Below are 70,279 nucleotides of genomic sequence, written 5' to 3'. Positions count from 1 at the left end.
CAGGAGGTATGGACAAACAGGATGGCTAGAATTTTAAAACTTTAAATCCTAATTCACCCTGGGTCCCCTTCCTCTAGGCCGTGACATTATTCCCTTTATCCCTGGTGGTTAATTGTGAGATTTAAAGGGCCACAAACTCATACCTGAGAGCCAGGGGCTTCCAGATTCCAGATTACCCCATCCATTCAGATTAGGGGCTCCTTAGTTCACCCACTACCTTTAGCTCTTCCCTGGGATCTGATGGGTTAACTCCTTGGGCCTCAGTGGCCAAAGTCTTCTCAGGTGTGTCCCTCTGAACCTCAGCCCCTCTCTTGCCCCACCCTGCTGGCATGGCACCCAGGATGCATGCCAAGAAACTGACAGGAGGTAGAAGTGGACTGATTCGTCTTCCCCCTTTTATTCTCTAACCCCGACACATCGTGGGCTAGTCTGGGTCCCAACAAGCCACTGGTAGAATAAGCACACAGGCCCAGCAGAAACAAAGAGGATAGGATCCCTAGGTTCAGTTTGCAAACCAATTTTTTAAAAAAAAGAGAAAAGATGATCACACTTGGAAGCCCAAAGCAGCAAAAATCCTGACTGATTTGTGAGCCTAATATATCAGAGAGGTGGGGGTGATTTAGGGTGGGTTTTTGAGATGCTTGATGGCTGACTTTTAGGAGATATGATGGGACTTCCCTGGTGGTCCAGTGATTAAGAGTCTGTACTTTCACTGCAGGGGGCATGGGTTCGATCCCTGGTCGGGGAACTAAGATCCCACATGCTGTGTGGTGTGGCCAGAAAAATAAATAAGTAAAAATTTTAAAAATAAAAATAAGGAGATGTGGTTAGATTTAGGGGACTGAGAATGTCTGGCTCTCTAGCTTTGAACTTCCAGAATTAAGTACTAACAATAAAATCGACAACTCTGCCCTGTGGGCCCTGGAAGCAGCTGGAAGCAGGAGTCAACCCAAAAGCTGATGTGGGCAGATGGCTTTTGCCTGAACTAGCCCCTGTCCCACAGAGGGGTGGTACACTTGCCTCACTACTGTGTTTGTGCATAGACCCTTCTGGGTCCTCGTCTTGGTGCCTGACACCTGGTAGGTGCTAAAGAAATATTTGCTGAATGAAGGAATCCTCTCTATATATCCTTTGACTTTTCTTTGATTTTTGGAATTGTGATACCACTCTCTGGCAGTTGACAGGAAAGCCAGGGAAGGAGGGTGAGTTCCAGGACACAGTGTTGAACGCACAGCAAAATCTCATATGTCTCACACTGAGAAATAGAGCGATGATGTAGCCAGGTCAGGGTGAGGTGAGGAGGAATTAGAAACTTGGGTGCTGTATGACTTGCTGTAGAATGGTGTGTTCGGGAGCAGGGAGGGGTGGGAAGGAACTGTGGTTACCAGGACCTTCTTCATCTGAAGCCCTGCTTTAGTCTTCTTTGCAGGACACTGTTGGATTAATGGTTTACTTTCTATGGGAGAGGAAGCAGGTAGGTTAAATTTTGAACCATCAAAGGGTTTTCTGACCCTGTTCCCCCAGGGCTAGGAGACCTGGAGAGAAGCCAGCAGACCATGGCATCTGGCCTCTCCCTTCCTCCCCATTCTTTATTATCTGGTTCTTTCGGGTCTTCCCCATTATTGCCCCCTTTGGGAAATTTAGGACCCCAGAGCCAGACCCAGGGAGCCCCCCAGGCTGCGAAGGCGCCCACTAGCCTTGCCCACCGTCCCCCGTGCCTAGCAGTGTGGTTGCTATCAGCAGTTCCTACCCCCAGTGTTTGCTGGCAGCGAACAGAAGCAGGGCCCTGCCTGCCCCCCATCACCTCATTCAGATTTCTAAGATGCAGAGGGAGTAGAAAGGACAAATTTAATTTTTTGGAACCCCCATCTAATTTCTTCTGGAAACTGCTTCCTTTCTTTGGCTGAGGTGAAGGGGGCAGGAATGAGGAAGTGAATAATAATATTGCCAGATTTCTTTCAAAGCTAGCCACTTGCTCTCATTGGGAGCTTGCCTTCTGGTTTCAGAGAACTCAGGCTCTACAGTGGGATGCATCTGCTTTGAAAACTCAGCTCCACCTCCTACAGCCCTGTGACCTTGAGCAAGTTACTTTCCCTCTCTGTGCTGCCTGTTTCTTCCTATGTAAAATAGGGATAGTATCTATTTCAAGAAATGGTTGTGAGGATCCCACAAGATGCTGTAAGCACTCATAGGTTAAGCCTCTTCCCCCTGTAGGCTCAGGTGCTATTTAGGAAATGGGTGTGCTGGGGTCTTCAATGTCCCTCCTCCCCCAGGCTGGTTGCAGACACCTGGTTGGTGGGCAGTGAGCCTTAATGTCTCTCTTTGATCTCTTTTTCCTCCTTCCTGAGATTTTGAGACCCAGCTTCTCTAAATCAAGAGTCTGCAAACTTTTTCTGTAGAGACCCAGATAATAAATATTTTAGGCTTTATGGGCCATATGGTCTCTGTCGCAACTAACAACTTTGCTGTCATAATGCAAAAACAGCCATAGACCATATGTAAATGAATGAGCATGGCTGTATTCCCCAGAAAAAAACCCTTTATTTATGAGCACTGAAAATTGAATTTCATATAATTTTTATGTGTCACAAAGTAGTATTCTTTTGATTTTTTTCCAACCATTTAAAAAAGAAAATAGGACAGATTTGGCCCACAGGCTATAGTTTGCCAACCTCTGCTCTAAATTACCAGAGGCCATTGTCTATCCCTTCTCTTTGAAGAGTGCAGGTTCATCAGGGTTCATCAGGCTCCTTCTTGCTCTGGTTGTATGTGCTCTTTTCTATCAGAAGTTGTTTATGTTAATGAGTCCCCATCACAGTGTTTTAGTGTCAGCCTGTGGGTTATTTATTCTCTGTCTCTCTTTTTTAACCATCATATAATGCCTATTTCTGCTTCTGTCTTGGGCCTTCCTCTCTCCAGCTCTCCATTTCTCTGTGCTCTGCCTTCTCTCTGCTTCTAAATAATAATAGTAACAACAAAAATAATAGTAGCATTTACTAAGTACCCAATATGTGCCAAGCACAATGTTAGTTGTATTACATACATTATCAAGTCTTTCAATATCCTTACAAGGTAGTATTACCATTCCCATTTTACAGATGATCCTGAAGCTCAAAAACATTAAATAAGCAAGTTCCCAAGGTCATGTGGCTTACGAAGGTGGCAGAGCTAGCAAATCTGATGAACTTCAAAGCACCCTGAAGAAATTATGGTCTCAGAGTTTTGAATAAGAGAGATTTCTCTCAGTACTTCCCTGGCGGTCCAGCAGTTAAGACTCCGAGCTTCCACTGCAGTGGGCACGGGTTCAATCCCTGGTTGGGGAACTAAGATCCCGCATGCCATGCGGTGCAACCCAAAAAAGAGAGAGAGAGAGAGAGATCTCTATTAAAATATTATATGCTCCCATCTCAGCACACGGTAGAGTGTCTAACGAATCACTGATGACTAGGGCAATTGGTGGAGGTCACACACTCAGAGGAGGAATCATGAGACGCTGATGGTCTGTGTCGATGGGAAAACCATCTGATCCAGAGGCAGGAAGAAAAGTAAAGTGACTTAGAGCCCCTTCTTGCTTTCCTCCCCTGCCCCCATCTCAAGCATCTGATCTCAGACCTATTTCAGAATCTCCTATCTCTGCTCAGCGGAAGCAGTGATGTGACATGATGTGATCTCATTCTGGAGCTAAATAAAGCCATTGTGTGAGACCCAGCCCTGGTTGCTCCCTTGCACCATTTCCTGAGCTCAGGAGCCTAGTGAAAGATGGGAGGGGGCTGGGAAAGAACTGATGGAAGGAGGGGCAAGGAAAGGAACACAACCAGAGGGACTCCAGCTTGAATTTCAGAAAGCGGGGGAGGGACTATCTCTGGGAGGGGGTTGAGGAAACCTTGCTAAACCTCATCTCTTTGAAGGATAGAATGAAAATTATTGACATGATAGCATGAAGGGGTGGAATTTAGAAAACAGAAAAAACTTTCTGAGGAATGGAATGAAGATTTAAGGGAGAAGGAGCCTAGTGGATTCCATTTTCACAGAGGGCAGAGACCATGAATGACATGACAAAGAGGCTAGAAAGAGGGTAGTTCTTTGAGAAGAGGTCAGATTTCAGGTGGTCTCAGCTGGAGGAAGAAGGGTGAAATTTCAAGACATAAAGATCTCAGCATTCGAAATGTCTGTCCACCAGGCCAAGGCAGCAGGGTATCACCTCCAACAGGCGGCACCTCCAGGGATGGAGGGAAAGGAAAGGGCTTCCATTCACTGCTTTTCATTCATCTTGTCAAATCCAGCCCTGCGGGCAGAATCAGGGCAGGAAGAGTAGATAGAAGCTGGGTACAGGGCGTGTAGGTCAAACAGTTTTTTCTCTTTTGTGAGGTCACTGAATACCAGATCCAAGTTCCTTGTAGTGCCCCCTCAGTGCCCCTCCATTTCTGTCCTGTTCCCAGCCCCTGCTCCTCTTTTTCTAGTGAACATACCTAGTTCCTACTCTTTCCTCCATCCCAGCTTCTCACGATACATTTTGTCAGTACCCCTCTCCCCCTGCCCCCAAATCTCAGCTTTGGAGACCACTGGTTTGCAGGGACCATGCTGTGGCCCTCAGGCTCTGTCCTGCTCCCTGCAGATCTGCCCATCCTGTTTATTTATTTATTTTTTAAATATTTTTTTTAAGAAAATATTTATTTATTTGGCTGCACCGGGTCTTAGTTGCAGCACACGGGATCTTCGTTGCGGCGTGTGAACTCTTAGTTGCGGCACGTGGGATCTAGTTTCCTGACCAGGGATAGAACCCGGGGCCCCCTGCATTGGGAGTGTGGAGTCTTTTTTTTTTTTTTTTTTTAAGATTTATTATTTATTTATTTATTGAATTTATTTTTGGCTGCGTCAGGTCTTAGTTGCAGCACACAGGATCTTTGTTGAGGCATGCGGGATCTTTCGTTGTGGTGCGCAGGCTCTTCCTTGTGGTGCGCGGGCTTCTCTCTAGTTGTGGCATGCGGGTTTTCTCTTCTCTAGTTGTGGCGTGCAGGCTCCAGTGTGCGTGGGCTCTGTAGTTTGCAGCATGCAGGCTCTCTCGTTGAGGCACGCGAGCTCAGTAGTTGTGGTGTGTGGGCTTAGTTGCCCTGCGACATGTGGGATCTTAGTTCCCTGACCAGGGATCGAACCTGCGTCCCCTGCATTGGAAGGCGGATTCTTTACCACTGGACCACCAGGGAAGTCCCATCCCATCCTGTTTATAGATAGCACATCAGATGGCACAAGGCCCAAGTTTGTGGACACAGAGAGAGGATGTCTCCCAGCGGCAGGCTGAGAGGTCCCCTCTATGTGGCTTCCAGGTGTGCTGAGCACGGACAGGCACAGGGCCTGCGCTGGTTTCCTAGGCCTCTCCTTTTCTATCTTTAGACCCACCCGGCAGGGCAGCAGAATGCCATCTGCAGAGGCCTGAGTACTTGTCTCCTCCTTCCCCGTGGTAGGCAGGTGTGCAGCTGACACAGGCACAGGTGCCATCTCAGTGGTCCTGGGTGGAGTGGGAGCAGGTTGCAGTGAAAGAGGGAAAAGTAGCTGGGAGGAACGACTGTCCAACAACCTGGACTTTGTGGGGTGTGTGTGTGTCGGGGGCGGGGAGTAAAATAACTTGCGGAAGGCTTGACACCCTCACAGGAAGCCTGGGAGGAGGGGGAGTTCTGGCTCACTGCTTCCTGGTCCTCCAGGGTCCTCCGAACATCTCAGTTGCTTCACCCCTGGGAGAAGAGGAGCCTGGGAAACTCATTCCAGCAGAAATTCTACAGAGATAGGGCCCAGAGAGGGCATACAGAGGTAGATGCAGTAGATGTGAGTTGCCTTCCCGCCCCTCTATCACCTTAGTACTCGGGTATTTGGTACTTGTTTCTGGAGTGGAGCTTATCATTTTCAACTTTAAGAGCTCCTGAGGGTTCTTAAATCTGAGACACACTGAGGCAAGCCCTGATGGCAGCCAGGAGTATTGGGCAGTGAGAACAATGCCCACTTGGGAGAGAGAGAAGGAATTTCAATGTGGCTGGTTTTGGAGCCCTTCTCTTTGCTTCTTGGGAAAAGGTCAGAATGGCTCTCTTACCCCCCAAATGACCAGAGTCTTAGAAGAAATCATAATACTTTCTCACTCATGCACCTTTTCTCCCTGCTGTTTTATTTGCTTAGACTCCTCCCTTTCCAACGTGGACAAATCCTAACCACTCCACCCTTCCAGGCCCATCTCAAAGGCTGTTTACTTCCTCCTGTTTCCCTTTTTTGAGTCCTCCAACTGGCTATATGCACTCATTCCTTTGACAGCACAAAGACTTTTTTTGAAACTTCTCTTGAGGCATTTGGCAAACTCTGGCCAATTGTTTGTGATTTGTGCTTTTGTCTACGTACACACATGCACACACACACTCACTAGAACGAATTCCTTGAGGGTAAGAACAATATCTATTTCTCTTTGCTTGGCTTGGTCCTCTGCCATATAGGTGCTCATTAAATGGATAATAATGAGTGAATGAGGATGTCATTATGTACTGAAAAGAACACTAGACTGGGAGTCAGAAAACCCAAGTTCTCTGCTTGACTCTGCAGCTAATTCCTCGTGTGATCTTGAGCCAGTCATCCTCCAATTCTGTGCCTTGGTAAAGGGATGCTCTAGGCCTGGCTGACTGTGACACCTTTCTAGTTCCAAATTCCAGAATTCTAGAACTCACCATTCTCTGTCTTCTTGATTCAGACTGGCCTGTGTGTGCCTCCCATGAACAAAGACGTCCCAGAGGTGTTCCTCACAGGTGGAGACCTGGTGCCCCAAGGCCACACTCGCCGCTGCCTGTCTGTGGTCGAGTCCAGAGAGCAGCTGGAGGAGAATGAAGAAGAGGAGGAGGAGGGGGAAAAGAAAGAGGGAGACGGCTTCCACGCTGTACCCCTCCGAAGGTCAAGGGCTTTCCGTGCCCACAGTCACAACTACGACCCCTTCAAAAGACATAGTTGGGGGCCAGGCAAGGAGCTCCAGGATCCACTGAGCAGGTAAAACACCAGGGGACCTCCTGTCTCTCCTTCTGTCAAGTCCTAGACCTAGGAGAAGTGGTTGGAAAGGAATGACAGGAGTTGAAGAGACCTGGGCCCCTAGTCTCTTCCCTGGAGAATCCGAACCCAGGCCTGTTGTGGGCCTTTGGGGAGGGTGGACCCTGCCTTTCAAAATGTGGCTCTCCCTAGTAGTCCTAGCTCCTTCTTTCTACCTAGTCTCAAGGGCAGGTGGGTGAGAATGGAGAGGGAGAGGTATGGAGGTGAGGTGAGTAGCGGGACACTCAGATCTTATTGCCTCCACCTCCCACTTGGGTTTCTTAGGACCATACAACAGTGTCAGAGCTGGAAGGGACTCAGGGATCATATGGCCCAATCACCTCGTTTTACAGATGAGGAAACTGAAGCCTGGAGAACTTTGGGAGGTTTCTTGAGAGAAGTGCTCCCAGGGTTGGGGCATGGAACCTGGCCCCCTTTCCCAAATTGCTCCCTGCCTGCTGGATCCAGGCTGAGGCAGGCCCAAGATATTTAGACATCATAGTCCAGCCCTACAATGGGGGAAGAACTGCTCTTGCTCAGGGGTCCGCATATGCTTGGCAGACCAGAAGAGAGGGACCCAGCTCTTCCCCTCTCCTGGAAAATCACTGACCATATCCCCAAAGACAGAGGAAGCCAGAAAGAGAAGGTCCGGGAGTCAGCATGAAGAGTTCAGTGTGAGTGGTCATTGTGAGGGCCTGCTAGCCGTGGAAGGGCCCTGTCTCTCTGCTTTGACAATGGTCCCCTTGGACAAGTTCTCTTAGCTCTGGTGAGTAGACCAAGCTTCTCTAGCTCCTAGGCAGGGCTGGCTGGGCTGTGTGAGGGGAGAGGACCTTGTCCCTTAACTGGCTTGGGAGGGAACTTGGGCGAGAAGCCTTGTCCGCAGGACTCATGGTACCTTCCTAAGAGCAGCTAATCTAAGGCAGAGATGCCCTGAGTACGCTTTATGTGGTGCCGACTCTATCTCAGGGTCTTCCAGATGTCACCTTTCACTATCAGGCACTAATTTTGACCCTTGGGTAGAGAAGAAAGGGAGCCCTGGGCACACCATTTATCTTAGTAGGAGCTAAGGTTGGCATCAGAAACCAGGCAAAGAGCGAGAATGCAGCTTACCCTTCCTTTCCCTCCCTGCTGAACGCTGGCTGTTTTCTGGAGGGCAGTACTGTCCTTTGACCAGCAGGGGTCACCCTTGCCTGAAGCCAGCTCCACAGTTTTGCCAAAGCACAGCCCCAAAGGGAAGCCAGTTTGGGTCTGGCCTGCGCCTAGGCTAACAGGAAGGGCTGGGCTGGGGGCAAGCAACAGGACTGGGCTGAGGCGGTGTTCCTCCCTGGTGCCTGTCACAGGCCACTGGGACCGGAGGGCAGTGGTGGCAATGTGTGTTTCAGGAACAAACTGCAGGCATCGGGATGTGTGGGCTCCCAGGAGCCCCCCTTACTGCAGAGCCAAGAGGAACTGGACCCCTTTCTGGAACTGCAGCACCAAGGTGGCCAACCCTCCTGCGTGGTATGGATAGACAAATCCCCATGGAAGCTACCACCTTCCTCCCCCTCTCCTGCCCCTTTGCCTGTCCAACCACCACTCTGTGCCTCTTCTGTTCTGCAAGCTGCTGGGTCTCTCTGTGCCCAGGCATCACTTTGACTCCATCTGATGGAATCTGAATCTGGTGTCTCTACCCCTCTGTCTGCTTCCCTGGGGCTGTATGCTCTGTCCCCCACTCTTGGTGTCCTGCCTCTGTCTCTTTCTCTGAGACTCTCTGTGCCTTCCTTTCTGTGTCTGTGTCTCTGTGTTGATGTGGGTATCTCTGTTCCTCTCTCATTAAAAGGTCCCTGCTCCCCTTGGTGTTATAACCACTTCTTTCTGTGGACCCCACATTTCTCAGATTTGGAGATGAACTTATTATTTGTAGGATGAAACTAGGCATCTGGTACCCTGAAACACAATAGTTCTCTAACAAGATAATCATAGGACTATCAAGTGAGAAAGGATATAGAGATTGCTCAGCCTTCTGGCTTAAGGGAACATCACAGGGAAGATCTCAAACCAGGACCCAGAGACCACTGAGGATACGCGAAGCTTTTAGAGACATCACTGGGTTTGCTAGCTAAGAGTCCCTGAGTACAGTCAGCCCTCTGTATGCATAGGTTCTGCGTCCATGGATTCAACCAACCATGGATCAAAAACATTTGAAAAAAAATTCCAGAAATTTTCAAAAAGCAAAACTTGAATTTGCCTCATGCTGGCAACTATTTATATAGCATTTACACTGTGTTTACAACTATTTACATGGCATTTATATTACATTAGGTATTACAATTAATCTAGAGATGATTTAAAGTATATGGGAGGATGCACACAGGTTATATGCAAATTTCAGTATTATGCCATTTTATGTAAGGGACTTGAGCATCCTCAGCTTTTGGTATCCACAGGATCCTGGAATCAATCCCTCATGGATAATGAGGGACAGCTGTACATGGAACTGTCTCAAGCCCAGTGACTTAAGGTTACCCCCCTCCAGCACATCCTTTAACTGGCCAGGGGTACCCACCCGGCCTCATTGTTCAAGTGCCTGTGGTTTGGGAGAGAGGCTGAGAAGAGGGGGCTGTTACAGCCTGTCAGGGAAGCAGAAAAACCCATCTTCTCCCAGCTCCCACTTTTCTCCATCAGCATCTCTGTAGGTCTTCCCTCACATCTGATTCAATGTGGTATGGTAGAAAGAACAGGATTTGGGAGTCACACTGCTCCTAGTTGAACAATTTATTTCAGCTTTCTGGAAATCAGGATACTAAAAACTGTCTTTTAAAGTTGTGATTATTCAATGAAAAAAAAAAGTGTTAAAGTGCCCAGTACAGAGGCTAGCACACGGGAGATAACGATTTATTTTTTCTCTTCTCCCCTCCATTCCTTTGTACTTCTTTCTCTCTCTTCCACCTCTCTCTTCTCCCTGCTTCCCCCTTCTTGGTATTATATGTCTTCTTCTTTCCCCCCTTCTCTAGTGGTTTTTTTTTTTCTTCTCTTTTTATGCCTTCCTGTTCTGATTCCTCTTCTCTCTTCACCTAATCTTTAAGCACTTCCCTTAAATTTCTCCTCGTCTGTATGTTTGGGGTTTTTTGTATCTTCCTGCAGCAGCAAATAGGTATAAGTCTTCAGCAAAGTCCACAGACTAAAAGTCTGAGATTCATTAAACTAGACTGGGGCTTTCAGACTAGTTTGAAAGCCAAGCCAAGTCTAGCTCAAAATTTATTTTGTTTGGCCAGCATGGTGTTTACACTTTCCAAAATTCAGATGTCCTTAGATGGGAGCTGTACCCTCCAGTTTGCCAGAGTTGCTAGTACTCTCTATTGTATTTTTCCATTTGTCATAAATATAATATGTAAAAATGAATGACTAATCAATCACCCATCCATCTCCGGAACTAGAATATCACCAGTACATTTATCTTTACTTATGTCTTCCTCTCTTCTCTTATTCCCTTGCCTTCCCACCAGAGGTAATCACTATCTTGAATTTTCTTAATCACTCATTTACTTTTTTTTTTTAATAGTTTTAACACAAAGCATTACCTAATGATATATTATTTCTTTTTTGTTTGTTTCTGACTTTAAAAACAATGATGTTATATTGTACAATATTTTCTATAACTTTCATTTTCACTCAGCATTCTGTTTCTAATTTTTATCCATGTGTTGCAAATAGTTATAGGTAATTATTTTCATTCCAATCTTCTGTTGATGGACATTTGGATAATTTCCATTCTTTACTATTATGAAGTGTCATTATGAACATCCTTTTATCCATCTTCTGGTGCTCATTTGCAAGAATTTCTCCGGGGTATATACCTTGGAGTAGAACTGTTGGGTCATAGAGTACACAGATGTTCATTTTTATAAGATAATGGCAAACTGTTTCCACCCACATCAGTAGTATATAAGAGTTCCCATTGATCCACATGCTTTCCAACACTTGGAGTCATCAGATTTCTTAATTTTGCCAATCTAGTGGTTATAAATCTCATTGTGGTTTTAATTTGAATTATCCTTATTACAAATGGAATTGAGCAATTTTTATATGTGTCTTGGTCATTTGTGTTTCCTCTTCTGTGAAATTCCTCTTCATGTCTTTTGCCCACTTTTCTACTGGATTCTTTGAGGGTTTTTTTCTTTATTGTTTTGAATGTGTTCTTTACATATTCTGAATATTAATCCTTTGTTGTTACATGTGTTGCAATGATCTTTTCTCAAAGATTGAGAAAAGTGGTTTGTCTTTTCCTTCTCCTATGGTGTCTTTAAAGAAACAGAGTTTCTTAATTTAAAAAGAACATATTTATTGAAGTATAACATACATACAAAACACGTATTAAAAAAAACTTTTGAGATCTTAGTTGGAGTTGCATTGACTCTAAAGATTAATTTAGGGAAAGTGGACATCTTTACAGTATTGCTTCTTCCTACCCATCCATGAAAATAGTATACTTCTTCATTTAATGTCTTTTAATAAAGTTTTATCAATTTTTTTCCATACAGAGTTTGTGGATATATATTAGATGTATTCTTAGGTATATTATACTTTTTTGGTCAAGATTTTAAATTAAAAATTTTTATTGAAGTATAGCTGATTTACAATGTTTCAGGTGTACAGCGAAGTGATTCAGTTATACATATATATATATGTATTCTTTTTCAGATTCTTTTCTATTATAAGTTATTACTGTCAAGATTTTAATTTTAGCCATTCTGGTGGGTGTTTTAGAATTGTCTCATTTTGGTTTTAATTTGCATGTCCCTGTTGAAAAATTTTCTTGAGCACCTTTTCATATTCTCATTGACCATCTGAATATCTTCTTTTGTGAAATGTCTGTTCAAGTCTTTTGCTCAATTTGTAAAACAGCTTGTCTTTTTCTTATTGATTTGTAAGAGTTCTCTATATATTCTGGATCTGAGTCCTTTGTCAGATATATGTATTGTGAGTATCTTCTCTGGGTCTTTGACTTGCATTTTTACTTTAATAGTGTATTTTAATAAGCATGAGTTTTTAATTTAGATGAAGTCCAGTTTATTGATTATTTTAATGGTTAGTGCTTTTGGTCATGTTTAAGAAATCTTGCCTACCCCAAGAACGTGAAGATTTTTCTTCGATATTTTCTTCTAGAAGCTTTATAGTTTTAGCTTTCGTGTTTAGGTCTGTGATTTATCTAGGTTCTTGTGTATGGGAGAAATCAAGGTTTTGGTTTTTTCCCCATGTAAATATCCAGTTGCTTCATTAAAAAACTTACTTTCCCCATTGAATTGCTGCGGTGACTTTGTTGAAAATCAAGTGACTATATTTGTGTGAATCTATTTCTGGGGACTGTTCTCTGTTCCATTGATCTATTTGTCTATTCTTATGCCAGTATCACATTATCTTAATTAATGTGGCTTTATTGTAAGTCTTAAAAATGTAGTAGTGTAAGTCGTCCAACTTTATTATTTTTCTTTAAGATTATCTTGGCTATTCTAGGTCCTTTGCACTTCTAGGTGAATTTTATTTTATTTATTTTTAAAAATATTTATTTATTTGGCCACATCAGGTCTTAGTTGCAGCACGTGGGATCTTCGTCGCAGCGTGCAGGGTTCTCTAGTTGTGGCGCGCGGGCTCCAGAGTACACAGGCTCAGTAGTTGTGATGCACAGGCTTAGTTGCCCTGCAGCATGTGGGATCTTAGTTCCCCAACCAGGGATCGAACCCACGTCCCCTGCATTGGAAGGCAGATTCTTAACCACTGGACCACCAGGGAAGTCTCTGCACTTCTATGTGAATTTTAGAATCAGCTTATCAATTTCTAAAGATGAAAAATTCTGCTGAATTTTGACTGAGGTTGTACTGAATTCAAAGATTAATTTAGGAAAAATTGACTTCTTTCTGATATTGAGTCTTCTTATCAATGAAAAATAATATCTCTATTTTGTTAGGCTTTCTAAAAAAAAAGTATTAGTTTCCTTCATACAGGTCTTGTCAATCTTTATTAGATTTATTTCTATGTGCCTTATATATTTTGTTGCTATTATAAATGCTTTCTTATATTTAAATTACATTAATTACATTTTATACTTATTTTTGGTTTATAGAAATGCAATTTAATTAATTATAGTTATTTACCTTGTTAAACTCTTTTTTTTCAGTTATAACAATTTATCTGTGGATTTTTTTTGGCTTTTCTAAGTAGACAATTATGTCATCTTTATTTTTATTTTATTTTATTTTTTATTTTTTTAAAAATTTTATTTATTTATTTTTATTTTTGGCTGTGTTGGGTCTTCGTAGCTGCGTGCAGGCTTTCTCTAGTTGCGGCGAGCAGGGGCTACTCTTCCTTGCGGTGTGCAGGCTTCTCATTGTGGTGGCTTCTCTTGTTGCGAAGCACAGGCTCTAGGCACATGGGCTTCAGTAGTTGTGGCATGTGGGCTCAGTAGTTGTGGCTCGCGGGCTCTAGAGCGCAGGCTCAGTCACTGTGGCGCATGGGCTTAGTCGCTCCACGGCATGTGGGATCTTCCCAGACCAGGGCTTGAACCCGTGTCACCCTGCATTGGCAGGCGGATTCTTAACCACTGCACCACCAGGGAAGCCCATATACCATCTTTAAATGAACTTTGTTTTCTTCTTTTTCAATATTTATTTCTTTCATTTCTTTTTCTTGCCCTACTGTGTGTGCTTGGCTAGGGCTCTATTGCAGTGCTGAACAGAAATGGCTATCATTGTCTTGTTTCTGATTTTAGAGGGAGTACATCTTATGTTTCACCATTGAAATCGATTTTTGGCTGTAAGGTTTTAAAAGATACTCTATCCAGTTAAGGAAGATTCCTTCCATTTGTAACTGCCAGGTCTTTGGTTTTACCATGAGTGAGTGTTGGAGTTTATCCTATGATTTTTTTGCTTTTACTGAGTTGGTTATGTTTTTTCTCCTTTAATATGTCATTGAGGTAAATTACATTTAAAGATTTTCCTCATCTTAAACCACCCTTATATTTTTAGAATAAGTCTGACTTTTTCATGATGGATTGATTATCTTTTTTACACACTGCTGGATTTTATTTGTGGCATCAATTATCTATTGCTACATAAAAGATCAGCCCCAAACTTAGTGGCTTAAAACAACAACCTTTTTTTCCCCCTCACAGTTCTATGGGTGGTTAATTTGGACTGAACTCAGCTGGGTATTCTTCTGCTGGCTCCACCTGGACTCACTTATGTGGCCGTAGTTGTCTGGTGGCTGAATAGGGCTGATGGTCAAGGACAGCCGTACTCATGCCTGTGGGTTGGCAGGTTGCTTGTTGTGGTACTTTGGTTCTCATCCACATGGCTTCTCCAGAAGGCTTAGGCTTGGACTGGTTCACGTGGCAATAGCATTCCAAGTGGGCATGAGTGGAAGCTTTAAGTTTTCTTGAGGTGTAGGCTCAAAAAATCACATCATGCTACTTCTGCCACATTCTATTCATCGTAATAAGTCACAGGCCAGCCTGTGACTGAGTGAAGAAATAGACTCCTTCTTGATTGTAGGAGCTGCAAATAATTTGTGGCTACTTAAAATCTATTACAGTTTGCTAATATTTTGTTTGGAATTTTTGTACTTTTCATAAGAGAGATTGAGCCATAATTTTCCTTTGTCATATGGTCTGTGTGTAGTTTAAGAATCAAGGTTGGGGCTTCCCTGGTGGCGCAGTGGTTGAGAGTCTGCCTGCCAATGCAGGGGACACGGGTTCGAGCCCTGGTCTGGGACGATCCCACATGCCGCGGAGCAACTAGGCCCATGAGCCACAATTACTGAGCCTGCGCGTCTGGAGCCTGTGATCCGCAACAAGAGAGGCCGTGATGGTGAGAGGCCCGCGCGCAGCGATGAAGAGTGGCCCCCGCTTGCCACAGCTAGAGAAGGCCCTCGCACAGAAATGAAGACCCAACAAAGCCATAAATAAATAAAATAAATAAAAATTAAAAAAAAAAAAGAATCAAGGTTATACTTGCCTTATAGAAAGAGTTGGAAAGTTTTTGGTTTTGTTTTCTATTCTTTGGAAGAGTTTGTATAAGATTTCAGTGATCTATTCCTTGAAAGCTCTGTTCCTTGACTATAAAACTGTTTTGGCCTGGTGTGTTTTGTTTTGTTTATAGAAAGATTAACTACTGATTCCATTTCTTTAATAGGACCATTCAGACTTTCTATTTCTTCTAGATTCAGTTTTGGTAAGTTATATATATTTTGTTTGTTTTTTTAAAGAATTTATCTATTTTGTTTGCATTTTCAAAATTACTGGCATTAAGTTGTAGATAGCATTATCTTTCTAGTCACTACTGTTTCTGTAGTTAGGTCCACTCTTTCATTCTACTTTTATTTGTGCATCACCCTTATCAAAGGTTTGTCTATTTTATTTGCCTGTTCCTAAAATCAACTCTTGGCTTTATTGATCCTATTTCATTTGTTACTACTTCATTGATTTCTGCTTTTATCTTTGTCATATCCTTTCTTCTATTTACTTTGGGTTTGTTTTGTGGTTCTTTTTCTAACCTTTTAAGCTGGCATAGCTCATTAATTTTCAGTTCAAAAATTTTTCAGTTAAGCATTTTAAATCGACAAATTATCCTTGAGATACATTTTGGCCATCTCCCACAAGTTTTGTTGAGTAGTATTTTCATTATTGTTGTTATAAAATATCTTTAAATTCCCATAATGATTTCTTCTTTGACCAGTAAGTTTATTTAGAAGGGTGTTTTAAAATGTCTTTTCTTTTTTTTATAGTGAATACAGAGAGATGTCAGAGGAGCTAGTTAGAGTAGCAAGTATTAAATTTATTTATTTATTTATTTATGGCTGTGTTGGGTCTTCGTTTCTGTGCGAGGGCTTTCTCTAGTTGTGGCAAGCGGGGGCCACTCTTCATCGCGGTGCGCGGGCCTCTCACTATCGCGGCCTCTCTCATTGTGGAGCACAGGCTCCAGACGCGCAGGCTCAGTAATTGTGGCTCATGGGCCTAGTTGCTCCGCGGCATGTGGGATCTTCCCAGACCAGGGCTTGAACCCATGTCCCCTGCATTGGCAGGCAGAGTCTCAACCACTGCGCCACCAGGGAAGCCCCCTAAAATTTCTAAATCTATGCAGATTTTTTTAAAACTTAAATAAAAATTTGAAATATAACATAGATATAGAGAAGTGTATAAAACTTATATGTACAACGTAATGCATAATTAGGAAGCAAACAACCATGTAACTACTCCAGGTTAAAAAAAAATAGAGTACCACCAAAACCCAGAAGCCCCCCGTGTCCCTCCCCATTCATAGCCCTCTCCCTCCTGGCAGAGAGGACCACTTTCTTGACTTTTGAGATCGATTTTCCCTATAGATTTACCACCTTTATGTGTATCTCTAAACAATATCAATTAGTTTTGCCTGTTTTAAACTTTATATGAAAGTAACCACAAAGTATATAAATCTTTTGTGTCTTCGTTCTTTCATGAGATTCATCCATATTTTTGGGTGAACTGTAGTTTGTTCATTTTTAATGTTGTGGATTTTTTTTTTTTTTTGGCTGAGTTGGGTCTTTGTTGCTGCACGCGGGCTTTCTCTAGTTGCAGCAAGCGGGGGCCTCTCTTCACTGCAGTGCGCGGGCCTCTCATCACGGTGGCTTCTCTTGTTGTGGAGCATGGGCTCTAGGCACGCAGGCTTCAGTAGTTGAGGCTCACGGGCTCCAGAGCGCAGGCTCAGCAGTTGCGGCACGTGGGCTTAGTTGCTCCGCGGCATGTGGGATCCTCCCGGACCAGGGCTCGAACCCGTGTCCCCTGCATTGGCAGGTGGATTCTTAACCGCTGCGCCACCAGGGAAGCCCCATTTTTAATGTTGAATAATGCTTCTATATATAAATATACCTCAGATTGTTTATCCAAGCTACTGAAAAGGGATTTCTGGGTTGTTTCCTATGATCTCTCTGATAGAGGTTATCTGAAATGTGTTGAATTTTGCCTTATGGACTGATACGTAGCCAGTTTTTGTAATGCTCCATGTAGGCTTGAGAAAAAAAAGCGATTTTCGAAAGATTGGGTGTGGGGTTTATGAATATTTCTACTCCCTATTGTTTTAAACCCACACTGCCCCAGTTTTTCTGTGTGTGTGTTTGTTTTTTCATTACCTGCCTGACCTCTATATATTGAGTTTGTCATCTCTGGAAACGATTCAGGGTAAATCTTTTCGAAGATATTTTCTATATTAAGGCAGCCTGGGTTTGAGTTGCAACAGAGTGATGACTGCTAAATAGCAGGAATAACTTCTCAACTATTTCAAGTGGAATGTTCCAGATATGGGTAGTGGGGAGGGGTAGAAGGCCTGAAGGCCTTGAAGAAGGGCTTTGCTGTGGGAAAGTGAAGAGCCTGGGGGGGAAGATGGATGAAGCCTGACCTTTGCATGAGGATTCTTAACATGATTCTAGGGTCAGCGTTCCTGTCACCCACCTGCTGGCCTTTTGGACCACTCGGCCACTGGCATGCTTTCCAAGTCTGTATCCATGAGTGGCATCAATTACTTCTTGGGCTGCTCAGATCCAGCTGGTGAGTAAAAGTGGGGAGCAAAGCAGTGGTGGCCACTTCCTCTGCCTGTCTCACCCCACTCCTCAGAGCCAGCTGTTTAGGGTCCAGATGTCCTGCATTATGTTTAACCACACACCCTTGGAAACCCCAAAATGCCTTTATTCAAATGAGAGATCCGAATTCAGGACTTTGGTATTCTGAGGCTCTCCTTCCAATGAAGGAGGACATAGGACAGAGAGAGGCTCTTTAGCTTCCCCTGTCACCAGAGATGGAGGACAGTTATCCGCAACATACCTTGTCATCAAGAAGAGGCATTGCGAGCTCAGAGTGAACCCTCTGCCCTCGCCATTCACTGAAAAGGAACTGAGACATTGGCCTCTCAGCCCCCTCTCCACACAACGCCGGTGCTCTGTTACCCTGGCTCCTAAGTTCTTCAGCTCTGCTCTGCTCAGACACCGCCCTCCTTCCCTACTCCCCAGTGCCCGCCTTCAGGAATGGCGTCACAAGCACCTGCAGCTTGGGAACCTGATCCAGGTGGAGGGGGTTGGGGAGGCAGCCCTGGGCGCCTTTGTCTGGCTTTAGCTGGACACCTCACGTCTCCTTTTGTGTTGGCAGGGAATTTGTCCCAGTCCTCTGCCGCTGACCTCAGCCAAAGGTGAGTTTGGGGGACACAGAGCCCTTCAAAGCCCTAGATGGGGGAGGGACAATGGGACTGGGCCCTGGGTTTTGTAGCCCCAAGGGTCTCTGTTTCCTGAAACATTGTTCCCCTGAACGTTTCTTATGAAAGACCTCCAAATATCCTTCTACCTGCGCTGCATAGAATTCCCCTTCTTCTCATTGGCTGGGGAAGGCTAAGAAGGTTCCCGGTAGCTCCATGGGATGAAGAAGAAATCAGGGAAAGAAAAGGAGTATATAGACCCCAGGGTGTCTGTTAAATAAGAGAGTGGAGGTTGACTGCTGTTGTCAGTGTCAGAAAAGTGAGCAGGCAGATTGGCTGCTGCACAATCTTAGGGAGAGACGGTGACCAAGGACCATGGATCAGCTTTGGATAGCTGAGATAATCGGCCAATGGGGAGTGGCCCTGAGGAGAGCTGGGCACGGGCTGTAGCGCCCCAAGGGGAGAGGGCAGGGGCTGAAGGCATATTGTTCAGGAATCGAGGTGGAGGCTGGGAAATTTACATAGTATCTATGTAAATAAGCACGCAAAATCAGCACCTGTTTATTTGGCTCCTACAGCTGAAGCCTGATTAGAGTGGGTCAGCCCTCTAAGACAGTGTGGGTGTGTGAGCTAGTAATGGGCCCTTTAAGATATCAAGCTCTGATTTGTGGTCCTGAAAATCTCTAGCTGACACATCCTCCTGGCTCTGGGTTTGGGATTAGCTCATGGGATGGGGCTGATGAAATCCCAGGAAATTCAGTCCTTATTGGCGTTAGGCCCAGAGGCCCTTTCCAAACAGCAGGGAGGGTCGTACACAGGACTCTTGTTTTGTGAGGGGAAAACGTCCCCTTGGAGAGCCCCCCTCCCCGTATCATTTCCGTTGGGAAGCAGCATGAAAGAGGAGATTGGGCCTGGATTAGGTAGGAAGGGGGAGTCTGTATTTATCTGGGAGGAGCCTGGAGTTTTCCTCATAAATAGAAGGGCCTGGGAAACTGTAGTGACCATATCTAGGAAATCCCAGGAGGTAGGGGAGTGGGAGCCTCTTTCTCCCGAGTCCTTCCTCTCTCTTCCTCACCCTTCTCTCAGTCTTTCCCCCGGATCTCCCCATCCTCTCTCCCCTGGTCATGGCACTTCATCCACCATATCTCTGGGAGTATCTTGTTCTTTTCCAGCTCCGTCTCCATCTCTTCACCTCTTCTTTTTCTCTCTGCAGCTGCAGCCAACTGGAAGGGGGCTCAGGCACCTGGGCAGGCTCCTCCCTGCGACGGACCCTCAGCTTCATCTTGGGCATGACCGGAAAGGCCAAGGTAGGAGTTGGGGAAGCAGGAGGCCCGGGACCCACTGCCCTCCCCAGTTCCCTTCCCCTCCACCTCACCGTCCGCTCCCCTCCCCCTCCCTCTCTGCTCCCCTCCCCAGCTTCCCCTACTAGGCAGAGACTCAGGGTAATGGTTCAAGTTTTAAGGGAACATGGTATATCTCCCAGTCTCCCTCCTTCTGTCCCAGTAAATCACCTTTCCTCTGCTTTCCCTGTGTCTCCAGCTTAGCAGCCAGCTGTAGACAGCTGGAAGGGGAGATGGGCCAGGAGCCTCAGAAGCTGAGGAGTGGCCTAGCCCTCCCTCTCTGGAGACCCCACATAGCTGAGAGGTGGGCAGCCGAGATCTTAACCATCGGGCATAATAATCATAATAATTACAGCAATACTTTTTACTTCTTCAGAGAGTATTCGGGTTTGCAAAGTGCTTTTACACTCATAATTTTATGGGTGGATATGGCAGCTGAAGGAGTTGAAATGAGACAGACCATAGGCAGAGTGGAAGCCAGGAAAGTGTATGATTGTGGAAGCGCATGCACACCGTACCAGTGGGGCCACGTGCAGTTCCAACCCCAGGAAGGTGAAGGCACGTTGCTCTCTTCCTTATTACCATCCCCCGGCTCCGGTGAAACTAGGAGCTCTGCCTGCTGCTTGAATTCATTTCCACTCTCTTCATTTACTGGCAGAATGAGCCATTCCCCCCTTTTCCTCTCCTGGCTTCCCCAAGCATGCATGTACTTTCCCACCGGGGTGGCTCCTGAACATTGAGAGAAACTCCAGGCAAGACATCATCAGATTCACCTGGAAGCACCACGGGATTCTCACCCAGTAAGGTTACCTGGGCTCCTCCTGGCCCCGCCGGCAATGCCAGCGCTCTCTTCTCTGCCAGCCTTTCAGCCAGGATTCTCCTTCCTCTGGGTGGGCAGGGAGGGCAGAAAAAGAATCAGGTTCTCAGCTCCTTCTCGTTGCAGGCCGCAGGCGGGGAGCTGAAGCATGAGATCAGGCAGTCTGAGAGCAGGGCGAGGTGGGCACAGTGAGGCTTCTTCTCTCCCGTGGAGGGGAGCAGAGCTCTCTAGAGAACAAAGCCAACACCCAGACCTTGGGTCTGACTCCCTCTCCCCACAGCCTCTCTGTTCAGGGTAGGAGAGTCTGACAGCAGAATCACGCTCTTTTCCTGCGGTGGGAATGGTAGAGGAAGTCGGTGCTGTCTAGGGGCCATCCAGATCCCAGTTGGTCTGCATTTGCCCGCCCTTGGCCTAGCAGTTTGGTGAGGGGATGAAGGAGAAAGTGGGCAGAGACTGAAGCCCAGACAGCTAGCAGAAAAGAGCTAGCATCGTCAGGACATCGTCCCAGTCGCCTTTCCTTACTAGGACTCTTGTTCTGTCTTCCTGTTTCCCTCTCTGTCATCTCCTGGTCCATCTTGCTTCCACCCTCATGAATGTGTGTGCTTGAGTCACTAAATCTCTTCTTCCCCCTCCTCCCAGCTCAGGATAGGGGCCATTAGCTGGTAAACACCAGGGGTGGGGGTGGAGAGAAGCTCAGTCAAGCAGTGAGAGAAGGAAGTAGCTTATTCCTTCCTATTTGACTAGCATTGTAGAGTTGACAAAACACTTTTCCAGAGGTCATCTCATTTAATTCTTATAACACTCTGGCAAAGATAAATATTTTAATCTCTGTGTTTTGTTTTTAAAGCTCTTATTTACATTTGTTATTATTTTTAAAATTAATTAATAACTTATTTGTTTATTTTTGGCTGCATTGGGTCTTCTTGGCCATGCGCGGGCTTTCTCTAGTCGTGGCGAGCCGGGGCTACTCTTCATTGAGGTGCGCAGGCTTCTCACTGCAGTGGCTTCTCTTGTTGCAGAGCATGGGCTCTAGGTGTGCGGGCTTCAGTAGCTGTGTCTCGCAGGCTCTAGAGCACAGGCTCAGTAGTTGTAGCGCACGGGCTTAGTTGCTCCGCAGATGTGGGATCTTCCCGGACCAGGGCTCGAACCCATGTCCCCTGCATTGGCAGGTGGATTCTTAACCACTGCACCACCAGGGAAGCCCCTTAATCTCTGTTTCATAGACAAGATAACTTAGAGACTAGGTTACTTGCCCAAGATCCCACAGTTGGCAAAAGGTGGAGCTGTATTACAAACCTAGAGCCTTGACTATATATTGTTGTCTCTGCTTCTGTCAGTAAACCTACGTTAACAGTTTATCCCCTCTCTTCGCTTCTTCCACCATTTCTGATGGATGGCCATTGGAGTCAATAATGCCTTAATCATCTGCTCCCAGAATACACAGGGTCCAAAGTAATGAGAAGAAAAGCAAACCTCCTCCTGGGCGCTGTAGGACTTGGGCCCAGGTATCCCTGTGGCTTTCTCTGCTCACGTACTGGCCAAGATCCTGACAACCAGATTCTTCCCTGGGATGGCCTCCCTACTCCTGAAATGTGGGGGACATATCTGTCAAGTTAAAGGAGCTAAAGAAAGTGGTGGCTACTTTTAGATTCTGGCGGAAATTAGGGTTGGCTTTTGTTTTTGTGTATCTAAAAATACAATTTCTGAAAATCTGGGCGGCATCACTGGATAGGAGGAGCAGGGATTGGGATGAAAATGGTTTGGAAGGGGCAGGGGATGCCAAGGAGAAAGGAAAAGGGTTCACTGTTCCAGAGGATACAGAAAATGGAAATTAAGTCAAGCTGCAGGCCTAGCTCACTGAAAGCACAGGTGTTCTTAAAGGTAGACCGGTTTCCTTTACCCACCCCGCAAGTCCCCTTCCTTACTACTCATCTCTTAAGAGGAAGAAGAGGGCATAGGGTGAGAGGCAGGGTAACAAAGAGCAGATCGGTGGAAAGTATATTGAAGATTGGGGTAGGAGACAGAAGAGGGTTGGAAGATTAAGTCCTCTCCTTTCATAGAGACCGTCTACGTTGAGTTTGGGGACTGAGATCCTTCAGATAACTCTGGGATTCAGGTCCTGGGATTATTGGGTATCCAGACTGGAGTTTGGCCCTTTAAGATTCCATCCTTAGCTTGAAACACCCTCCCACCCCAGGCCTGGGAGAAAAGCCGAGGTCTCAGCCTACCCCTTGTCTCAGGGCCCCTAGTGGGTGGAGCCCTGAGGCCAGGATTCTGGCTTCTGGCGGTCTGTTTTTAAATTTAGTACATTCCTCAGCCCTGGCTGCCCACTGGGGGGAGGTAAGTCTGGGGTTCTGGGCCCAGGAACCTCAAGACTGCTGGTTTGGGGGAGTTCCTAGGGCCTTCCTGTAGGTCTCCCCTGCAGGTACAAGCCTGGAGAAGTCAGCCTCCCTCATGGCCCTGGGAAAGTCCTTTCTGCTTTCTAATTTCCATCCAGCCTAGAGCTGGGCATGGTTATTTTCTCTCCTTTTTTTCTGGTCTTTGCTATATAAGGATCCTAAACAGGGGAATGGGTGAAGAAGGAGGTGAAGGAGTTGCTAGGCAGGAGGGGAAGCCAGAGGAGCAGTGTGGTGGTGAGGAGCCCAACTAGCTCAGCCAGTGGTAAGGCAGTGGAGCCCAAAATAGTGGCAGAGGCTAAAATTGGCACCTACAAGAGTGCTGAGCTGGGCTTGAAACCTGCAGCCAGGCCCTACTGCTGAAACCGGGCAGGGAGCCGCTGGGTCTGGGTTGGGCCTCCTCTCCCTCCCTCCTTCCTCCACACCTTTGGGGACCAGAAATCAGGCAGGACCCTGCAAACATAAGATGCTCTGTCCCAGGACCCTCTATACTTCTCTTTCTCCCAGAGACATGGGAGACCCTGAGAGGCAGAAATGAACTTCAATGTGAGTGATTATAATTAGAGTGGAGGAGGAATTTTCCCCAAAAGGTGGAGGTTGCCTCAGGCTGGGGCAAAGTGTCCAGAAAGAATGTCCCACTCCACCCCTTCTTCTTGTGGAGAGACTGGCCAAACTCCAACTGTCCCTGACTGGGGAAGGCTGGTTGCTGGTCTTTTGGTTCTGGCCTAACTTGCAACAGAGGGAACTGGGGTTAGACACAAGGAAGGACTTCCTCAGCTTTTTAGTCTTCTGTAACAGTGGCAAATTCCTCCCCTCCACCACCCCAGTAGTCATCGGAGGCAGAGGTAGGAGGGAAGAGGATGGGCCGAGGGCGGTCTTGTAAGGCCCCAGAGAGTTGGGGGCTTGTGGAAGAATGCTCTCCTCTCAGATTCTTCAACCTCCAGGAGTGAATCTTCCCTTTCAGGCCCTCTAAAGATCCACCCTTTAGTTCCCCTTTGATTTCTCCGCCCTCTCCCCACGCCTGCCCCCAATCGTAAAAGGGGTCGGCGGCTCTGGCCTGTTTTGATGGGCCCCGAAGGCCAGGAAGGAACTGGTCCCGGGTTCCCTGGAGAGCTGGGGGCGGCTGGAATCCTCCGGCCCGCGGGTCTTTCTAGACTGATGGACTGCGGAGGGGGAGGAGGAGGGGAAAGGGAAGACCAGGGGTGGGGTGAGGGCTGCGAGGCGGGCCAGGGTGGGTTTTAGGAAAACCGAAGCCAGGAGGCGGGCGTCTGGGGTTAGAGGCGCCCGGCGCTGGAGGGCAAACAGGCAGAGGGGCCCTGCAAGCTAGTCCACGGCCCCCTGTACTCGTGCCAGCCGCCCCTCCACGGACCGAGGCGTCCCGTCCGGCGCTCGGCACCCGCCCTCCCTCCGCCCCGCCTCCCCCCTTCCTGAGCTCGGGCGGGGGTGGAGACTCGGGTTTGAGGAACTGGTGCTGGGTGCCGGGCGAGGGGAGTCAGACTTCCTGTCCCCAACACCGACGCGTGCGGGTCGGACCCTTCCCCCGCCCTCCCCCCAAAACAGCCGGACGCCAGGGTCCGCGCCGCGTCCTCCTGGGCTCCCCCCCCCCCACCGGATTATGTCTCGGATCGAATCCCTCACACGGGCGCGGATCGACCGGAGCAAAGAGCTGGCCAGCAAGGTGGGCTCTGAAACCCCTGTCCCTCTCGCCCGCGGTCCTCAGGACGCCCTTCGATCCCCGGCACCCGCAGCGCCCCCGGGTCTCCCCGCCTGCTTTCTGGGCGCCAAAATCGGGCGGAGCGTCGGCCGGGAACGCGGCGGGACGGGGTGGGTGGGGACTGTGAGTGAGTGGGGAGGGGGCTGGGGGAGCAGTAGACGCGACCCGCGCCTCCAGCTCCGCGCAGATTCTCTGCCGGGATCCCGGGAGCCAGCGGACCTGGGGTTTAGGGGCTTCCGATCTGGCGGGACCGGGTGTTTTGGGCCGCGTGAAAGAAAGTTGCTCCGGTAAGGGACAGAGCGGGAAGAGGAAGGTGTGTGTGTCGGGGGGTGGGGGCGGCGAAAGCTCTCCGGAACCCCCTCCGCCAGGGTCCCACCGGGTTGCTCTCGGTATCCCCCCACTCTGCCGTCGCTGGCTTGGTCGTTCCCTCTTTGTCCCCGCCATCCGGCGGAGGGGGTGGGAGGGGGTGGTTTCCCGGCTTCCTCCCACCATCACCACCACCATCACCACCCCTCCGAGACAAAAGTCAGCTCCTCCTCTCCTCGCAGATGGACTTTCCAGCTGTGATTCAGTTCTTCTCTCTGGTGGGCGGGTGACTGGGGTCAGGACAGCTTAGGGACGGCTCACTTCCCCCCAAGGCATCACCCTCAGGTGAAGGGAGCAGAGGTCTTTGTGTAGCTAGGATCCTTTCTTCCATCCTTGGGGCCCAGAGCACCCCTGTTCCTGAAACACAGAGGGTCCCCCCATCCCTTTTTGCCCCACCAGCTTCCAAGCTCCTTGTCCTTGCAGCCTGAAACAACCTGAAACCTTTAGGCTGACCCACTTGGCACTGTGCCCTCGTCCCTCCTCCCCACCCCAGCTCTCTTAACTCTTAATCTTGGGACTGTTCACCTGCCATTTCAAGAGTCTGGATGTATAATTACCCTAGCCCCCACCCCTATCTTGAGCTCTTGGCCACTCCTTTCCAAGTATCCTTTATTTCTGCCTTTGTACCCAGGCCCACTCCCAAAGGCCATGACCTCTCCACACCTCAGCCCCCAAGAAATGATGAAGCTGACTTGTAGGTGAATAAATGAGAGCTGGGAGGAAGGTGGTGCATGCAGACAGCACCTCCCAGCTGCTCAAGGCACCCACACTGTACCCATTATGGGAAAGGCCAAGACCCGGTCCATAGCTGGTTTAACCTCTGGCCTCTTTCCAATCCCAGTGTCCTGCCCTGGCACGCAGCCTATGCTGATCACCATCACCTTCTTCAGGCATGGGAGCAGTACCCTTTTGGAGTCCTCAGAGATGGTGGAAACCCCTTCCCACACTTCCCTCCTAGCTCCTAGCCTGGCTACCTATCTAGAGGCTAAGTTGGGAGAGGTTCCATCCTGGAACTTTTCCTTAGGGGGTTGGGATAAGGTTCTGCTAACAGGAAAGCAACTGAGGATTTGGGTAGGGCTTAAGACAAACAGAGGGTCAGAGGAGAGATGGCTGAAGTGCAGTGGAACAGTGGGGTGGCAGACAGGCTCTTCTCAACCCTGCGCCAGGCCAGGCCCCAGCTATGAAAGTCTGTTTATTTTTCAACCGTTTGAGCTGAGACCCTGGAGCAGAGCCAAGGGGGGTGGAGAGGTTTTTTGAAACCACGGAAATTTGGTTCCACCCTAAAAGGGAAAGCCATGGGGGCACCGGCGAGGGGCAGACCTGGAGAGGGGCTATAGACAGGGGTTCTGGGAAGGTAGATACTCGGGTCCTTTTTCCGTTACTGGGAGGAGTTGGGGAGCCAGATACCTGGGTCCTCATGCCTTTTTTTTTTTTTTTTTTTTTTTGGTAGTTGGGGGGACTGGGAATCTAGAAGCTTGGCTTTTTCTGTCCTGGGGCTGGCCTTGGTTTTGGGGGGTTTGGGAATCTGACTGGGGGTGGGGATGTGAGGGGGTGAGTGGGTAGATCTGAGAGGGCAGAGAGGCCACTGGAGGAGGTTGGTTGTCAGTTTGGGCTGGTCGGAAGGGGAGGGCCACCTCCGGAAAGCTGTGGTTACAGAAGGGGGGAGTTGATTCTTAGCCAACAAACCCTGGATCCCCTCTTCCCCCTCCCCCAAGCACACCAGCTGTCTCCTTTCTTTTTATACTGCGGTGGGAAGTAGAGGGGGGCCGCTGGAAACGAGATAATTTGAGGAAGATGGTCTCCCCTGCTACCTATGTGGGGGGATGGTTCAGAGCTATGTCCTGATCCCCCCCCCACCCCATTCCTTGCCTTCCTCCGCGGGACCTCCTTGAAGTAGGAGGAATTTAAGTCGAACCTGTCCCTTTCTCCTTCCCACCCTCCTAGAATCTTTCTGTGCAGCTCCCCCTCCTCATGCCTCCTCTCTCTTTTCACTCCATTTCTATTCTTTCAGGCTATCTTCAGTCCTCCACCCCCTCATTCTCTCTGCTCTACTTCCTACCTCCATAGGCCCCAAACCCCAGAGGTCCCTTTCTCTCTTTCATCCCCTGTTCCTCCCTCCCTCCTCCCCCCCAAACCCTAACTGTCTCCTCTCTCAGAACAAAGGGTCCTTTCCTGCCTAAGAGGGGGCAGGGGCCAGAGGATCAGGGATGGCCCTGGAGGCTAGGGAGGTCTCCCTGGAATCTCAAGGACCCCAGATTTGGAGTGTGGTGGGGAGAGAGGAGAGAGACTGTTTCTTTGTTCTGAGTGTTGGAGAGGTGGCTGGCTTTGTGTGCAGGACTAGAACTGGAGCCGGAGAAGAGGGCTGGGGGAGCCCTGGAGGGAGCTGAGAGTGCTGTCAGGTTGGGGGGGAAGTTGAATTGGGGGTCTCCCGGGAGGCTGAGACTTTTGGGGGAATAGGAGAAGATTCTAGGGGCCTTTCTTGGAGGTTAGGGAAAGAGCTGAGGGGAGGGGGAGAAGCAAGGATGGGGGAAGGGAGCCAAAAGCTTAAGGAAGTCACTGAGTGACTGCAGGGGGTTGGATGCTGCCTAGAGAAGGACCTGCCAGGGCTGCCCGAGGGATTTAAGGAGGGGTCCAATCTCAGTCCCTCTGACTTCCCCGGAACCCTGAGCTTGGAGTCGGGGAGGGGACAGATCTGAAGAAATGAATCCCATGCGTGCACATGACCTGTATGTTGGTGTGCGTGTGTGTCTGTGTCGGTCTGCCTGTCCCCAGATGCTCTGTGTCACTGTTTTGAATTATGGTCACCAAAGTAGGGGGCTCACTGCACTCTGGATGCGAGGAAGTAGTTCCATTCTTAGCTTCAGTCTGTGCTTTGAAGTATCATCTAGGCGCTTGAGGGAGCAGATTGGTCATGGTTCCTGGAGCTGGTCAGAGAAATGGCTGAGAGGAACTGGCTGGACCCTTCTGGGTTTGTTTATGTCTCCTTGGGGGAGGGTGGGGGAGGGGCTGCAGGCAGCAGCTGCCCCCCTCCCAACTCAGCCGGCCTGCCCTGTGCCAGGAGGGCAGGGAGTCCTGGCACAGCTATTGTTCGCCTGCACAAATGCCCGTCTGTTTGCATCACTCCCCCCTCCGTCTCTGCTTGTCTTTCTCTCCTGACCCGACAGGTGTGGCCGGGTGGAGGGGGGGCTAGGGTGGGGTCCAGGATCCCTGGGTCTGAGGGTAGCCCGACTTTATTCCCTATGGTCCTTAGCACCCCTCTTCTGCTTCACCAGTGTGCCCACCCCCATTGTCCGGTGTCTCATCTTCATTCATCAGGCAAGCGTTTATTAAGTGCCTTTGTGTGTTCAGTGATGTCTTTTTGTGTTATGTTTCTGGCTTTGGCGTTAGCGTTTCCGTTTGGCCGCCTTCTCCTTAGCCTCCTGCCTTTATCTTGTCTGTGGAAGCTCATAAAGGAAGCAGAGCCTGGCTGAGACCATCCCAAGCCCTCTTCTCAGTCCCATCGCCAGGAACCCTCTCTCTCCTCTTTTCCCAGCCTTAGAGCCCATCCCTCATGACTCAGTGCCCCTTGCAGCCTATGACTCTGAACCTCTGCTGTCCAGGGCCTAAGCCACAGATGACTGGAAACCCAGTGGAACCCTCCGGGGGCCTTCTGGTCCCTAAACAAAGGGCCTGGACAGAGGCTGCGCCACCTTGGGGAAGGGGCTGCTGCCACTTGCAGCTGGAGCAGAGGTCATTCTGAGCACCACGTGACTTCTCCAGAGGTCTTGGTTTGGACATACCCAATGGAGGAACAAGGACAGCTGAGAGCTTAGACTTTGCTTGGAGAGGCTCTTACTCTTCTGGGTCGGCTCCGCCATCCTCTGCTGCCCGCCTGGGAACAGGAAGCCGAAGTCCAGGCTTTGGCATTCCTTGGGCTTCACGTATGTCACTGTTTTCCTCATCTCTCGGCCTGGGAGACAAAATACGGAGAAAGGGGAGACTGCTTCTGTTCTATGAGCCTTTGAGCCACCAGCCTCAATGTCCTCTGCCATTCGCCTAGTCTTTCTTTCCCCAAAATGACCAAGATCTGGGATGACAGTGGAAGGAAAGTTTGGGTTGGTCTTCTTCTGACTTTCAGAGGATACCATCTGGTCCTAAGAAGTTCAGAGGAATCAGGAGAAAAGGTCTGGGAGGAGGGAGAAAAGAATAAACAAGAGAGGAGGAGACCAGAATTCCCTGGTGGTCCAGTGGTTAGGACTCCGTACTTCCACTGCAGGGGGCACAGGTTGGATCCCTGGTCAGGAAACTAAGATCGCACAAGTGCGAGGTGCAGCAGGGAAAAAAAAAAAAAGAGAGAGAGAGGAGGAGATTGAAAGCTCTGAAGCTCTGATAAGGAATGAGGGGATCCTTAGAGTAGAGGCAAGGGTGCTGCTGGGACCCCTTGTCTTGGTGTCTATCCATCCACCCATCCTTCTTTTCTTCCTTTCTTTCTAAACATGTATTAAGTGGCTGTTGTATACCAGCCATTGTGCTAGGTGCTTTCCTGTGCTTTATTCATTTATTGTGTAGCAATAGCAAGAAAGACTTTCTGTGAGGATTTGTGAGAAAGCAAGACTCTGGACACTGGACAGTAGAGGACCGAACCAAGCAGGAAGGGCCACTGAGTGTTGGGGTGGGTGTTGTGGATTGCAGAGTAATGGCCCCTTTTCTCGGTGGACAGATGGGGCCATGAAGGTGAGGGGCTGTCCCGCTGGCGGTTGGGCGGGTAACTGGGATGATCTTAAGAATATCTGGAAAGAGTAGGACAGAGAACCAAACAAGCCCATTCACTCCGTCTCTGGAGCAGGCACCCCTGGTGAGCAGGCCCTGTGTCCTTCTAGCCTCACCAGCCTGAGCCCTGGGGCGGGTGCGGACTGCCTCCAGGACAATAGCGCTAGGCAGTGCCAGGGCCGCTTGCTGCTGGGCAGTGTCCGTGTTGGGATGTGCTGCTGCTGTGGCTGCTGCCCACGGCTGGCCCACCTAGAGAGAGGGTCACTTGGAGAGAGGGTGAGTGTTGGGAGGTGGGGGAGCCTGGGCCCAGAGTAGCTGGGTCGTCTGTGGGATGTTGATGCCAGAGAGACCCTGTTCTCTGGCTGCCCCTAGTTCTCTCCCTCCCTTTCCCCGCTTCTTTGCCAGGTGAGAGCTCCTGGAGGCCTGAGGGCAGAGGGAAAAGGTCAGGGGAGGGGAGTGGGAGTTGTAGCAGCCCTAGGGCAAATCTGCAGGACTGCCCATTTGGGAGTTGACCCTGATTCAGACATGTTGCTCTTTTTATTTTATTTTTTGAAGTAGAGTTGATTTACGATATTATATTAGTTTTAGTATTTTTACAGGTTATATATAATCCATTAAAGTTATTACAAGGTAACAGTTATAAATCCCCATGCTGTATAGTACATCCTTGCTGCTTATCTGTTACTGTTTTGTTTTGTTTTTATTTTTGGCCACGCTGCGTGGCTTGCGGGATCTTAGTTCCCTGACCAGAGATTGAACCCGCACCCTCAACAATGAAAGCGTGGAGTCCTAACCACTGGACCACCAGGGAATTCCCTGATTATCTATTTTATACATGGTAGTTTGTGTCTCTTAATCCCATACCCCTAATTTGCCCCTCCCCATGTTGCTCTTTTAATATGATCTTCACGTTTTTTTGCTTGCTTACTTTTAATTCAAACATAGTAAGTCCTCAAACTTTTTTATTTGTGTCATAGAGAAGGTTGGGAGAGCAGGAGAGGAGAAGAGAAGGCAGACTATAGGGCAGTAAGAAGAGCTATTTGGACTTGAACTTTGAGGTCCTATAAAGGCTGTTATTCAGAGGAGGATTTGATCTCCTAAAGAACTATAATTTGGAGCAGGGCAGATGGAGGTTAGACTAAAGGGAGAATTTTCTAGTGGTCCAGATAGGTAGGTACCAGAATAGAAAAAGGGAGGTTAGAGTTAAAAGTTGGTGAGCTTTCTTGACAAGGTCTAGGAGGAGGAGGGCAGGGAGAGGCCAAGGGCAGTAGAAGAGAAGCAAGGGTGAAAAAGGGGCAGCCAAGGTGGGAGGCCATGTGGGAGAGGAGGGAGGCCAGGGGATGGGAAGGAGACTATGATATAGGAAGAGGAGGAGGATGGGAGGAGAGGAGAAAAGAAAAATGGATGATTGGGTGGGAAATGACCTGAAGACCTAGGCTCTGCTCATCGTCAGATGAACCTGGAGCTTCTGAGGGTAAGCAGGAGAGAGAAGGATCTTGGGCTACCAGGAAGCCCTGAGACCCTAGGGCATCGTAGTCCAGTGCCCTCTGGCCCCTGTGCTGTTGACTCAGCCCGTTCACACTTCCCTTTTCTACGCTCACACCAGGCCAGTGTGTCTCTTCCCCTCCCCCACCTCTTAACTGCTAGTGTGGCTTCAGCTGAGAGTCAGGACTGGGCACCCAAGGTCCAGGCTGAGGATTCTCCTCTGAGTTTTGTTTCACTGCCCTGGGGCCCCAGACAGTGTCCTCTGACTTGGGGCTCATTACCCTCAGCCTCAGCCATCAGGATCTCGCTCTTCGCTTTCTGAGAGGCAGGGAATCCTTGGAGGGAGTGGTCTTGCCAGCTCCTCTTCCTGCTGTCAGTCCTCTAAGAGTGGAGGGAAAATCAGGGATCTGAGGTGACCACTGAGGAGGGTCCTGGAATAGGTGGAAAGCATGGTGTCCCATCTTCTCATCTCCTCAGTTTCAGGGAAAGCTCAGGGGCTTGAGAAGGGACAGAAAGAGGTCAGGGAGTATCACTTGACCTACAGAGGTCCGGGGGAAGCAGGAGAAGAGAAAGCTGATGGGAAATGCCAGCCTCTGAGGTTCTGTGGAAGGGCCCAGAGAGTGTGCCCCATCTCGATGGAGACCAGAGCAGGAGGAACCGACATTGCCGCTGGAGGATGGAGGGTAGATGCCAGAAAGGACTTCCTAGACTAATTGGGTGAGGAGGAATAAGGGAGATATCCTAGGTCTTGGAGGGTAGCATGAGAGGGATAAAAGTTAGACTGCAGAATAGACTTCCTGCCGGGAATGAGACCTTGGTGGCCCAGTTTCCTTTCTTAAAGATCCCAGAGAGGACAAGTGACCGGAGACTGAAACCAGGCTCCTCCTGCCTCGAGGTTAGCAGGGGACACGCTGCCTCCCACAGAGGGGCCCCGTGTACCTTGGCTGAGCAGATGTGGAAGAGTCAGAGGTTTGGGACCCTGACCTCTGGTTGGGGGTGGCAGTGGAGGCATTCTGCCCCCTTCAGCCAATCTAATAAGGGGATCTCCTGCCCCCCACTGTGACTGCCACTGCCACGGAGATAGCGGCTCCAACACTGGTTGTCATGGTTATAAGAGGAGCTAACTCCCATAGATTTGAAAGCGCTGGTGAGCTGGCACCTTCTGCTTCGCCTGCTCTCCCCTCCTCTCTGCGCATCTTCCCCCGGCACAGAGAAGGGAGTACAGCAGCTCGGGGGCGAGCAGAGCTAGGGCTGGGAGGTGGAGTGAGGACGCGGAGGTCTAGAGCCGGGGAGATGAGCGGCAACAGGAGGCAGCCCAGCCGCAGGGGCCAGGTAGGTCAGGGGCCGACTCGGCCCTCGGGGCTGGCCTGGTCACTCCTGGACAGCTGCCTCTGACACAGCGCGGCAGGCTCTGCTTCAGGAAGTGGTGTGTTTCAGGCAGGCATTGCTCCCTTGCCTCTGCCCTCGGCCTGTGTCTCTGGACTCCTCAGGCACCCTGGCATCCTCCAGCCTTACTTCCTGTCTCTCTCGCCCCTTCTACAGACCCGGGAAAAAGAGAAAATGAAGGAAGCCAAGGACGCCCGCTATACCAACGGGCACCTCTTCACCACCATCTCCGTTTCGGGCATGACCATGTGCTATGCCTGTAACAAGAGCATCACAGCCAAGGAGGCCCTCATCTGCCCAAGTAAGTTGTTTGGACCCTGAATGTCACTCTGAGTCAGCGCCCACTGACCCTAATCTTTCTATCCATTCTTTTTACCTTGGATCCATAAGGATCACTCTCCTCTGTGAGCCCCCGCAGGGCCCAAATGCCAGGGCCAGATGCTTGATCCCTTTCTCCCTGTCCTCATGTCTAGGGGTAGTGGCAGTCAGAATATGTCCTAAGCAGGACTAGCTGGGGATATGGGGGAGGGGAGGCTGGGGTGGCTCCCCTTGCAGCTGTCGTCCGCTGGGTATCCCCCAGCTCCCTGAACAGCTGCTGAGGGTCAGGAGAACTGAGTGGAGAAGGAGCAGGAATGTTGTGTGTATGTGGGATGGGGGGGCGGAAATAGGGGAGCTGGGTGGGAAGCTGCTGGCCTTGCAGCTGTTCTGCTGATCTTCCTGGGCAGAACTGGGTGTTCAGGACTTCAGGGTCCCCTTGCCCCTTCCCTTTCTATTGACTGGGGGGAGCCTGAAATCTCTAAATCTCTGCAGTTTGAAGCAGAGGATTAGGGATTAGGACCCCCGTGTCTCAGATTTCTAGTCTGACTGATACACAGTGAGAAAGAGAGAATATGGCAGCAATGTGTATGTTGGGGGAATAAGGATTAGATAGAACTCCTGACCTTCACCTACATCTAAGGGTAGTCCTGTATTTTGTAAGTACAAGCAACGAATTCTTCCTTCCCCAAGATGCCTACACGGAGGGCTCCTGCCCTGTCTACCCACCCCCCTCCGCACCCAGATTCATGGCAAAGAGCTGCTTCTGATTAACGCAGGACCGGAGGTGTTGTGGCCTACGGCGGAACAGAGGGACAAAAGCTTTAGCTTCTAAATCTATGGAAGCTGCGAAGGAACCCCAGAAAGAACCAGCGAGGCTTCCCTACTTCCTCACTGTTCAACTTAGAGTTATGAGGATGAGGAGGGAACCCCAATCTAGATCCCTCTAGAGACCTGAAATAATTCCCAATCTGGAAGCTTGTTGCCAGGGGAACCAGGGAGGCGGGCAGCAAGCGCTATTTTGAGAGCAGGTGGAAAGCGGAGGTTCGATCCAGAGACACTGGGTGCTGGGGGTAGGAGAAGGGAGCTCTCCGGGGGGGGGGGGTGGACGCAGCTCCAGCCCCCACTTCTGTCTGCCCCTCTGCCCCACCCTGCTCGCCTTGTATTTGTGGAAGTAAGCACGGTGCTGGGTATTGTCTGAAGGAGTTAGCAGAGTTTCCGGTGTTGTTGGACGGGGGAGGGGAAGCTGGAGACGGCCAAGGGCTGTGAGGGCATGTTGGGGAAAGGGACGGCCTAGTCCCAGTGCCTAGGCTTAGCTACTCTTCCTTTCCTCTCCTCTTCTCTCCTACCCCATGGCAGGGTGGGGTGGGTGATGAGGGAGAAGCAGATGGAGTGTGGGAGCTGTGGGTTTACCTTACTTGGGGAACAAGACTCCCCGGGTCCGGAAGGGAGGCTGGAGTCATAGCAAGCATAGCTGAGCAGTGCAGAAGGCAGGCAGGCGTGTCGGGCAGGGGCAGGGCATGGCCTGTCCCCCGCTCTACCGCTGGATCCATCAGCCTTAGCACTGCTTAGGCCTAGCCAGAGTTTGTGGGCATGCGTATGGCTCAACAGGAAGTGCACAGACACTCCTGAGTTAAACCCCAGCTCTACCACTAGCTGTATGACCTCTGGCAGATGGTTTAACCTCTCCAGGAGACAGGATCCTCATCTATAAAATGAGGATCATTGAATCTACCTCAAGGGGTGGTTAGGATCAAGCTCAGGGGATGTTCATTTCCCCCTCTCTGCCCCTAGCTCCCATCCCAGCTGCTCCTGTGCCACCTTCTGTTCCGTGGGCGTCCTCTCTGCCATCTGTCATTCTCAACCACCTTTGTGCTTCTTGAGCTCATCTCTGGCAGCCAGTAACCCCTTCTTCCCTCTAGTCCACCTCGCAGGTCATCTCTGAGTCAGGATTGCCTACCCCTCCTGATGGCTTAATTGCAGTCCACACCTATACCCCCTCACTTCATCTCCTGCTTGAAGGAAGGGGGGAGGCGGGAGGAGAGGGACTGGGGTGCGGCGATGGCCGAGGAGTCTGGGAAGGGGGAGAGTCTCAGGCTGTGTGGCCATGGGGAGATGGGTGTCTGCATGTGGGTGTGTCCCCTCCGTACCACCTGGCCCTCCCGTCACCCTCTCTACCCCACCCTCCCAGCCTGCAATGTGACTATCCACAACCGCTGTAAAGACACCCTCGCCAACTGTACCAAGGTCAAGCAGAAGGTGAGATGGCAGGGAGGGCAGAGGGCTGGGGGAGAGGGTAGTGAGTGTGCGGTACCCTCATGCCTTTTCCGTTCATTCCTCGCCCTGTGTTACTCAACCCCTCTCCTCACCAGGGGGCAGCCCAGACCCTCCACCCCAGGCCACAGGCCCTGCAAGAGGGGGCCAGCCTGTTGCTGTAGACACATCCCCTCAGCACTGGGCTCAGCCACCCTGATGCCCTTAGCCATCGTGCCAGCTTTCTCCCTAGGGGGCAGCCACCCAGCTCCTGCCCTGGGCCTTTGGGGGTGACCCTAGGGTGACAGCTGTTCTTGGTGTCTCTCTCTTGCTCTCTGTCTCACAGCAACAGAAAGCTGCCCTGCTGAAGAACAACACTGCCTTGCAGTCTGTTTCACTTCGCAGTAAGAGTGAGTAGTGAGGATGCTGGAGCCCCCATAGGACCCTGGACCCCAGGCCTCTCAGCCCATGAGCTCTGCTGCCCCCCTGAGGTCGTTCCCTGGCACAGTGCCTTCCTCTCTTCAATTGGATGCTGTTGGTGGGGTCATAAGGGAGGTCCGGACTGTTGGGCTTAGGGGCAGGACAGGAGAATTCAAATGGGGACGAAGGCTTGGGATGGCTGGTCATCTGAGTCTGGTCACACCTTATATTATTATTATTAGTTATTTACACTGCACTTGGGAATGTTGGCAGAAGTTGTCAAGGGCCAATTCAGACAGATCTGGTGTAACAGAAAGAGCGTGGTGCTTAGTCAAAAAGACCAGAGTCTGTGTATGTATACATATAGCTGATTCACTCTGTTATACGGCAGAAACTAACACAACATTGTAAAGCAATCATACTCCAATACAGATGTTAAAAAAAAAAAAAAAAAGACCAGAGTCCGAATCTCTGCTCAGCCATTAGCTGAGTCACCCCAGACAAGTCTCTTAACCGTCCTGAGCTGCAGATTGCTCACAGTCTTGTGGCGGGAAAGAGATAAGGCAAGAAAAGCTCTTTATAAACATTAAAAGTATTGCACAAACATACGGGTAGAATTACTGTTATCATCTTTCTTTGACTAGAACAGGGCTAAAGGTGGGGCAGGAGAGGAGGCCTCACTTCTAGTCGAGGAGCCTGGGAGGCTTGAATCCTGGGAAGGCACCAGGTTTGACGCTTGCCTACTTGGTATCCCCCCGACAGCCACCACTCGGGAGCGGCCCAGCTCTGCCATCTACCCCTCCGACAGCTTCCGACAGTCCCTGCTTGGCTCCCGCCGTGGCCGCTCCTCCTTGTCTTTAGCCAAAAGTGTTTCCACCACCAACATTGCTGGGTGAGCCTCTGCTTGGGGAAGGGGGGAGCCAGGCAGGCAGAGTATGGCAGTGGAGGCGGGGGGCTGAGAGGTCTTTCCCATCCCTGAGTTCAGAATTACAGACAGACAGGTAAGGAGAACTTGGGGTGACTGCCTCTGGGATCCCACCTTGGGTCCCCACCCGGGAAGGGGACTCTTGCCCGAGTCGTCGGGTGATGCAACAAGGCTCCCCTCCCCTCAGACACTTCAACGATGAGTCTCCCCTGGGGCTGCGCCGGATCCTCTCACAGTCCACAGACTCCCTCAACATGCGGAACCGGACCCTGTCAGTGGAGTCCCTCATTGACGAAGGTGACTGTGCCCGGACCTCAGGGAGACCAGGGCATGAGGGGCAGGTGGGAGCAGTCCTGGGAACGGCAAGGCGGGAAGGGATCTAGAGAAGGGCCCAGGACCCAGGGAAGAGAATTGGGGTCCGAGTTGTTTCCCCCACTCACGTCCAGGTGCGGAGGTGATCTACAATGAGCTGATGAGTGACTTTGAGATGGATGAGAAGGACTTTGCAGCTGATTCCTGGAGCCTTGCTGTGGATAGCAACTTCTTGCAGCAGCATAAAAAGGAGGTGATGAAGCAGCAGGATGTCATTTATGGTGAGCCAAGAAGACCACCCCAGACTTCTCTTTTGTCACCAGTCCTGTTTCTTTGTGTCCTTCCTCTGCCAGCCCCTACCTCTCAAGCCCCTTCCCTCTTATCCCATTGGCCTTCAAGACCCTGCCTGGCATCCCCACAAGTAGCCACTAGGCCCCCACCTTTTGGGCTGTTGACCTCCAAAGCCCTTCTTTATCCCTTCCTTCCAGTCAATTCTTAGTCTTTCCTCTCTGCCTGTTCCAACACTGTACTGGGAACTGTGGGAAACCTAGACATGTTGGGGACACATGGTTCTTGACCCTAAAACAGCTCATAGCTTAAGATGGCACGGCATAAAGATTAAAAAATGATTAGAAAATGATCTAAGATTGTAATAATGCAGAATGTTAACCTGGAAGGGATCTTGAAAACCTCAAATGAGCCCTGAGGTCCCCAGCCTAGGCCCCACCAATTGTGGCCAAGCCAGGGTAGAGGCCATGTGTCCCATCGTACCCACAGAGCTGATCCAGACAGAGCTACACCATGTGCGGACCCTGAAGATCATGACCCGCCTCTTCCGCACGGGGATGCTGGAAGAGCTACAGCTGGAGCCGGGAGTGGTCCAGGGCCTGTTCCCCTGCGTGGACGAACTCAGTGACATCCATACACGCTTCCTCAGCCAGATGTTAGAACGCCGACGCCAGGCCCTGTGCCCTGGCAGCACCCGGAACTTCGTCATCCATCGCTTGGGTGACCTGCTCATCAGCCAGGTGAGAAAAGGCAGGACCCATGGGCAGCATTCATGGGAGGAGGTGTGACTAGAGTGGGCATTTCTCATCTCGAAACTCTAGGGGGTGGAGCCAGAGAGAGCTGGAGAGGCAGGAAGCCCGCCTGTTTGGTGGGAGGCCAGAGGGTGTTGGGGATGAGATTTGGCTTTTGGGGAAATGCTGACCCAGCCCTGCTCCCCTAACTTCTAGTTCTCAGGTCCCAGCGCAGAGCAGATGCGGAAGACCTACTCGGAGTTCTGTAGCCGCCACACCAAGGCCTTAAAGCTCTACAAGGAGCTATATGCCCGAGACAAACGCTTTCAGCAGTTCATCCGGGTGAGCAAACCTCTCCAGGACCCACACTCAGCCTCCTCTAGTGGCCCAACCCTTGTGAACACATCCGCTCGTGGATCCCATCAGCAGCCCCTCATAGCAGTAGAGCAAGTGCTTTTGCTACTTTGGTCCTCACAATAAACCTGTGACCTTGTCGTCCCCATTTTCCAGACTGGGTCACCTACGCCGACCGGTGTGAGGTAAATGGCCAAGTTAGGGCCGGCACCAGGGCTTAGGCTCCAAGAACGCTCCAGCGTTCTTTCTGTTGCCCTCCCCTCGGGCCCCACTCTGGCCCTGAGCCCTCCTCTGCTCTTGTAGAAAGTGACCCGCTCGGCCGTGCTGAAGCGGCATGGTGTACAGGAGTGCATCCTACTGGTGACTCAGCGCATCACCAAGTACCCGGTGCTCATCAACCGGATCCTGCAGCATTCCCACGGTGAGAGGAAGAGCCTGGGAGGGAGGAAGGTGGGAGAGGGCTATCTGGGGTGAGAAATGGCTCGGGATAACCAAGGGGGGAGGGATAGGGTCAGATGTGGAATGCTGGGCAGCCTCTGAAGGTGGGAATCGAGATTGGTGGGAATTGGGGCTGGCTTGAAGCTTGGCTGAGCCATCCCTCTGTCATGCTGACCCCCGGTGTCAGGGATCGAGGAGGAGCGCCAGGACCTGACGACGGCACTGGGGCTGGTGAAGGAGCTGCTGTCCAACGTAGACCAGGATGTGCACGAGCTGGAGAAAGGGGCCCGCCTGCAGGAGATCTACAACCGTATGGACCCTCGGGCCCAGACCCCGGTGCCTGGCAAGGGCCCTTTTGGCCGAGAGGAGCTTCTGCGGCGCAAGCTCATCCACGATGGTTGCCTGCTCTGGAAGACAGCTACTGGGCGCTTCAAAGGTCAGTGGTCAGCTTGGCAGGCCAGGCAAGAGTCCGCGGTCAGATATAAAGAAGGAGAAGCATCCAAGCCCTTAGGACCTCTTTTAATGCAGCCCTATACCCAGGGGGAGACCCAGTGGGAGGAAAATATGTGGTCTCTGTTGCAACAAAAGTCTGAATACTGGATTTCACGTGCGATACAAGGACTTCCTTGTCAGTATTTATTCATTTCTTTGGTTCTTGCATGCCCAGAAAGCTACCGGTTTTGATGAGGAAAACAGAGAAATTCCAGGAGCAGAGGACAAGATCAGGGTAGTTGGTTCTACCAGCTGGAATCCCAGCCACCAGGGCTGGGGAATGGACAGGAGCTTTGGGAACACAGCTAGGGAAGGCCCACGGGAGGGGGCGGAGCCCAGGGAAGGGCGGGCTGAGGAGAAGAGAAAAGGGGGCGGGGCATGTTGGGCTGGGGCACTTTTTCCCAGGCTCTCTTCCCAGACTGCACTGGCCAACGCTTTCCTACCTCAATCAAGACAAGAGAGTTGCAGGCCTTGGCTGTGGGGGTGAGGAATGAGGGGCAGAAGTATACCGTGCTACCTGAGGCCAGAGTCTGCCTGCACCTCTGTCCTGTGTCATGAAATCCCCACTCCGTAGGCTTGAGTATTGCAGGCTTCACCAGCCACTCCTTCATCCCTTTCTCTCCTTCCCATCCCTCCCACGCAGAAGCTAAGAATATAAAGCATGGGGGGGTTAAAAATAGCAAGGGTGGAGAGCTTTATTTCTGACATCCCTCCCCTTCTGTGTGCCCACAACTTAGAAAGATCTCCAAGGGCAAAGGGTAAGTGTGTGTCTTCTCGACTGTGACATCCAGCTTTCTTGGGCTTGACCTTTATTTCCCCTTAAGTCTTAAAGCACAGGACCTCTTAGGATCTGAGAGCCTGGAAGGTGGGGCAGAGAAGGAAAATCAAAGCAGGGCCTGCTGGGGTTGAAGGAGATTGGGATTGTTCAGTGGTGGGAGAGCTGGATAAGGAACCCAACTGTTCCCCTCCCTGTGGAGCACAAAATGAGAAGTGGCAATATGCTGGGGTAGGGGGGAGCTTAGACCAAATATCCAAAAAGGTCTTATGTTAGTCAGTTGTTCAACATGGAACTGAAAGGCTCTGGGAATCCTTTTTCCCTCACAAAAATTCTGGACCCTTTCACACAGAAAAATACACATGTGTGATATATTAATATGTAAAGTTGCTTATGCAATTTCAGAGGATTTGCAGAGCCTCTGAAGCCCAACAGTAGACATCCTAGGGGGTCTGTAGACCCCAGGTTAAGAAACCCGCATTCGTTGTATAAAGAGGGTTTTCTCCACAGGCATTGGATGATCGCTTATGGGCACCTCTAGCCCAAGAAGCTGATTTATCTGATGGCACATGCATTTACCCCCCATTTCTGAGCTATAAGAATGGGAGAGGTGGGAGGTCTGCAAAAGTGGAGGAAGCAACCAGAGGGAGAGAGGTCAGGAAGAGGGGAAACAGGAGCTCTAACCTAATGGGGTAGACCTGGTCCTTGAGAAAGAAAAACAGCTGCTCAGACACTCTATAATGCTGACTGTCCTCCTGCCTTTATCCTCCTGCCAGATGTGCTCATGCTGCTGATGACAGATGTGCTGGTATTCCTCCAGGAGAAGGACCAGAAGTACATCTTTCCTACCCTGGTGAGACCTTCTACCTTCTTCTTCCTCAGCACAGACAAGTGTTGAGGCCCTTCTTGCTTTCTTACCCCAGCCTGGAAGAACCCTGGAATCCTCCAGTGTCAAACAGCTGTTATTGTAACCATTACTATAATATAATAAGGAGAAATAAGAATAGCCAAGACAAATTGTTACTGTATGCAGGCACTTTTACACCTGTGAGGAAGGCCCATTATTATCCTCTTTTTGTAGATGTGGAAAGTAAAGCTTAAAGTTAATTAAATCGTCAAGGGTCACAAACGTTTCTAAGTCCTGTCTGGCTGGCACCAGAGCCTGGGTTCTTAACTTGTATTCTCGGCTGACTCTTCAATCCTTTGGGTATTCCAAAAGGACTGAAGACTCAAATATCCAGGGGTCAGGATTCCCAGCTTTAATCCTTCCTTTCCCCTGACTGGCAGGACAAGCCCTCGGTGGTGTCACTGCAGAATCTAATCGTGCGGGACATCGCCAACCAGGAGAAAGGGATGTTTCTGATCAGCGCAGCACCCCCTGAGATGTATGAGGTCCACACGGCATCCCGGGATGACCGGAGCACCTGGATCCGCGTCATTCAGCAGAGCGTGCGAGTGTGAGTGTGTGTATGGCCTCACAGTACCTGCAGTTTCAGGCCCCAGGCCACAGCACTCCCAGGAATGGAACCCAGGGTTCAGAGGTGGAGGCAGAGGCCAGGGGAGAGACAAGATGGCCCAAGGCAGGAAATGTCATCTATGTTCTACTGTCCTGTAAAGTCGCACTTTATGTGATGACGACCGCAACCACCTTCCAAATGCAGCATGAGCTGACAAGCTAAAGGAATACTTTAAGCTGTCACATTCTGGCATACCTGCCAGCCAGCAGTACAATTTCACCTCCATTAACATCTTAGTCTGTAGGCAGTGGGCCATTATTTGGATTGTACTGTCTTTTACCTTTATTTTCTAAAAATGAATGAAAAAGAGGGGCTTCCCTGGTGGCGCAGTGGTTGAGAATCTGCCTGCTAATGCAGGGGACACGGGTTCGAGCCCTGGTCTGGGAAGATCCCACATGCCATGGAGCAACTGGGCCCGTGAGCCACAACTGCTGAGCCTGCGCGTCTGGAGCCTGTGCCCTGCAACGGGAGGGGCCGTGATAGTGAGAGGCCCGCGCACCGCGATGAAGAGTGGCCCCCGCTTGCCACAACTAGAGAAAGCCCTCGCACGAAACGAAGACCCAACACAGCTAAAAAAAATTAAAAAAAATAAAGAAAGAAAGAAAGAAATAAAGAAAAAGAGGAAAATGAAAGCATTGATACTAGTGGTAAGAGGAGCAAAACTCAAACTCCATACAACAGAGGCAAGAAGGAAATCATTTCATGTGCTGAAGCAGCAGATCTTTGGCTTCTGTTGGACACACATTAGATTTGAGGCAGTCAACTGTGTGTCTGTTGTGATAAAAAAAGTGAAGTGCATGTAAAATGTTGAAAATGGATTCTCAAAGATTATGCCTGAAGAATAAATTCAGTTAGGATGGTTATGATTTTTTTTTAAGTAATTTAATATTTTATTTATTTATTTATTTTTGGCTGGTTTGGGTCTTTGTTGCTGTGTGCAGGCTTTCTCTAGTTGCAGCGAGCAGGGGCTACTCTTTGTTGCGGTGCACAGGCTTCTCATTGCAGTGGCTTCTCTTGTTGCAGAGCTCAGGCTCTAGGCACGTGGGCTTCAGTAGTTGTGGCACACGGGTTCAGTAGTTGTGGCTCGTAGGCTCTAGAGCGCAGGCTCAGTAGTTGTGGTGCATGGGCTTAGTTGCTCCGCGGCATGTGGGATCTTCCCGGACCAGGGCTCGAACCCATGTGCCCTGCATTGGCAGGCGGATTCTAAACCACTGCGCCACCAGGGAAGTCCTATGATTTTTTTTTTAGCTTTCAGAGAATGTATTCTTCTCCACTTTATATTATGTAAACCTATTTTTTTTTTTTTTTACTTCTGCAGTTAAGACTTTGAACAAATTTTTCAGAAATGCGTGCAAAGTATGAAATTACCTATTCTAGGAAAACAAGGCAAAGTACCTGTCCCATTGACAATAGATCTATAGTGCCCTTTTTATTAATAATATTAATATTTGTAGTTGCGAAAATAATATTATTCATTATAATTGATTTATTGAGCTTCTGCCGTGTTCAAAGCAGTGGTACATTATTTCATTTAATCCTCACAGAAAACCTGTGAGGAAGATATTGTCCCCATTTCTCACATGAGGAAATAGAGAGGTTACCACCTGGTAAATTGTGGAGCCAGGATTTGAGCCCAGGGTGCTTGATGCCAAAAACTGTAGTTGTCCCTCTGCACTATGCTACCTCTCCAGGTGACCTTTGGAGAGGGACAGACCAGTAGATGCAGATGATCAGTGCTAGGAAAAGGAGAGAGTCAGGAGTGGATGAAGCCAGGGCGTGGAGCTGATGAGGCTTACCAAGGAGAAATAGAGCACGTTTGGGAAGGAGGGTAGGCAGATTCCTGGTGTGTAACCTGACTTCCTTCCCCAAACCCCACCCAACCTGTTATCCCTCCAGATGCCCATCCAGGGAGGACTTCCCCCTGATTGAGACAGAGGATGAGGCTTACCTGCGGCGTATCAAGAGTAAGTCCACCCACAGAGTTTGTTTAAATAATTTATGATATATCCACACAGTGGAATACTGTCTAAAAAGTGAGATGGCTCTATGAGGGCTGATGTAGATCCATAACCAAAATATATTGTTAAACGAAAAGAGCAAGGTTTAAAACACTGTAAAGTATATGCTACCACTGATGTGAAAATATTGGGGATAGATATATGTCATATGTATTTTGTGTATGTGTGTGCAATATCTCTAGGAAGATAAGATATTATTACTGTGGCTTCCTCTGGGCAGGGAAACTAGGAATAACAGGGTTAAGACAGTAACTTACTTTTTTACTATAGGGCCTTATATTAATTGGGGTATGATCTAACTGCTGTACAAAAAGATTAACAAAAATCAGTCGGTTACACGAGGTAGATTATTTCTCTCCACATAAGAGTCCTAGATTATTTCTCTCCACATAAGAGTCCAGAAGTGGGAAGTACAGAGTAGTTGTGCAGCTCTGCCCTCTTCAATGTGAAGATTCCCCATCTCTATGTCCTCTATGTCTGTGTCTCCATCACTACTCCAGCTCCTGCTATCACATCTGCATCCCAGCTAGCAAGGAGGGGTAAAGAACAAGGAGAGTTTATACCGATTTTTTTTAAGGGCAGATCTGGAAGACTCTCACATCTGTTGGCCAGAATTTAGTCACGTGCCAATGCCTAGCTGCAAGCCAGGCTGGAAAATCGAGTGTAACTGGGCAGCTGTGTGCCCAGATGAAACTTGCACACCTTCTCTAATTAAAGGAAGGTGGGGAGAATGAAAACTGGTGGACAGCCTGCAGTCCCTGCCACACATTGTTTTACTTTTGTTTTTAAAACAAAAGTACGTGTTACTTTTCCCAAAAAAAAGTTATTTTCTTTTTCATAAATGCCAAAAAATCAAAATTGAATCCTGCCACTCTGCCCAGGCCTGGCCCCTGACCCCTGGGGCTGCCCCTCCACTACTGGCTCTTCTGGGTGCTCACCTGTTTCTCATCCACAGTGGAGCTGCAGCAGAAAGACCGGGCACTGGTGGAGCTGCTGCAGGAGAAGGTTGGGCTGTTTGCCGAGATGACCCACTTCCAGGTGGAAGAGGATGGCGGCAGCGGGATGCCCCTGCCCACCCTGCCCAGGGGGCTTTTCCGCTCTGAGTCCCTCGAGTCCCCTCGTGGCGAGCGGCTGCTGCAGGATGCCATCCGTGAGGGTGAGGGAGCTCCTAGGGAAGAGTCCACACTCATCCACTCACCATCCCAAGATATGGACCCGTGGCTAGACACACACAGACAAGGGGGACGTCAGCCCCATAGGCCATAACTTCCCTGAGTGCCTGTTGCTTGCGGGGGAAGATGGTCCTTGCTGCTGTTTGACACCTCTCATCCTGCACATACTTGTGCTGCCCCTTGGGCACCTTTAATGACCTTTGCCTTGTATGTGGTGGTGGCAGTGAGACCCCACTACATGTGCAGGGGGCATTCCCCTAGATGCCTGCATGTTCCGTGTACTGAGCGAATGGCATCCCCTCCCATCCCCCGCAGGATTCTCTGTTGCTGCTGTCCTCACCTCTTCTTTCCCCGCAGTGGAGGGCCTGAAAGACCTGCTGGTGGGGCCTGGAGTGGAGCTGCTCTTGACACCCCGGGAACCAGCCCTGTCTGTGGAACCGGACAGCGGTGGTAACACGAGTCCTGGAGTCACTGCCAGTGAGTGCCAGGGCAGGGGACCAAGGTAGCATGTGGGAGGGGTTAAAGAGAATGGGGTGGTACCAGGGACTGAGTGGTATCGGGGTGCTGGGGAAGTAGTTCGGCCCATCCTTTTCCCCTTCTCAACAGATGGTGAGGCCAGAACCTTCAATGGCTCCATTGAGCTCTGCAGAGCTGACTCAGACTCCAGCCAGAAGGTGGGTTTCAGGAGGTGTCAGGACTTGGCTAGAGGGAGGGAAAGGGACAGCTGCCCTATAGATCCTTGACTCAGAGCTATCAGGGACAGGCACCAGGGACTTGTGTGTCTGCTGATTCCCCATCCTTGCCCGTTTCTGCAGGATCGAAATGGAAATCAGCTGAGATCTCCCCAGGAGGTGAGATGGGAATGTGATGATATAGGCGACTGAAGGAGGGGTACTCTCATCTGAGAAATTAGAGCCCAGTTTGGAGTTGGGAGGGGGAGTGTACACCTCAAAGTACTTGCAGTCTTATTGTCCCACGCCCACACTTATTCAACTTCTGGGCAGTTCTCCCATCCTGAAGCTTGGACTCTGTTCCCACCCTCTCCTCTGTCCTCAGGAAGCGTTGCAGCGATTGGTCAATCTCTATGGACTTCTACATGGCCTACAGGTCAGTGGGGCAAGGGCTAGCATGGGAAGGGGAGGAGCCAGACCCGAGCTGCCCATTTAGGTGGGACAGAATCATCCTAACAGGCCTTTCTAAGCCTTCCCGATTCGAGCTCTCCAGGAATCATGACCTGGGCCCTGGGGAGTGAGGGTGAGGGGTAGAAGAAACGGGGTCCTGATACACCCCTCCGTCTCCATTCCACCCGCAGGCGGCTGTGGCCCAGCAGGACACTTTGATGGAAGCCCGGTTCCCTGAGGGCCCCGAGCGGCGGGAGAAGCTGACCCGAGCCAACTCCCGGGATGGGGAGGCTGGCAGAGCCGGGGCTGCCCCTGTGGCTCCTGAAAAGCAGGCTACGGAACTGGCATTGCTGCAGCGGCAACACACGCTGCTGCAAGAGGAGCTACGGCGCTGCCGACGCCTCGGCGAAGAGCGGGCGACGGAGGCTGGCAGCCTGGAAGCCCGGCTCCGAGAGAGCGAGCAGGCCCGCGCCCTGCTGGAGCGGGAGGCCGAAGAGGCTCGCAGGCAGCTGGCCGCCTTGGGCCACACGGAACCACTCCCAGCTGAGGCCCCCTGGGCCCGGCGGCCTCTGGATCCGAGGCGGCGTAGCCTCCCTGCAGGCGATGCCCTGTACTTAAGTTTCACCCCCCCACAGGTAAGGAAGCTTGAAGTAGTGAACTGACATCAGGGTGGACATCAGGGTCCATGAGAGAGCCAGAAAGGAATTGGAGATTTGAGGCCAAATGACATCAGGCATCAGACTTGAAGGATATAGGATACTGATGGGAGGACTGAACAGTTGCAATGGGTGCGGAAAGAAATCAGTCAGTGGTAGAGGTGCTGAGAGTTGAGTCTTCACACTGCTCATTCCCTGGCCTCCTGCTTTTCTGGCCTGCTGTCCACAGCCCAGCCGAGGCCATGACCGCCTGGATTTGCCTGTGACTATTCGCTCTGTCCATCGACCCTTTGAGGATCGAGAGAGGCAGGAGCTGGGCAGCCCTGATGAGCGGCTGCAAGATAGCAGTGACCCCGACACCGGCAGTGAGGAGGAAGGTAGCAGCCGTCTGTCTCCACCCCATAGTCCACGAGGTGAGATCCTGGTGGAGACATGGAATGGAAATGGGATGTAACCTGGGTACAGACCCTTGGGCTGTGGTTTCCAAATGAAGCCTGCATCCTAAAGCACGGGAATATTTATGATGGTCCCTAACCAACCACTGAGGTCTACAGTAACTCTTGGGAGGGGCACAGAGCACTTCCTGTTTTGCCTCCTGGTAGATGGGAAGTGGAACTCTAGGAAGCAAAGAATGTAGGGGCCTCTGCTCCAGTAAGTCCATGATTCCCAGCCTTTTCAAGCAGAAGTAGATTTTCAAAGTAAAACAATTTCAAAGCCCTCCAAGTTCTTATACAGGAAATACAAAATAACCCAAAGCTACTGTGACTTCATGTAATACTAATCTTAACATATTTTGTATTTTATTAATCAAATTGTGTCTCCATATACTTACCAAGTACTTAGGTGTGGATACCTTACTTTGTTGACAGAGGTTTTCCCCTCACCCAAGGATTACAGACCTCTGCCCTCCCTCACAGCTCTCTGAGCTCCTCAGCCCACAGACGGGGAGGCGTCAGTGTAGGGGTTCAGTTGATCACAGGAGCATCTGTTCACTCACTAACTTTGCCCCGTCCTTCTTCAGACTTCACCCGAATGCAGGACATCCCAGAAGAGACTGAGAGCCGCGACGGGGAGCCTGTAGCTTCAGAGAGCTAAGGGGGCCCCTCCCCCCACCCCGTGTCCCCCTGAAGAACATTACTGAGGGAGGCAAACCTGGGGACTCCAATCTGCCAATGACGAGGGAACTTTTGAAAGAACTGCTGATTGTCCTTGCCAGCTCTTGGGATCCTTGGACACGCGGGGCCATTTAGGAAGCTGGGGGTATTAGGCCACAGTGCCCCCTGGTGGCATCCAGAAGCTACACTGCAGATGCCAATTTTTCATGCCTTCTTCCCTCTACTTTAGGAAAATTTATTTATTTATTGTTTATTAGTTATGGAGGGAGAGGGGAGATTTAGAGGACCAGGGACATGGGAACCAAGCCATAGGGATCAGGGGGCCTTGTCCTTTAACACTACTGGGGTTTATTCAGGCTTAACTGTGCAGCTGCTGGGTTCTAGCCCTGACACCCCTCCTGAGCAACACCCATCTTTGAGGAGAGGCTGCAGCCATAAGACCCTACTGCCCCTTCAGGAAGGGCTGTGGTCAGGGCCATGTCCCTCTCCCCTTCCCCTCAACCTCTTACTGCTGTTCCCCCTTCTCTCTGTCTTCTATGGAAACCCCAGGGAGATAACCTGGCTTCCTAGAGTTGATGGAATACAGGTTGAGGTGGCCATAATGGTTTGTTGGGGGGTGAGGGGAAAAACTCACAGGGACCAGAATGTTTTTTTGTTGTTGTTGTTTTCTTTTTTGTACCAAAGCCAACTGCACGTGTTTTATATTTTTAAGAGAAGATTGTAGGCAATTAGAAATCGCAGCCCTCTATCTCTACATCTCGGAAGAACTTGAGGGATGGGGGGAACAATGACTTCTCCACTCATCTATAGTACTGGGGGACCCATTTTGATCTCTTCCCCAGCCATTTGGAAAAACAGTTCTTGGGTGAGTTGGGAAATCTACAAACCCTGACCTCATCCCCCACCTCAGCAACCATGACCTGAAACCTCTGCGTGAATTTGGGGGATTTTTCAATGGACCTCCCCCCCCCCACACCCCAGTGCCTGCCAGCCCCAGCCAGTTTTCTGCAAATTTGATTGTTTAAAAAAAAAAAAAAAAAAAAAAAAGATAAAATGGGGAAAATTAAAGTCCTGGAACCCCAGGAAGTACTGTCTGTTAATGTCTGCCAGTTCTGAGGGTGCTGGTGAGGGGGAGAGCCAGGCAATGACGTGTGTTCCTCCAAAAGGAGCCTCTTCCTCTCCCAGGAAGGGTGACTGCCTCCCTGAAGACAGGGGGCGCTAACAAAAGAAACCGCTGCCAACCTTTTTTTGTTGTCATCTTTGACGCTCACAAATACAAGGATAATAATGAAGGGGCACTTAGGTTCCAGTGGCTGTTGGAGGTTCCAACATTAAAAAACTTGTTTTCATCTCATTTGCATGCCATGCTCAGGAATTGCATCAGCCTCTTGCCCCCTTCCCTCCCTTTCAGCACAGTTCCTGTTAGCCTCTCCCCAGAGTCATTCATTTTCAGGTTCAGCCCTCACTCTGCCCTTGTTCTTCACAGTGCCAGAGCCCTGGTTTAACCTTTTTAAGACGGTTCCCCTCCTAGGAGCTGCTCATTTGCTCTTTGCCATTTTGAGAGGCAGTGAGAGATTAAGTAGGTTTCAGTTCTTGTTTTTCGTTAATTTTTTGCTTCCTGTTTCTGGTTAATACCCTGCTCTGGGGCTGTAGGGGGAGGGGTGAGAGAGTCTAGAGTTGTATAAATGCTGGCATAGTGCACAGACCTCTGTTGGAGCCCATGGAGTAAGATGGGAAGGATGGGGCCCATGACCTCAGCTAGAAAGAGGAATTGAAATCACCTGGGGTGGGGGGCTGGCCTGGGGGCACAGCCAGCACCCTCCACTCCTGTAATTCTCATCCGTCAGCATCTGGCCTTGACAAGGTGCTTTCTCATCCATAACGGAATCTGTGAGGTAGGAATTGTTCTCATTTCATAGACAGGGAAACCTGGGTGCAGAGGGTTGCCAGCCCAGCAGAGGAGCCAGGAAAGGGCCAGCCCTCCTAGCTGCAGTTCTCCACTTCCCCTCCTAGGCTGCTCTGCCGAAAAACACCAGAGCTCCAAAGTTTCCAACACGATGGCCCATGGCTCAGCTGTGTGCCACGTCAGCTGGAAGCAGCTGGGACCCAAAGTTGTAAAGGCAGAGCAGTGGGATGTTAGCATCCAAAGACCACCAGGAAAGGGAATGCAGGCTCCTCCAGCATTCTTAGAGATCCAGTGAAGGATGCTGGTCAGGAGTGTAACGGATACCTGGGGACGCAGAGCCCAGAGCATGGGTTCCGAGAAGCCCACAGCTCACAGGAGAGCTGCTCTGTCCCTCCTGCCGCCCCTGGACTGAAACTCCCTCTTCATCCTTGATCCCAAAACAAGACACACATTTCTCTGACATGGTAGTTCCTCTGAGATTAGTCCCTCTCTCACGTCTTTCCCATTCTGTCCGTTGTCCCCTCTCTATTCCCATTTTTGGAAACTCAGTCTTACTCTCTGTCTACCCTGTTGGCAGTTTCACAGCGCTCTGGCTTGAGCTCCAGGGAGCCAGGGCCCAGCTTCTTGCCACAGCAATGCCTCCTTTCCATTGCACCCTCCCCTCCCTCTCCCATCCCAAAGGGTGGGTCTGCATGCATTCATTCACCTCTGACTTGGACCTGTTTAAACTTTGTCAATATTTACCTCCGGGTCCCATAAAGCCCATAAAGCAGCGATGCCCCCAGAGGAGCCAATATCCGGAGCCCCAGCAGGGCCATCAGAGGAGCTGCAGGGGGTGGGAAGAGGGGCACTTGAGTGGTGGAGGATTTTCCATCCTGAATTGGCTGGGAATAGATGTGGATTTTGGAACCGTTTAAACATTATCAAAGAAAGAAAATTAAACATCAAGAGGCTAATTAAATCTCTTTAGCATTTGCTTAATATGGTGTGAATTAGGCGGCTCTTTAGAGCCTCTTCTGTTCAGCAACTGGATGGAGCTGGTGCAGGCGGTGCCCCCTCCAGAGGGGGCTCCACTCACTCAGGAGGCGCCGTGCCCAGCTGGGTTCAGACATGTCAGACCTTGGGGTGGGGTGGGACAATGGCAGTGGGAGCTGCACCCCATTTTCTCTCTGCCACCTCCCTCCTTCCCAGGGGCTGCCCCCACCGAAAGTCCCTTCTGATGGCTAGCATTTATCATTGCTGGGTATCTATGGATACAGAAACCAAAGGGGAACCCCCTGCCCTGGAGTGCACACCTTCAAGAGGGGCCTGAGGGGCCAACTCCTCACTCAGTTCCTTATGTAAAACTTTCATTTCACTCCAGAGCATGTAAAAATTCCAGACAAGACCTTTATGGCTCCTTGTCCCTGTCTCCCAGTTGCCCCCTTATTTCTTCCTTTTTTCTTCTCTCTGTCTCCATTTTACATGGGGTGTAAGAATAACAGCTAAAACTCTATTTCAGGCACTGTTAAATCCTTAACAGCCCATTTTAAATTGAGAAAACAGGTACAGAGAAGTAAAGTAACTTACCGAGGTCCCTCAGCTGGTTAGTGTCAGACCTAGGATGTGAATCCAGGTGTTCTGACACCTGAGTTGATGCTCTAAGCCCTTGGGGGAGGAGGAAGATCAGCACCTGTTCTGTGGTTCCCACTCCTCTAGCTGCACATTCAGCCTCCTCTTCTCCCAACCCCCTTCCGCATTTCTTGCCTCCCTATGCCCCACCCACATCCTCAGCTTGTCCTTATCTTCACTTCTCCCTCCAAATCCTGATTTAAGGAGAGACACACGGGTACTCCCAGCCAGCAACAGGGGTTTGCACTCCGAGCTTGGCTGGAGCTAGGGATCCAGCAAGACCCCACACACAGCAGGGAGAACTACAGCTTTTGCAGCTGAGGTGTCTGTGGGCGCCAAGTTTCTGTAGACACTAATGAGATGGTAAGAAGGTAGAGGTGGCCAGAGGAGAAGGGCATATTTGGCCCCAGCACCAGAGAAGGGCAAGGGTACACCCCATTTGAGGTGAGGGAGGGAGGGTGGAGGGGATAGAGGGAGATAGACACTGACCTATGACCCAATTAGTCTAGAACCCTTAGGGAAATTTTCCTGGGAATTCTCACAGAAGGCAGAAATGGGGCAAAGAATCCTTTGGGCCACCTTGACCTGGAGGTGGAACTGAGATGAAAGGTGCAGACACTTTGTGGATGCTCCAGAGGTTTATTCTCAGATCCTCATCATTCCCATCTCCACGTGGAGACTTCCACTTGGTCATACCCAGCCCTGACCTGGGTCCCAGCCTCCCTGTTCCCCCATAGCCAGAGTTGGGGATCAAAGATCAGACGTTCCCTGAGGGTGTTGCATCGTGGCAGAGAGGCCAACCTCTCTCTCCCTAGGCTGCGTGGATCCCCACAAAGAGGAGGGGGCTTACGTTGCCCCCTTCACCCAGGTGTCCCTTTGTCCAGGTTGGTAAGCCTGGTAGAAGGGCCACCCTCCCAAGGGGTGCTCTCCATCCACCGCCTGCCCACCTCCTTTAGGGCCACCTGTTCTACCCAGCCCCGGCCCTGGGGCCACAGCCTTGCTCACAGATCCCTGAAGGTGTCTGCCAGGGCCCACCAGGGCTCCCGCCTTAGGAAGCAGTACGGCATGGGGTTGAGGCAGCTGTTGCTGTGTGCCAGGCAGGTGGTGATGAGGAAGACATAGGTATGGATGGTGTAGAAAGTGCTGTCCCAGGGCACCAGGTCAGACTTCACCAGGACACCCCAAAGAGGGACCACGTGACTGGGGAACCAGCAGAGGAAGAAGGAGGCCAGAAGGATGCGGATGGAGCGGGCCACGACCCTGCTGTCCTGCCGTTGCCGCCACCGCAGGAAGGCCAGCAACAGCAGGTAGCTGGTGGTGATGATGCCCAGCGGCACCATAAAGGCCAGGACCACCCTCTGCAGCTGGTAGGCCCCTAGCCAATACCTGCTGGGGAAGCGCAGCAGGCACAGACGCACGCCAGTCACCTCGCCCTTGGCCCCAAAGACAGCCGTGGGCACTGTCACCAGGGCAGCTGCCACCCACACGGCCAGGGTGGCCACACGGGCCCAGAAGAGCGAGAGGTGGGTGCCAGGTCCTGCAGCCATGGCCACCACCCAGTATCGGGCAACACTCAGCACCGTGGTGAGGAAGATGCTGGCGTAGATGTTGAGGACGGTGGCTGTCAGGACCATCTTGCAGAGGGCACCTCCGAAGGGCCAGTGGAAGTCCAGTGCCGACTCGGCTGCCTAGAAGGGGAGAGTGAGTGCCAGCCCCAGGTCTGCCAAAGCTAGTTTAAAGACAGAAGCGTCAGAAGGTGGGCAGGGGGCTCGCCGAGCGCAGTTACCCAGAACCCAGAGCACGGCCAAATTTCCCAGCAAGCCGATGGCCCCCCCCCCCCGAGCCCATAGGCCAGGGCAACCCTCAGGGCTAGGAATCCAACAGGCATCATAGCTTCACCAGCACTCAGCACACTGCCTCCAGAGGTGTTGACCCAGAAAGCAGGCGGGGGCACAGAGGTGCTGGGCGTGGGCATCGCAGGGCATCAGACGTCGGTGGTGCTGGGCAGAGGGGCCAGGGGTGCCTGCCAGACTGGCAGGGGCCACCTAAGGCTCTCAGCAGGACCGTGTAGATCTGAGCGCTTCTCTGCTTCTCTCGGGGCCTCTGGCTGCCTGGAGGCCCAGCCCACGCCCACACCTCAGGGGGCGGGCGGTGGAGGGACGACCTGCCACTTCTCTGTTGGTCTTGGTGGTGGGTGGGGCAGAGTGAGAGAGAACCTGAACGTTGGGATAAATGTGTTTGTGTTTGTGTACAGCTCTATGCAGAAGAGGGTGGGGGGGAGGGAGAATGATCCCACAATGCAGGGCAGCCCCAAGCCTCCACTCCAGGGAGAGGCCCACAGATACCCCATCTCAGGGATGACAGGAACCAAACTGGAGCCCCCTCTAATCCTAACAGTGTTCAGGGGCCCCCTTCTCTGCAGAAAATGCTCCCTTGGAGCCAGGAGGAAGGGGCCTGGGAGGGAGCATGGAGGCAGGGAATAGGTATTTGAGAGAGAAAGAGCAGAAGTTCTGGAGTCCCAGATCTGCTCCTCACTCGCTGTGTGACTTTACTCCCGAGCCTCAGTTTCCTAGCTTAAATTTTTCGGGTAAAAGTCTCTGCTTTACGGGATTGGTGTGGTAAAATGAGATAACACATGAAAAAGCACTTTATACATTGCTATTTGCATGAGTGATTATTATTTCAAAGGAAAAGTTGGGGGTGTTTGTGGCACAAGGGAGCAAGGTACCGACCGAGCAGCTATTATCACCATGCCCAGGGAACAGTGCCAACTAAAACACAGGTTGGAATTCATTGCAGCATCAAGTGACTTTGAGGCTAAGGGCAGGGAGGAAAAGGGGAGAGGAAGTCACAGCTTCCTGTTCCCTCCCTACTGGGAACACAGCCTATGAGGACCTGAGCAGGCCCGGGGCATGCCCTCAGTTCTCTTCTTGCTAAGAAGTCCTGTAACCTCTACCACTCCCACTGCCATTTCACCCTTTCCTACTCTAATCTGTGGAGACAGAGGTCAGTGGTACCCCTACTCTCTCCTCCAACCCCCAAACCCCCTTTCAGAGCTGTGGATTCTGAGATATACCCTTACCACACCTCATCCTGTCTCCCCATGATCTCAGTCCTAAATGGAAAAAGTGCATCATTGGGTCCTCCCCTTTTGTGCCCGTATCCCTATCCTTTGCAGGATTTGCAGTGATGGGGGAAAATAGAAGACGAGGGGTGAGGGGCAGGGTGTAGATAAAAGAATGAGGCTTTTTCAAAATATTCAGCACCTTCCTGTCCTCTGCTAGCTAACTAAGATGTTTGACGTTCAGTTCCCTTGAGTGCTAGGGGAGGAGAGGGGCCCTTTCAGGATAATCAACAATGGGTTTGATGAACCCCATAGGAGAGACCCAGGGGTGAAAGAGATTCAGACTGGGTGCCAGGATGTTTGGGTCCTTCAGCAAGGGATGGGTGTGAAGGGGGTGGCCGCAGGGGAGTGCCCAGCCCAAGTTCAGGTGAGCCCCAGGGGCTACCTCCTGGCCTCAGGGACTGCTCCTTTGTGACTTGTGCCAATCACTCCCTCTCTCAGGGCCATGTTTACTCTTCCACCCATCCTGCATCACTTTGTCCATTTGGCAGCCACGATGCCTTTTAATGCACTGGACCTATTGTCTCTTGGCTTGGAAAACAGAAGCTGGGTCAGAATTTCAAGGTTCTGCTTTCCATTTGAAATATCCGGTCCTCTGATCATTTTTTTTTACCTTTATTCTTTTCTAATCTAAATCCTTTCCCTTGGTCTGAGACTATCAACACTCCTTTGTGGTTATGTAGAGAGGTGGTGCCGCCAACTGACCAACTTTAAGAACTTCACTTTGGGCCCCTTCATTTTAGTATTTTGTTAGTTTGTTCCTTGATTCATCCATTCATTCACTAATCACAGCATTTCTTGAACACTTACTATGTGCCAGGCACTGTGCTAGATGCTGGGGAGATGAAAACATAATATGGTCCCTATCCTCATAAAATATAATAAGCTTTTTGAGATGGGTGGGCTTTTCAGATCATCTAGTTCAGTTTCTCATTTTATAGGGCGTGAAAGTGACTTGTCCAAGGCCACAGGGGAAGTAGTGGCAGAGTGAGGATTTGAGATAAAAGTCTTCTGACTCCTAGAATCTAGCTCTTTCCAGTACATCACAAAACCCTTTGGGCATTTCTTTCCACCTCTAACCTCTTCCCCTTCCAGAGTGCCAGAAGTGCCAGACCCTGCCCTTGGGAAGCGCCAAAGGAAAGAGCAGCAGGATATGGACAGAAGGATAGCAACAACTCTGCTTTCCATGGCCTCTTCCCCCACAACTGCTGGAGGAAGAGGAGGAACTGGACCCAACAGAAATGCTTTTGCCATCTCTCACGTTCATATTACCCTCTAGAGCCATACTTTTCCAGCCCCATTTTCTTTTTTTTTCTTTTTTTTAAAATTGATTAATTAATTTATTTTTGGCTGTGTTGGGTCTTCGTTTCTGTGCGAGGGCTTTCTCTAGTTGCGGCAAGCGGGGCCCACTCTTCATCGCGGTGCGCGGGCCTCTCACTATCGCAGCCTCTCTTGTTGTGGAGCACAGGCTCCAGACGCGCAGGCTCAGTAGTTGTGGCTCACTACTGGGCCTAGTTGCTCTGCGGCATGTGGGATATTCCCAGTCCAGCGCTCGAACCTGTGTCCCCTGCATTAGCAGGCAGATTCTCAACCACTGCGCCACCAGGGAAGCCCCCCATTTTCTATCTCAGAATCCAAGGACCTGTAGTGGTAGATTACAGTGTCTCCCTTTCATAAAAGGGACTTCCAACATCTGGGCCTTCCCCTCAGTCACCTGAATACCCTCCCCTCCCTCATCCACATGTCTTTTCAGCCCCACATCCCTGTCCTGCACTCCAAAGCCTAGGCAAAGAGGAATTGGGGGAGGTGGCAGAAGAGACTGAGTTATCCCTCTACAGAGCATAAAGAGAAGGGATCTTGGCATTTGTATTTATGATAGTGGAGACTGAGACTAGCTGCTTGGAGGACTACAAGTGGCAGGAGGAGGGGACCTGCGCCTAATCCAGATCTCTAACCTCACATCAACCCAATCAGCCACCACCTCTACTACTTCATGTGTCTGTCAAGAGCTACTGGAGAAAATCCTCCAGTCTTGGTTAAGGGGCATGGGCAGCTTCAGTGCTAAAGGGCAACTTCTGAATCAATCTCTGTCTCTCTCAACTTTATATTTTGGAAGAGCTTTATATTTACAGAAAAATTGCAAAGGCAGTGAGAGTGATCCATCTCTTTTATTTTCCACATTAAGATGAAGCTGCCAGAGCATCAAAAATAAAAAAATCTTAAGAGATAAATCTGACAAGAGATGTACCAATACTTGTACACTGGAAACTACAAATCACTGCTGAGAGAAATTTAGAAGATCTTAATAAATGGAGAGGTATCCTGTGTTCATGAGTTTGAAGACTCAATAATAAGATGTCAGTTCCCCTCATAATGGGTCTGTAGATTCAATGCAATCCTAGTCAAAATTCTAGCAGCCTTTTTAAAAGAAATTGACAAGCTGATTCTAAAATTCATGTGGAAGTGCAAATAGCCAAACGATTTTGTAAAATAGCCAGAACAGTTTAGTAAAAAGATTATAAAGTTGGAGTACTCATGTATCCAATTCCAAGCCTTTAAAGCTACAGTAGTCAAGACAGTGTGGTATTAGCAAAAGGACAGACATATAAATCAGTGGAATTGAGAGTCTTGAAATAGGCCCACATATTTACAGTCAACTGATTTTCCACAAAGGTGCAAAGGCAATTTACTAAAGAACACATAGTCTTTTCAACAAATGATTCTGTAACAACTGAACACCCACATTAAAAAAAAACAGCGTGCATGAGAGAACTTCAGTCCCTACCTCGCACCATGCACAAAATTTAACTCAAAATGGATCATAGATCTAAATGTAAAACCTAAAACTCCAAAACTTCTAAAGGAAAACAAAGGAGAAATTTTTTATGACCTTGGGTCAGGCAAAAATTTCTTAGATACAACATCAAAAGCACAATCTGTAACAGCAAAAAATTGATAATTGGGCTTCACTGAAATTAAGAACTTTTTTTTTAGCTTATTTTTTATTGAAGTATAGTTGGTTTACAATGTTGTGTTAGTTTCTGGTGTACAGCAAAGTGATTCAGATATATATAACATCTTAATGGAAAACCCTGAACTTTCTGGCCAACCATATATACACACACACACACACACACACACACATAGGGTATATACGCATATATACACATATGTATGTATTCTTTTCATACTCTTTTCCATTATGGTTTATTACAGGATATTGAATATAGTTCCCTGTGCCATACAGTAGGACCTTGTTGTTTATCCATTCTATATATAATAGTTTATATCTGCTAATCCCAAACTCCCAATCCGTCCCTCCCCATCCCCACTCCCCCTCAGCAACCACAAGCCTAGAATTTCTGCTCTTTGAAAAACACTGTTAAGAGAATGAAAAGATATGCCACAGACTAAGAAAATATTTGCAGATCACAGATCTTATAAAGAACTTGTACCTGGACTTCCCTGGCGGTCCGGTGGTTAACACTCCATGCTTCCATTGCAGGAGGCATGGGTTTGATCCTCGTCGGGGAAGATCCCACATGCTGCTTGGTGTAGCCAAAACAAACAAACAAAGAACAACAACAAAAAAATTGCATCTAGAATATCTAAGGAATTCTCACAATTCAATAATAAGAAAACAACCTTATTTTTTAAAAGGGGTAAAGGATTTGAACAGATAGTTCATCAAAGAAGACATACGGATAGCAAATAAACACATGAGAAGATGCTCAACATCATTAGCCTCTAGGGAAATGCAAAGTACAACCACAGTGAGATAATACTACATTCCTATTAGAATGTCTAAAAAAAAAAAAACTGACCATACCAAGAGTTGGTGAGGAAGTAGGGTACCAAAACTTTCATACATTGCTGATGGGAATATAAAATTATATGATCACTTTGTAAAACAATTTGACATTTTCTTAAAAAGTTAAACATATACTCCATATGTCCTAGTCTTTCTACTCCTAGGCATTTACACAAGAGAAATTAAAGTACACATTCACATAAAGACTTGTACACCAGTGTTCACAGCAGCTTTACTTGAAGTAGCTTAAAATGGGAAACAACTCAAATGGATAACATAATTTTCTATCAACAAGTGAATGGAGGAATAAATTGTGGTATGTTCATACAATGGAATGGTACTCAACAATTAAAAGGAATGGATTACTGCTATATGCAACAGCAAGCATGGAGGAAAGAGCCCTGATGGCTGCCAGGCCATGGTTGTCCCTTCCCGTTTGCCTCACTGAAGCATCTGTTCCTCCTCCATCTGTTCAACATTCCAGGTCCATCTACAGTGCAGCCAAGTCCTGCCTGCCCCAGCCTCCAATCCTAGCAGTGTGCCCCTCTGAAACAGGACAGCCTCGTTGCTGACTCCATTTGCTCTGGGCCAGGTTCACTCTAGAGTGCCCCACACTGGGCATCCCAGGCTGTGGCTCTGAGCATCCTAGCCCTTCTGTCTTCTAAGGCCCCCTACATGAAAGGTAGGTTTCCATTTCAGATGTCAGGTATTCACCTTCCTGAGAAAGGAATGGGACAGATGCGTCCCCACGCACGTCGATGAGCAGAGGCTCTTTCCGGGGCCACTGTTCTAAAACCAAACAGAGTTTAAGTCTTCAGTAATGGACACTGCTAGTCAATTTCTTGGTGGGATACCCTGCTCTACTCTATACTAACATTGGTATCTGACTACAACTTACAGTTTCCAGCCTCAGAATGAGGCTTCGGCAATGCATGAAAATCTTTTCACATGTCCCTGATCAGCTAGATCTTTCATACATTCATCCAAAATGCATTTCCTGTGCATCTGGTAAGTGACAGGCACCATGCAGCCCTGGGATACACAAAGATGATTAAGACATAGCTCCTGCCCTCAAACAGCTCACTCTTAGTAAAGGCAACATAAACAATACTTGTAAATACAGCATGAAAGGTGCTATACTAAAGATTTAATAGAGCGTTCCAAGGTACTACAAAGGAAGAGGTGTTTAGCTTTACCTGGGATAGTCACAGAGATGAGTTTTGTACTAAGCCTTGAAATATCAGTAGATGCTTGTCCAGGGAAAGGGCATTTCAGGTGATGGGAACAGTATGATCAAAGACATGGGGGTATGCAACTGCATGCAGAATCTGGGGAAATGCAAGTGTTTCAGCATGGTTGGCACAATAGTGTGTGTACCAAGGAAAAGACCAGGAAAGATGGGTGGAGGAGGCAATAATGAGGTTATGGAGGACCTTAGGCCGGGCAGAGAAGCTTGGATTTTATCCTGTAGAATAAGAAGCCACTAAAAGCTTTTAATCTAAACAGTGACAGAATCAGATTTATTTTTTAAAATTATCTATCTATTGACAATGTGAAAGACCATTCAAGGAGGTTGAGAATGGTAGGAGAAGAAATATCAATTAGGAGGCTTTTGTAAACAGGGGCTGGGATAGTTAGGAAGTAGAGGAGGGAAGAAATATGGATTATGTTTAGGAAATAGAATCAAGTGACTGGGGATGTAAAGTGACTAAGAGCAGGGAGGAATTAAGAATGACCACCAGTGTATAAGCTTGGGGAATTAAGTACATGGAGGGTACATGAATGGGTGGCTGGATCGATGTATAGCAGATGTATAGCACTGGCATTAGAAAATACAGGAGGAAAAGGAGGTTGAAAAATTTGTGAACATTTGGGTATAGTGATCCAATATGCAGTTGACTACATGGTCTGGAAAGAGACCTGGTCTTGAAGATCTAGACTTAGAAGGTTTCAGTGGAAAGTTGTTATGAGTAAGCTCATAGAAGGAAAGGTCCAGTAGCTTTGTGACCATGTTGGTTGCTTTCATAGCATCCATGTCCCCCTCTTCCTTTCTAAAGAACCTAATTCTGTTCCAGTATCCATTCCTCCCCAATTCTGTTCTGGTATCCATTCCTCAAGAGCCCAGATGACTTGGAGAAAGCTAACTCCATCTCCAGCTCTAGGAGTGGATCCTGATTAGTTTAAGCCCATCACAATGTAACCATCCTCTTGACAGTAATTGGTTCAAGAGTCAAGGATTAAGCCAATCAACACGTGACATTATCCTGGTAAGTGTTATTAGTCCACAGGTTGGTCCAATCAGACTGAACTGGGGGAAGGATTTTTATTCTAGGAGTGGCAGAGAGGATTTCTTTCTCTTGCTGGACCTAAACATAGAAACATGTGCCCCAGTTGGTGTTGGCCATCATCTTGTCAGCATGAAGGAAGCCAGTCTAAGGACAAAGCCTTCCCATGGAGGCAGGCAGAGCAGAGAAGCTGAGCGTACACCATCTATGGACTTGTAGCTATGAGAGAGAATACATTTATTATTGTTCAAGACATGTTGAGTTAGGTTTTCTGTTATTTGTTATGAGAAGCACCCTGGTTCAAGCAGAAGGGAATGCAAGGTAGATCAGTAAATAGTATTTTTTATGGCAGAAGGAACCAGAAATGTTCACTAAATTTATTGCTTACTACAGTAAGAGAGAGACATGTTAGTCAGACGTTATCTCTATGGGCAGAGCAGACTGTAAATCTTCTAGCTACAGGATTTGGGGAAGCTGGAGTTCAGGAACTGGTGGATTTTCAGAGGTATAACTAGATAGATATCATCCATAGAAGATGATTACTCTTATGAGACTGCTGTTGATTGGTTGAAGATTGTCTGACTTTGAGAAATGAGGGGCTGACACTGGACGGTGTTCACTAAGGTGAGTTGTTCATTGATTCAACAGATTTAAAATAGGTTCTGATGGCTACAGAATAATCAAATCAGTTTTTCTTTGAGCTTGTGGGAATTTTTTTAATTCCCAGGAAGAAGTATTCCTCTTCCTGTCCAAGAGCAATCTCTATATCTGTTCTTAAATCCTTCTCTTTCCAGATCCTGCTCCATCAGTCATTCTCTTCCTCTTGGGTTTTCTGCAGTTCCTCTTTTATTGCAAGGAACAGAAACCCCCTTGAGTTACTTCTAGTGCTGAAACCTGTATCTAAGGACAGGTTGATGTTTATTATACCAGAGTCCTTCAAAAATCCTCACCGTTTTGCCTACCTAACCCTGCCTTCTCTTTCCTATCTTCACAGCAGCGGGTGGGCATATTGGCATGAACGAGTAGAGCCAAGAATGCATTTTTAGAGTTTCAGTAGATCTGAGTGGATTCAGGTGAGATAATGGGAAGACAATACAGTACAGCCCTCGGGAAGCAAGTTTTATTCCTTTTGCTTTTCATTTGGTTCCTGTTTCTGCTTCTCTCAGCGCACCTGCTCCAGTCTCCTGCTTCTCTTTGCAGACTAGCTCCATCTTACACCTTTTAGAAAATAAGCACCCAGGCATCTGATGTACATTACTAGAGGAAAGCACAATTACAAAAAATTTCTTAATTAAAAGGGAGAAAATACAATGTATCCTCCAGCATATCAGCACCATATATTGGTCAAATCCTCAGAGTTATTTTACATCCCTCAGCTCAGCACACCAGCGTTGTAGGGCAAGCATTCCATTGATACTGTAGGGGTACCCACGGGTGGGTGACAGTGTGTTTGAGGACATGAGTGAATTCCCAGCACCAGTTTGCTGACTCACATCCTTAGATGTGGAGAGAGTTCCTTAGTCAAAACATTTGATTACATCATTTTTGCTTATTGGGAAGTTTTCCTTTCACCGCTGATCTTTAGATCATCCCTGAGATAGTCACTGATAAAAATTTCCCCCCATGGAACAGAGCTCCTAAAATATTTCTTTTCTGCCATTATCCTTTGTACTTGGGATTAAGAATCTCTGGAGAGGTTGAGATGCCTTGCCATGTTGATCTGAGTCAAACACAGGACCCAACAGTTCAGGCTTGGTGTTTTTCTGGCAATTCAGTTCTTACAGAACTTTAGTGGGTTGCCTCTCCTTTTTGCTTCTAAGGGTGCCATGTTGTTTTTCCTATTGTTTTACTGTTGTGATAGCCTTCTTTTTCCTTTTTTTTACTTTTGGTATTTTTTTCTTTTGACATAATTACAGATTTAGAGAAAGCTACAAGAATAGTACAAAGAATTTCTGTATCCCCTTTACTCAGATTCCCCGAATGTTAACATTTTTTTCACATTTGCTTTTTCTTATAAGTTTTTTTTTGTTTTTGTTTTTAAAATTTATTTATTTATTTATGGCTGCGTTGAGTCTTCATTGCTACACGTGGGCTTTCTCTAGTTGCAGCGAGTGGGGGCTACTCTTTGTTTCGGTGCATGGGCTTCTCATTGCGGTGGCTTCTCTTGTTGTGGAGCACAGGCTCTAAGCGCGCGGGCTCCAGACGCGCAGGCTCAGTAGTTGTGGCGCACGGGCTTAGTTGCTCTGCGGCACGTGGGAATCTTCCCGGACCAGGACTCAAACCCGTGTCCCCTGCATTGACAGGCAGATTCTTAACCACTGTGCCACCAGGGAAGTCTGTAAGGGTTTTATTTGAACTCCAAGCTGTCACTGCCTTGGAGTTGGTAGATGGCCTAATACTACCTAAATGAGCACCAGGAAATGCACAGTCATTGGGATTCATATGTCAATTTTTTTTTGGCCATGCACTAAACAGGAAGAAAAAATGACCTCAGCCTAACCTCTCTTACTTTAGAGAGACTTTTTTCAATTAGCAATATAAAGAAGTGCTATTGAATGGAGTTTAGAAAATCAGACTTGGTTGTACCCTTAGAGAAATTTTGTTGGGGGAATTCAGAGAGAACTTTAAAATAAATGAACTCGGACTTCCCTGGTGGCGCAGTGGTTAAGAATCTGCCTGCCAATGCAGGAGACACGGGTTCGAGCCATGGTCCAGGAAGATCCCACATGCTGCGGAACAACTAATCCCGTGTGCCACAACTACTGAGCCTGCGCTCTAGAGCCCGCGAGCCACAACTACTGAGCCCATGTGCCATAACTACGGAAGCCCGCGTGCCTAGATCCCGTGCTCTGCAACAAGAGAAGCCACCGCAATGAGAAGTCCGCACACTGCAACTAAGAATAGCCCCTGCTCACCGCAACTAGAGAAAGCCAGCACGCAGCATCGAAGACCCAATGCAGCCAAATAAGTAAATAAATAAAATAAATGAACTAAGCATTTGACTTAAGAAACTAGAAACAAAATAATACCAAAAGAAGAAGATAATTAATAAAAACAAAACTTTAATATACTATTGATGAATTGATGAACATACTGATGATTAAAACTAAATCATGGGTTCTTCAAAAAGGTGAACAAATAGACAAGACCCTGGCAAGGCTAAGGAAAATAAGAGAAAAGAAAAAAGAGAGAAGAGAAAGAAACAACCATACAAATGAGATTAAAAGAATAAGAGACCTTTAGTCAAATTTCATGCAAAACATTTTAAACTCTAAGTAAAATGGATTTTTTTATCATTATTATTATTATTTTTTATTTTTGGCTGTGTTGGGTCTTCGTTTCTGTGCGAGGGCTTTCTCTAGTTGTGGCAAGCGGGGGTCACTCTTCATGGCGGTGCGCAGGCCTTTCACTGTCGCGGCCTCTCTTGTTGCGGGGCACAGGCTCCAGACACGCAGGCTCAGTAGTTGTGGCTCACGGGCCTAGTTGCTCCGCGGCATGTGGGATCTTCCCAGACCAGGGCTCGAACCCATGTCCCCTGCATTGGCAGGCAGATTCTCAACCACTGCGCCACCAGGGAAGCCCCTGGATGATTTTTAAATGACTAAAATTAACTCAAGAAAAGTAAGAATTCTGAACAGATGAATAACCACATAAGAAATTTGAAAGATTTTCAAGTATCTATCATTAAAAAGCTTCCAGATCCAGATGATTTTATAAGCAAGTTCAGTTCCACCTTCAAAAAAAAAAAAAATCTAAGTTATTCAAAGTATTTTAGAGCATAGGAAAAAAAAATGAAAGGGCTGCCAACTAGTTTTTCAAAGCTGGAATAAATCTACAACTTGATTTTTTAAAGTACCAAGACGTCACCTATGAACACAGATGCAAAACTCAAAAACAGAATAGCTGTTACGGGTTCGGGACACACTACCACAAAATTTGGCAACTTGGCACACTGAATATTTTCAGCTGAAGGACTTTGAGAAACAACAGGTGTAGGAAGGGCTTTCTAAACTTCCCCTGAAGCAGGTCATCAGACCCTCATGTGAGAGGTGCCCTCCCTATACCCAGAGGAAAAGAGCATCCTTATTTCCAAAATGGAAGGACACTAAGAAGAATCTGAACAAACACGCTTTTCTCAGTTTCCCCCAAATTACCATTGTTAGCTCACATCCCTTTCTGTCCTTTCATATTTTTTCCATGACTTTCCACTCTAAATTAAACCTAGTATAAAAACTCTCAGGATGGACTTCCTGGTGGCACAGTGGTTAAGAATCTGCCTGCCAATGCAGGGCACACGGATTCAATCCCTGGTCCAGGAAGATCCCACATGCCGCGGAGCAACTAAACCCGTGCGCCACAACTACTGAGCCTGCCCTCTAGAACCCACAAGCCACAACTACTGAAGCCCGCACGCTTAGAGCCCGTGCTCTGCAGCAAGAGAAGCCACAGCAATGAGAAGCCCACGCACCACAACAAAGAGTAGCCCCCGCTCGCCACAACTAGAGAAAGCCCACTCACAGCAACGAAGACCCAACGCAGCCAAAAATAACTAAATTAAAAAAAAAACAACTCTCAGGTTTAACCATTTCTTTGGATCTTCGTCTCCTTATGAAGCCTCCAGTGTTACATAAAACTTATACTGTGTTATACTGTGTTAAATAAATTTGTATTCTCTTCTCTTGTTAATCTGTGTTTTATTACAAAGACTCAGCCAAGAACCAAAAAGGGTAGGAGGAAAATGCTACTCTTCCTCCCCTACATAAGCAAATCAAATTCAGCAGGTCAAGAAGGGTTTATTCCAAAATGGAGGGAGAGTTCAATCTTAGGAAATGTAGCATCAGAGCTGTTTACAATATGCATTAAAGAAAAAACTAACCTACCAAAAACAGATTTGCTAAATCTTAACACTCACTTTTTTTTTTTTTTTGGCTGCATTGCTGCACGTGGGCTTTCTCTAGTTGTGGCGAGCAGGGGCTACTGTTCATTGTGGTGCGCGGGCTCACTGCGGTGGCTTCTCTTGTTGCGGAGCACGGGCTCTAGGCATGCGGGCTTCAGTAGTTGTGGCATGTGGGATCTTCCCGGACCAGGGATCGAACCCGTGTCCCCTGCATTGGCAGGCAGATTCTTTATCCACTGTGCCACCAGGGAAGTCCTTAACACTCATTCTTGATGAAAGTGCTTAATAAAATTGAAATAGAAGAAAATTTCCTAAACATTTACAAATAATATTTATCAGAAGGAAACATTATATTCAAAAGTGAAAGTGCATTTCTTCAAAGAAGATATACAAAAGGCCAGCAAGTATATGAAAAGATCATTTGTCCTTAAGGAAATGCAAATGAAAACCACAATGACATATCATTTTGCACTCATTGGGATGGTGATATATATAAAAACAAACCAACAAAAACAGAAAATAATAAGTGTTGGAGAGGATGTGGAGGAATAGGAATGCTTATACATTTCTGGTGGGAATGTAAAATGTTGTAGCCCTTTGTTTTGGTGACTCCACAAAAGTTAAATCTAGAATTACGATATGACCCAGCAACTCTACTCCTAGATATAAAATCTAAAGAGTTAAAAACAGATACTTAAATATTTGTTAATGAACATTCACAGCAGCACCATTCACAATAGCCAAGAGGTGGAAACCCCAAATGCTCATCAACAGATGAATAAGTAAATTGGGGTATATACATCTGATAGAATATTATTCAGGCACAAAGAGGAATGAAGTACTGATACATGCTACAATTAGGATGAACCTTGAAAACATGCTAAGTGATAGAAGACAGACACAAAACACCTATATTGTATGATTACATGAAATATCCAAAATAGGTAAATACATAGAGATAGAAAGCCAACTGATGGTTACCAGAGGATGGGAGACAGGGAAGAATGAGAAGTGATTGCTTATTGAGTATGGGGTATCTTCTGGGGTGATGAAAAAAGTTTTGAAACTAGACAGAGGTGGTGGTTGTGCAACATTGTGAATGCACTAAATGCCACTCAGTTGTACACTTTAAAATGGTTAATTGTACTTTAAAATGTATATCTCAGAAATAACTAAATTTCCTTGTCAATTGCATTATTATGAACTTTCATCAAATCTTTAACCATGGTCATTTTTAAGTCTTTTGTCATTTACAGACAGTTCTGGGTGTACTCTGATGCTTTTGCAAAAATGTTCCTATAAAAGGGTTTCATCTTCGAGCAATTCATGGAAAAGACTCTGACAAGTACAGGTTTCTGGTAACTGACTATACTGCTAAACTGAATGAATAAATATCTTCAGAACTCTAATGGAAAACTGATGAATTCATAAAAGTGCTAACAAAAGATCAAGATGAAAAAAAATTAATTACATGGGACTGAGTGAACTGATGAGGATGATTATAATTTTTGTGACTTTCTGTTTGAATTAATAAAAAAAAATCCCACAAGGACTCAGAGGCAAAAAATATACAAATCAATTTTCACTGCAAAGTAAAGGAGCTGTTACAGTGGAGGATTACTGGACTGAATGTCAATATTAAGACATAGAAAAAATATATATATATATGTGTCATCTTGGGCATGTTACTTAACTTCTTGTCTCATATGTAAAATGGGATAGTAGTTGTATTGTTGGGAACTTATGTGAGATAGTATATGTAATGTAGAACACTTAGAATGGTATATGGTTCAACCAAAGACTATATATGTGTTTGCTTTCTTCATGGTATTTTATTGTGTATATGCAATATCATTAATTTAGCTAGTTTCCCATTGATCAATGTATAGCATTTTCAATTCCTCTGCTATTCCAATGTTGTTGTCAATATCCTTACATATCCATTACCATTGGCAAAAACAACAAAAAAAAGATAGTCTCCTTATTTTTCTCCTAAAAGATTAGCTTCTCATATTTAGATTTTCATTATTCTTATGGTTGATTTTTGTATTTGGTTTGTATTAGAAATCTATGACTATTCCCACTGCCACCCTTAAGTAAAATAAATCACCCTTAAATTAAAAAAAATAAAAATAAAATGGTTAATTGTATGTTATGTGAATTTCACCTCAATTAAAAAAACATACACAAACAACACTATACTGCATATTGTTTATGTATCTGTACAATGTTGTAACAATATAGAAACACGGACAGGGAGAACAAACAACAAATTCATGATACTGCTGGCTCTGGTACGGGTGATGGGGAGGACAACAGGACTAGAGAAAATAATTAGGGGATCTAAACAGTATTTGTTAAAGTAATCAACAGTATGCCTTTTAACAAAAATAAAGACAATCTGCAGTGAAAAGGAAGTGAAATTAATGTCAGAAACAAGAACGTTCAATCACCACTAGTTTTCACTATTTACTTTAGTAATAATAAAAAAGAGAATCTCCCAAAATAAGTGGTACAAACATTAGAAATTAAGTAAAGATTAATTTTATTGATACATTCTTTGTAAATTGTATCTTATACCTAGAAAATAATTAGAAACACATCCCTTTAGTATTCTAAGAACTTTTATTATTAACTCACATAGCCCTCACAACAACTCTGTGAGATAAGCACTATTATTATTAGATCTCCCTTTTATTTATTTTCTTTTTTGGCTGCACCACGCGGCTTGCAGGATCTTAGTTCCTCAACCAGGGATTGACCAGGGTCCTCAGCAGAGAAAGTGAGGAGTCCTAACCACTGGACCGCCATGGAATTCCCTCATTATCTCCCTTTTAAAGGTAAGGAAGGGACTTCCCTCGTGGCACAGTGGTTAAGAATCCGCCTGCCAATGCAGGGGACACGGATTTGATCCCTGGTCCGGGAAGATACCACATGCAGCGGAGCAACTAAGCCCGTGCGCCACAACTACTGAAGCCTGCATGCCTAGAGCCCATGCTCCGCAACAAGAGAACCACCGCAATGAGAAGCCCGCGCAGCACAATGAAGAGTAGCCCCTGCTAACCACAACTAGACAAAGACCGCAGGCAGCAACAAAGACCCAATGCAACCAAAAATAAATAAAATTTTAAAAATAAATAAATAAAATAAAGGTAAGGAAGCTGAGGCTCAGAAGTGAAGTAGGTCACAGCTAATTCAGTGGCGATTTTGGGAAATAAACATAGGTGGCATGTGCTCTTGTCCATTATACTATTTTATCAATCCAAGAGATTTGGCTACAAAATTATTAGAACTATTCAGAGTTTAGCAAGGTAGCTGGATAATATAAAAATCAATAATTTCTTTTATATCAACAATAAATTGTTTAAAATGACAATTCAAACGTCTTTCAAAATAGCAGTCAAAAATTTTAAATACCTATGAATATATTCAAAAAGAAAGGAACCAAAATCCAGAAGAAAAACACTGTAAGACTTACTGAAGGGCATAACAGAAGACTCCAAAAAATGGAAAATCATACGACATTCCTGGGTGGGAAGAATCTTGTGAACTTGTCAATACTTCCCAAGTTTAAAAATAAAGAAAATGCATAAACAACAAGGATTTACTGTATAGCACAGGGAACTACATTCAATATCTTGTATTAACCTATAATGCTTCATCAAAATTAAAAAATGTTTATGCTTCAAAGGACACCATCAAGAAAGTGAAAAGGGGGACTTCCCTGGAGGTCCAGTGGTTAATACTCCATGCTGCCAATACAGGGGGTGCGGGTTCGATCTCTGGTCAGGGAACTAAGATCCCACGTGCTGTGTGGCCAAAAAAAAAATTAAAAAAAAATAAAGTGAAAAGACAACCCACAGAATGGGAGAAAATGTTTGCAAGTCATATATCTGAAGGGACTTGGATTCATAATAAATACTGAACTCTTACAATTTAACAGTAAAAAGATAAATAACCCAATTTTAAAATGGGCAAAGGATTTGAGTAGGCATTTCTCCAAAGGAGATATGGAAATGGCGAGTATCTATACACAGATGAGTAGATAAACAAATTGTGGTATATCCATACAATAGAATATTATTCGACCATAAAAAGGAATGAAATACTGATACTTGCTACAACATGGATGAACCTTGAGAACATTATGTTAAGTGAAAGAAGCCAGACACAAAAGGTCACATATTCTGTGATTCCATTTACATGAACTGTCCAGAATAGGCAAATCCACAGAAACAGAAAGTAGATTAGTGGTTCCTGGTGGCCGGCGGGAGGGGAAAATGGGAAGTGACTGCTAATGGGAGCAGAGTTGCTTTTGGGGTGATGAAAATGACCTGGAATTAGATCATGGTGATACTTGCACAACTTTGTAAATACACTAAAAACCAATGAATTGTACCTGTAAGCTACCCTTTTAAAAAGAGTAAATTTTTACGGTATGTGAATTATAGCTCAATTTTTTTAAAAAAGGAAAAAAAATAAACACAATGTAATTTTTGTCATAATCCCAACAACACTGTATTTTGGGGAGACAACACAAAGGGAAAACGTTTTTTAATCTGAAATTCATTTGTAAAAATACACCTGTCAGAATAAGCAAAGAAATGTAGGTGTATCCACTTGCCCTAACAGATATTAAAGTAGGTGTAAAATTATTGTTATAAAAGCATTACAGCAAAGGAAAAAGTAGATTCATGCAATAGAAAAGAATGCAGAAATATTATATATATAATTTCATATACAATAAAGGTGGCGTTTGTATGGAAGGGACATTTATATATAAAATGTTGAAGGGAAAACACTATAAACTTGGCTTTTAAATGAATTTGTATTCTGTTAATCCTATCAGAATGTACTTATTTGAAAAATAGCATTGTATTTTATTTATTCAGTCTAGAGACTCCTTGCTGCTCCAAGATACCCTACATGTTGGAAATCTCTGGCTTTTAGAATCAACTCAGATTGCACCCAAGGGCTTTCCGGAGCCCGCCCCACTCTCGGACAGTTCAACCGTTACGTAGGCAGAAACCCGGAAAACGGTGTTTCATAACCTACGCTGGATCATTTCTCCAGCCCTCACCCGCACGTTTAACTTCCGTTTCTTTCAAATACCTGCGTATAAGCTTCAAGTTGAGCACTATGTCTTCGCATAGAATTGAAAAAAAAAAAAAAAAGAGAAATTCTTCGAATGACCTTTGGGACGAATCGTTTCCTTTTTCCTAAACAGGTAACTGAAACGTGAAGTTCGAAA

The 70,279-nt window shown here is 48.0% G+C and overlaps 2 protein-coding genes across 11 annotated transcripts; one reads left to right on the top strand and one right to left on the bottom strand.

Moving 5' to 3' along the window:
• The first annotated feature begins 17,484 nt into the window (after positions 1 to 17,484).
• ARHGEF2 (Rho/Rac guanine nucleotide exchange factor 2) lies at positions 17,485 to 50,256 on the top strand. 10 transcript variants are annotated; one of them, XM_036860964.1, is made up of 24 exons: positions 17,485 to 17,602; positions 18,197 to 18,236; positions 19,453 to 19,546; positions 32,649 to 32,793; positions 34,999 to 35,066; positions 35,407 to 35,470; positions 36,243 to 36,372; positions 36,593 to 36,702; positions 36,852 to 36,998; positions 37,495 to 37,745; positions 37,953 to 38,078; positions 38,394 to 38,511; positions 38,716 to 38,964; positions 40,572 to 40,648; positions 41,083 to 41,252; positions 43,209 to 43,276; positions 44,286 to 44,486; positions 44,860 to 44,979; positions 45,109 to 45,176; positions 45,318 to 45,353; positions 45,559 to 45,609; positions 45,815 to 46,258; positions 46,509 to 46,692; positions 47,301 to 50,256. In XM_036860964.1, the coding sequence occupies exons 1-24, from the start codon at positions 17,539 to 17,541 to the stop codon at positions 47,372 to 47,374; spliced, it is 3,099 nt and encodes a 1,032-aa protein (XP_036716859.1). In that variant the 5' UTR covers positions 17,485 to 17,538; the 3' UTR covers positions 47,375 to 50,256. The 10 variants fall into 10 exon arrangements, with proteins under 10 accessions (XP_036716859.1, XP_036716886.1, XP_036716897.1 ...); XM_036860991.1 differs by lacking the exons at positions 17,485 to 17,602; positions 18,197 to 18,236 and adding an exon at positions 19,017 to 19,159; XM_036861002.1 differs by lacking the exons at positions 17,485 to 17,602; positions 18,197 to 18,236 and adding an exon at positions 19,219 to 19,263.
• Positions 50,257 to 51,640: 1,384 nt separating this feature from the next.
• RXFP4 (relaxin family peptide/INSL5 receptor 4) lies at positions 51,641 to 53,050 on the bottom strand. The gene is given in 2 exon segments (XM_036868066.1): positions 51,641 to 52,749; positions 52,752 to 53,050. Coding segments are annotated over 2 exon segments (1,113 nt in total). The 5' UTR covers positions 52,887 to 53,050; the 3' UTR covers positions 51,641 to 51,771.
• Between the last annotated feature and the right edge of the window lie 17,229 nt (positions 53,051 to 70,279).

Source organism: Balaenoptera musculus, chromosome 1 (assembly GCF_009873245.2).
Source record: "Balaenoptera musculus isolate JJ_BM4_2016_0621 chromosome 1, mBalMus1.pri.v3, whole genome shotgun sequence".
NCBI lineage: Eukaryota > Metazoa > Chordata > Mammalia > Artiodactyla > Balaenopteridae > Balaenoptera > Balaenoptera musculus.
Note: the sequence above shows the minus strand (reverse complement) of the source record. Positions and strands in the feature narration are given on the sequence as shown.

Bases quoted from the DNA above. Each gene is read 5' to 3' on its own strand.
- ARHGEF2 (XM_036860964.1), top strand. From the start codon at position 17,539: ATGCTTTCCAAGTCTGTATCCATGAGTGGCATCAATTACTTCTTGGGC. The intron at 17,603-18,196 runs GTGAGTAAAAGT...TTGTGTTGGCAG, and splicing joins GGGCTGCTCAGATCCAGCTG to GGAATTTGTCCCAGTCCTCT. The intron at 38,079-38,393 runs GTGAGCAAACCT...CTGCTCTTGTAG, and splicing joins GCTTTCAGCAGTTCATCCGG to AAAGTGACCCGCTCGGCCGT.